The sequence below is a fragment of the Vipera berus genome, assembly GCF_964194415.1.
Source record: "Vipera berus genome assembly, chromosome: 1".
Classification (NCBI taxonomy): domain Eukaryota; kingdom Metazoa; phylum Chordata; class Lepidosauria; order Squamata; family Viperidae; genus Vipera; species Vipera berus.
The window spans coordinates 12,774,156-12,835,103 of NC_138202.1; the positions used below are offsets into that span (position 1 = coordinate 12,774,156).

Genomic DNA, 60,948 nt, shown 5'->3' on the forward strand with positions numbered 1-60,948 from the left:
CATTAGCAGCAACCAAAGACCCAGGCCTCTGAGGGACTGCTATCCAAGGTCTGGATGTGAGATCAGAAGGCCAGAACATGCCACTAGTTTTAAATATCGGTAGCATCTTCCCCTGCAATGGCCTGCCCTTTGGCTCCTATCTAGATGACCCATGCCTGTCATTACTTGAATAAATTATCCCTGTCAGAGACCTCCCAGGCGATCCTTCCCCCTCCGCTTTGACATCCCTCTCCTCTGAGGCAGAGTTCCTGCCCTTCCTTCAACCATCCATTCAACCATCCACTGTAAATCAATTACCCAATTGTGTGTGGGGGGGTGGGAATGCAAGGGGAGAAGCTCCTGTGGTATTTCAGCATTACCTCTCATATTTTGAGTGGATTGAATACATGCTCCAGTAGGTGAGATATGGGCAATAACAGAACATTGGTCTGCCAGATAATTTTCTAGATTAGAAAAGATATCGGCTTATTTGAAAGACCATTCGCAACAACGTTATATTATGGAGTGGAAAAAGTGGATTGATTACATCCAGAACAAATATGGGACTAAAAAGTTTCATTTAGCATTTGTATAAGTTTTGATGTGACATTAGTATTGCTTGTAGTCATTTTATATGAGCTAGAGTGCGATAGATTTAATAGCTTATTGTTGTTAGCATATGGTTGTTTATGATTGTTTTTATTTTTATACCTTGTATTTAGCTCTGGGAAGTCGGGGATGGGGGAGGGGGGAAGGGGAGGGGGGAGGGTTAGGGAGGGCTAGGAAGGGCTGGGTGGGGGGTGGGGGGAGGGATTGTTAAAGATAAAATGTATTGAAAACTTTTCAATTAAAAAAAAATTTCTAGATTAGAGATTCTGGCTTACATAGAGAACAGCGTTAGCATTTGTGAGTAAAACGGAGCTTCAGCTATGCTTGTGCTAAACCAACCAAAGGATGCACATCACGTTGGTATGATTAAGGCTGGTAATCTTGTCTACATCTTCTCCGTCTGACTAAAAGCTTTATTGAAAAGTCTCGATTGACTAAAACTAGGATGGGCATGGAGGGCATATCCGTGGGAACAAATGCTTATGACCACAACATACAGAATGTAAGAGGAATGCAACTTAATGGTTAACATTACAAATTAGATGAAAGAAAGCAAAACAGAGATGTCATGTCTGTTGAAGTAAGAAAAGCGAAAGCTATAATGAAAGTAGGCTAATCTTATGAAATAGAGTTGAAGCACCTCTGCCAGGAACTTGGCACCAAGGAGCCTTGGTGGAGCAGTGGGCTAATGCCTCCTTAAGTAACACCAGCTGCCTGCAATTAGTGCAGGTTCGCATCCCACCAGGCTCAAGGTTGACTCAGCCTTCCATCCTTCCCAGGTAGGTAAAATGAGGACCCAGATTGTTGGGGGCAATAAGCTGACTTTGTAATAATGCCACTTGGGGGGGGGGCGAAAGCCCTAATAAGCAGGCATATACATAGAATGAAGGCTATTGCTAAGCACATTGGTTTGTGCTTAAATTGTAAGCTGCCCTGAGTCTTCGGAGAAGGGCGGGATATAAATGGGATTTTAAAAAAAAACAACTAAAGCTGCTTAACTTCCTTGCATAAAACTGGCTTGAAATAAAGCCAATATAAGAAGTTCCTATACAGATTTCAGTGTCATTCTTCACTTTGGCCACTGCAATAGCCTGAGGTCTGCCCAAACTATGCTTATCATGGACCTTGATTAATGGATTCACCTGCTTCCCATTCCTTATACAAGTGGCTTGGAAGACACCACATGTGGTTTATAGTGACAAATAGGACACCCTCCCTTCAGTGACTCTCCCCTTGTATTTGATACCTTCCAAACTAGGGCATCCACTGAAGGCTTGATTTAAAAAAGAAAAGTAAAAAAAAAAAACAACCAGCTTTACCTTGGGAAAATGGTAGAACTTTTGTCAATCTTAGTTGGTTAAAAAGGAATAGAGAAAGAAGTCCACCCTTTTCCTGTTCCAGCAGAGAAGAAAAAAAAATTAAGCCTCATTTTTTTTCTACTGATGAAGTTATTTAAAAAATAGCCAGTCAAAGCAGTGACTAGAGCAAAAGCACCCAGTAATCAGTTGGATTGGAAGTACAGGCATTCCTCAATTTATGTCTACAGTTGAGCCCAAAATTTCTGCTTTTAAGTGAGGCAGTTGTTAAGTGAGTTTTGTCCCATTGTATGACTTTCTTGCCACTGTTGTTAAGTGAATCACTGTAGCTGTTAAGTTTATGACATGGTTATTAGTTTAGTTTAGTTTAGTTTATTAGACTTATATACCGCCCTTCTCCTGTAGGACTCAGGGCGGAAGGGAACCTGACCTCCTCGTGGACTTTGCTTGTCAGAAGGTTGCAAAAGGTGATCACGTAATCCCAGGACACTGCAACCGTCATAAATATGAGTCAGTTGCCAAGGGTCCTAATTTTCACCATGTGACTATGGGGATGCTGCAATAGTTGTAAGTGTGAAAAAATGATCCTACAAGCTTTTTTTCAGTGCTATGGTGACTTCAGATGGTCATTAAATGAACTGTTGTAAGTTGAGGACTACCCGTATTTGCTTACAGTACAATGAAATGAGGTGAATGGGGAAAATGGACATCACTGCTTGATTTAGATAGCACAAACCAGAAAATGGACAATGTTTTAATGGACAGTGAGAAGAGGCAAGGGTCAATTGATTCCCTTCCTTGTAAACTGGGGAGAGCTAGAGCAGGGGTAGGCAACCTTGGCTCTTTTATGACTCGTGGACCTCAACTCCCAGAATTCCTGAGCCAGCAGCTGGCTGAGGAATTCTGGGAGTTGAAGTCCACAAGTCATAAAAGAGCCAAGGTTCCCTAAACCTGGGCTACAGGATGATATGGTGTATTCCAGTCCTTGGCACATGCTTAGTTGGCTGTGCTTAATCTGGGACAAACTGCTTGCGTTATTCAGCCCTAGGATTCGTACCTTCAAATTATAGTCCTTTGTTTTAGAAGCTGTGACTTAAACCAGGTTATGAATTCAAACTGAGTTTCACACACTGAGATTTCTAAGTTAGGTCTAAAAAAGTTAAATCATAAGCCTGAAATGTCTTGCTCCTGTATCAGAGGTAAAAGTTAGCACCAACCGAAAAAATATATTGGAGACCCAATGTACAGGGCTACAAGATTTTATTCCATTTTATAACCCCCAGGATTCAGAAATAAAAACTCAGAAGAGATAGGAAGAATACATAGCTCCAACTGACATACATCGATTCTCCCAGCCACAATTTGAGACCTAGTACTCTAGTTTCATGGAGCTAAAAACAAAAGTCTTCCTAGATTAGAAAGATGTGAGAAGTCTAATTTGATTGCAATCCGAATATTTCTCCTTTTGGTTTATTATTTTCAGCCAACTTATGTCTAGTGACATTCTTAACACAGAAGTTGATGTTTTTTTCTCTTAATCCTAAGTTTATGAGGCAGAGCAGAATAATTGGGGGACATCATTGGATATACTGAAACGTCTGACATTGTTTCCATCTCACTGCCATTGTTTTGAGCATCTTCCTTCCCTACCTCACCTGTATTTGGCAACTTGACTGGAAAGTGAGATCTGTCGTGTATTGGGAAATGGTGGGAATATCTCTGTATAAGTTGGCAGTTGAAGTAAGTTGGAAGGAAGGCAGAACTGGAAAAAGCAGAGTTATTCTTTCTTTGTGAAAGAACCATGTTGTGCTGCTTGAGGAAGGACATGTGCTGTGGGCTGGAATCAAGATGTTCCCTTGGGATCCACATGTAATCCAACAACCTTTCTGCTGAAGGAATGGTGCTTTGGGCCCTTGACCAGCAGTTACCTTGTGTGCAGAACAGACAATTAACACAGGCATTTTGTTGTTCTGGAATATGATTAAGGAGACCACAACGGGCTTTCAGGTGTTGGAGCTCCCAACGGAGGTGAAAATTCTCCTCCTGGAGTGCAGCCATCTGGCTCTCAATTGCAAAATAGCTGAACCTCCTCTTTTCCCGGGAACGCTTGGCAGACTCGTTGTTCTTTTGCCTCTTCTCCCAGTAGACGGTGTCTTTTTTTTCTTCCGGGATGAACTCTCGTTTCCGGCGTAAAGCCTTGCTTGTGGCATTTTTATAGCAAATGGCCAGTGGACCAAAAGGCCCCATTGTTTCCTGAGAAGGGTTCATGGTGTCAGTGTTTGATCAATTCCTAGAAGAAAATTTTAATATATATATATATATATATAATTAGAGCTATGAACCAACAGTTTTGTAAAAGGCCCAGCTGAGTTTGTGGGTTGAGGAATTGAGAGAAACCTGTCATCAGATTTCTCCAAAGACCTCTCCACCAGTTTCTCTGCAAAGGGGCCATTTATCTGTGTATTTATGGTTTATTATTCAAGTTGCCCTTTGATTGATTATGGGAGCACAGCCTCATTTCATAAAACCAGAATGCAAGCGACCATTAACAATTAAAAGCCTGCCTTACAAGGAAGAGTCTTGTCTTCCCTCAAAGAAGTGCCTTAACTGTGAATCTATCTATCCTCTTTTAGGAGAATTATACAACATACCTGCCATTCTGTTCATATAGGCACCCAAAGTTGGTTACAGCAATTAAAACAAAAGCACAAAATATCTTTCTCATGTATGTATTTATTAAATTTATATGCTGCCCATTTCCCTTATAACAGGGGTGTCAAACTCAATTTCATTGAGGGCCGCATCAGCATTGCAGTTGCCCTCAGGGGGCCAGGTGGGTGGGGCCTGGGTGGGTGTGGCCTACTGGGTGGGCGTGGCTAGAGTGCGTATGGCCTACTGGGTGGGCATGGCCAGCTCTACATCGTTCGCATCAAGGGTGCCTATGGGGGCCTGGGGAGGAGTGGGACAGAACTGAGGGTCTCTGGCAGAAGGAGGGTCTCTGGGCCAGGGCCAAGGCAGTGGGGGCCGTTCCCTCACTGTTTCCAGGATGGCTTTGCGGGCCGCATGAAACCACTTCGCGGGCCGGATCTGGCCCCCGGGCCTTGTGTTTGACATGTCTGCCTTATAACATGACGGGGTGGTATATAAATTTAATAAATTTAATAAAATATTTTAAAAAATCAAGATAAGAGCTTGGGAAAGGAGTTGCTTTCTTGCCATTTCATTTTCCTAAATAATGGGAGTAAGCAGAAAGATCCTCTTACATTGAGAATAACAGAGAAGTTCCTTTCCGGTGTCTTAGAGTGCATCAGATAGCAAAGTTTCTGGCAGCAGGTTTGTCTTCAAAAGAGCTTCTTCTGCTGATCCTAAGTAACTATATGGCTGTGTTTCAGAACCAAGCCCTTAGGTTTATATGGCTTTAAAAGTCAAATCAGTGCATTAAACAGTTGGCAGTCAATGTGGATTTCAAGGGTAGTTCCCCATAAAACACATTGTAGTAGTCAGTACAATGCAACCAACTCATGGATAACTATCCTGAGCAGGGGGTTGGACTAGATGACCTCCAAGATCTCTTCCACCTTTATTATTATTGTTGTTGTTGTTGTTGTTGTTATTGTTATTGTTGTTGTTGTTGTTGCTATTCCTAAATCTAAGTAGAATAGGAAGGGTTACAGTTGGTACTAACTACAATTGTACCAATGTGGTCCATGCCCCTTAAGAATTCAATGATTACAGTAAACAGAGTGAAAGTCTGGAATTCTGCATTTAGAACATTTTTGATTCTGTCCACCAACTGTAGCTGCCCCTGCTCAAAAGCTATCCCCACACCCTAAGATGAAAAGTCCTGTAAGTTAATTGATTATTGAAAAATCAAAGTCAAACAGCTCCAGCAGAAACTTTTGTGGATGTTAGCAATAGAAGTGGATCCAGAGATGAAGCAAAAAAACTATGCTTTCAAAGCTTAGTTGTTTCTCCAGGCTAACATCACAAAAAACAGCCCTGCCAGCATTGTTCTTTCCCCAGGTTTACATAAGATTTGCAAGGTAATCCAGGTTTAAGCACTTATAAGATGCTTTCTCTTCTTGTTTTGAGGCTGATATTGAAGGTACAGTGGAATCATAGAGGACCTGGGGATGCCTGACCTTTTAAGTTTGCTAAGCGCTGCAGCTCTCAATCACTTCAGACCTGCCTGGAAAATTGGTAAGATCAACCACAATTTCCTTTTCATCATCTCATCTGCTACCTCACCCTGGAAGAAAAAAGAGAACAGCAATCTTCACTTTCCAAAGAATGGCAAACATTATTGTGGTCCCCTATTTCTGGAGTCTCCTACTGCCAGAATTCATTGGCTGGTTTCTCACAACAAATTATTTCCTAAACAAGTTGTAATGCAGGCTAAAGCCAGAATAAGATCTGTTTATTAGGCCATTGCACATGGCTTAAATATAGCAATTAGATTTTGTTAACTCAGATTTAAGTTTAGGATGATTGTGTGAACCCAAGCTTTGTGTCATTGCCCTTCCTCCTGACTTTCTTGGCTATTAAAAATAAGTTGTATATCTTAAACAGAAATATTGTCATGGCCTAAAAAAGATGGCCCATTGCAAATGTTATGAAAAATGAATTGCCTAATGAAATCTGGAAGTGCATAAAAATAACTCTTGTGATTCATGTTGACTCATAATTAGCATTTAGGGAGAAGTGTTATTTCAGTGTTCTAAATATTTTGCAAGCATAATCACATAGATCTGACAATCTAAAAGGGAGACAGGATTATGACACACACAACTTGCTGCAAAGGGCAAAATCTAGGGGCAGCTGAGAGGAAACATAAGTTTTCTTAAATCTGTGGGTCAAAAGTGTGTCTCATTCAACTGAAACTCCAGGTGGCAGGCAGTGTTACTATCAGGTGCTAAGAGGCACTTTTGAGAGGAAATTCTAGGGCAGGGTTAGGCAACCTTGCCTTTTTTATGACTCGTGGACATAGCTGGCTCAGGAATTCTGGGAGTTGAAGTCCACGAGTCATAAAAGAGCTAAGATTGCCTACCCCTGTTCTAGGGCAGGTTTCTCACACTTGGTATTCAGGTGGTTGGGATCATATTGTGTTTTATAACACAATATTTGGAAATTATACTGGGAATATCCCCTTCATGGATTACTGCCTTGTCGTGGCGAAGGGGCTTACGTAATTCAATGAAGCTATGAGCTATGCCGTGCAGGGCCACCCAAGATGGAAAGGTCATAGCAGAGAGTTCTGACAAAATGTGATCCACTGGAGAAGGAAATGGCAACCCACTCCAGTATCTTTGCCATGAAAACCCTATGGACAGTACCAAAAGGCAAAAAGATATGACGCTGGAAGATGAGCCCCTCAGGTCGGAAGGCTTCCAATATGCTACTGGGGAAGAACAGAGGGCTAGTACTAGTAGCGTCAGAAAGAAAGAATGAAAGCGACTGGGCCAAAGCCCAGTTGGAATTAAGATTGCCGGGAGAAATATCAACAACCTAAGATATGCAGATGATACCACTCTAATGGCAGAAAGTGAAGAAGAACTAAAGAGCCTCTTGTTGTGGGTGAAGAAGGAGAGTGCAAAAGTTGGGTTGAAACTTAACATTAAGAAAACCAAGATCATGGCATCTGGCCCTCTCAATTTCTGGCAAATAGATGGGGAAGAAATGGAGGTAGTGACAGATTTTATTTTCCTGGGCTCCAAGATCACTGCAGATGGGGACTGTAGCCAAGAAATTAAAAGATGCTTGCTCCTTGGGAGGAAAGCCATGACAAATCTAGACAGCACACTAAAAAGCAGAGACATCACCCTGTCAACAAAAGTGCGTATAGTCAAGGCTATGGTCTTCCCAGTTGCAATGTATGGCAGTGAAAGCTGGACCATAATTGAGGCCTTTGAACTATGGTGTTGGAGAAGACTCCTGTGAGTCCCTTGGACTGCAAGGCAATCAAACCGGTCAGTCCTAGAGGAGATCAACCCTGACTGCTCTTTAGAAGGCCAGATCCTGAAGCTAAAACTCAAATACTTTGGCCACCTAATGAGAAGGAAGGACTCACTGCAGCAGAGCCTAATGCTGAGAAAGATTGAGGTCAAGAGAAGAAGCGGATGACAGAGAATGAGATGGCTGGATGGAGTCACTGAAGCAGTAGGCGTGAGCTTAAATGGACTCCAGAAGATGGTAGAGGACAGGAAGGCCTGGAGGAACGTTGTCCATAGGGTCGCAATGGGTTGGACACGACTTCACAGCTAACAACAGCAATACTGGGAAGATAGAAGGTTATTACTTATTATGTTACTTGAAAGAAAGATTTGATAAACAAGAGACATAGAGAAAATTCTAAACCAGTATTTTCCAAACATGGCAACTTTAAGCTGTGCAATCTTCAACTTTTTGAATTTCTCAGCCAGCATGAATGGGAATTTTGGGAGCTGAAGTCCAAGTTTGGAAAACTCTGATCGCAATCCTAGCTTAGGTGCTGCTTGCAGAGAATGTCTTGTTTTTAAAAACTTAGAACTAAAGTAAAAGATTTATTTACCACTTTGGAATTTTCCCAAGCAGCTTTAATTTGTGGTATCCACAGTTCCTGACCTGTGGGTGCAAGCTTTTGACTCTGCATCCATGAATCCACTCTTGAACTCTGAGTCCCAGTCTTTTATGTCACGTTTCCAACTTCTTGTCATGGCATATGGCCCATGATTCTGATTTCTAAATCCTATATTCAAGTCTGGGCTTATAGTAATACATGCTTGATTTTAGAATTATGATTCCTGATGATTGTACATTTCTGATTCTTAACTTGTAGCTTCCAGTCTAGATCCAGCTTCTGTTTCCCAGCCATCTTAAAGTTTTTTTTATGATTTCTGATCCAGACTTTCTGCTTATGATCGACCCATGATTTCAGGCAACTAATTTCTTCCAGAAAGCTGAATTTATGCCTTCTAAATCTTGCTGCTTAACTGCAGATATTGGATTCTTTGGCCATTGAACTAGGCTAAGAAAATCATAGAGCTGTGGAGTGAGAAGGGACCATGAAGATTAGGTCAACTAGGCTGACTTTCTGGCAATGTGCAGGAACACCAATTGAACCATCCTTAAGAAATGGCTCTCCAGACTTTTGACCTCTAGAGATGAAAAATCTACACTCTATGAAGACAGATTATTCCACTGCTGTATAGACAATTAGGAAGTTTGCCCTTGTCTTTACATAAAACCCCTGTAGCTGCAACTTATACCTATTATTTCTGGCCTACTTTCAGTGGCCATGGAAAAGAGTTTCTTGCTGTAGTCTCTATAACACCCTTTTATCTATCAAGATGCTGAGTTCCAACATATAGCCCATAATGCCAAACTTCTTAACCTCATTAGTGGGAAATCTGGGTGTTGAGTATTGTGTGGGTGGTAAGAGCACATAGAAATTGATGAATATGCTAATGGAAAGCACCCTGAATTGTGCACAAAAACATATGAGCTCACAAACCTCAGGCATTATTTGTAACTTCATGCCTTGGCAAGCTTGTCTTTTGACCCACTGCAAACACACATGAGCCTAGAATTATGTTGCAAGTCAATGTCCACTGACTACACCAGATCATGATTCTTCATAGCCCTATGTATGAAGCAAAACCAGACCAGTGGAGAAAACTGCCTCCTGTCTAGCCAAACAAGGATCTCCTAATTGCATATTGTTTATAGCAGTTTTCCATAGGATGGATCCTTCTTTGTCAACTTCATGGAAGGAAGTTGAACTTTGTCAACTTCACAGCCTGGTCAGTGGTTGGATCATCTTTAAATATTTAAACATCAGGGCTCTGGTCTCTATAATTTTGAAGAAAAGGACAAATTAAATGGGGTATGGGAAGCCTCCTTGTACTGAGTCTGATCATTAATCCATCCACTTCAATACCAACAGGCCAAGGTCCCTATGGATTCCCAGGGCTATTTGAAAATATCTGGGAATTCGTCCTGCATGAATCCATCCATAGCATAATATTGTTATAAATATATTTCTTCTCTAGCTCTGGAAGGAAAAAGGAGGTCTATCCTTTAGATAAACATTGGCCAACCCTGAAGTGGATTTTGTTACCAATGGGGGTAACAATAAAAACCCAAGATTTTTAATTCTCAGAGAAAATCACATTGAAATGAAATGTGCCTCATTGAATGAAAGCTGAATGTCAGTTACCTAGAAGTGATGAGTTACAGTATTAGGAAGAACTTTGCAACCTTTTAAAAATGTCATACACTCCCCTTTTAGCTCTAACCACAGCTACCGCTTTTATTACTGATATAAATTGCAACTTGTGTGGGAGAAGAGGAAATACTTGAGGTTATAAAGCAATACTTATGGTTGAAAGAACTTTCAACTACATGTTGATAAATTTCATATTATTGGCCTGAAAAATCAAAGCCTATTAAAGTCTACATGAAGACTCCTTTCTTGGTCAGTCCAGTTTTTCCTTCGTAACTATTGTTTCCTGTCCAAGTTCATAAGCCATTGATTACCTCTGTACCCCTGGATAGAATACATGTTGTATCTCCTCAGTCCTCATAAATTGTCCACAACAATTCCAGGAAGAATCATAGTGAAGGATAACAATTTTGTATGATGAACAATTCCAAGAATTGATGGTTTATTCCAGGGGTGTCAAACTTGCAACATCAGGTGACATGCCGTGATGTATCATGACTTTTTTTCCATTGCCAGCAATGGGGTGGGTGCATTTTCCTCATGATGCATCCGGACTGGCAGCTTGACACCCCTGGTTTATTTGCTAAAGCAAGGTTTGAATCATACTACTGGAATAAGCTGTTTGGGTCACTGAGTGGGCACTGTTGATCTGCTTCCGTACTTTTATATAGGTTTTTTTCCCCCTGATATTCAGCTAGAATCTACCATCCTGTATTTTAAATTCATTATTCCCCATTCACCCATTTCCCTGAATCTTCCTTAACATGTAATACCCAGAACAGGACCCTGAACTGTGTGTAGTCTGATCAAACTAGAATAAAGTAGAACAATTAATTCCCAAGATTGGGAAATCATTTTGTTTCTGTTGAGGCAGCCTAAAATAGCATTCACCTTCGTTGCAACTACATTGCATTGCTGACTCATATTCAACTACTACGTCAACATCTTTTTCCACGACGACTACCGCCAACATAAGTACCCACCTTTATATTCCTATGCATTTGATCTGTTTGTACAAAACTACACAATACCCAACTTTTAACTGATAGTGGACAGTCAGGAGTTGACGTGTGAAGGTTTAATTTAAATCCAAGGCCAAAGTGACATTTAGGGAACCATAATGCTCACCTTCCAATGAAACCAGTATTATGACTTCATAGCTATTAGCTTTGTAGTCTTGAGAATGTACATTTCTCTATAAATAAAGGATAGAGCAGGGGTGTCAAACTCAATTTCATTGAGGGCCGCATCAGCATTGTGGTTGCCCTCAAGGGGCCGGGTGGGTATGGCCAGGGTGGGTGTGGCCTACTGGGTGGGCGTGGCTAGACTGTGTATGGCCTACTGGGTGGGCATGGCCAGCTCTATGTTGTTCGCATCAAGGGTGCCTATGGGGGCCTGGGAAGGAGTGGGACAGATCTGAGGGTCTCTGGCAGAAGGAGGGTCTCTGGGCCAGGGCCAAGGCAGTGGGGGCCGTTCCCTCACTGTTTCCAGGATGGTTTCATGGACCACATGAAACCACTTCGCGGGCCGGATCTGGCCCCCGGGCCTTGTGTTTGACATGTCTGGGATAGAGGGAAACATTCAAAGACCTGGATGCTTTTAGTTTAGAAAAAAAAAGAGAGAGAGAGAGATAGCAATGCTTTTGAAATCCTGACTGTTGTAGAGAGTTAACAGACAAAGGCCTCACTTCCAGTCTTTCTAATAATCAGAGTTACGTTTTGACTCACTGAAATCTGGACCTAAACACTCCAGTTGGTAAGAGTTTTTTTCACACTTGTAATTCATTTATAAATGTTGTGACCACAAGGCCACAAACACAGATTTTTGTTTTATTTTTTAAGCATTTGATCAATGCATGGAGGCGAGGATGTAGGTCAACTCTTCCCTATGTTGTTGTGGGACTCAAGACACACTTAACCAGGTTTGCAAAAGACCTGACATAGTGTGAAAACCTTGGTTCATTTTTAACCTTGGTTAGTAGTTATGGATGTATGTTGGTATGCTTTGAATGTCCTAGCAGTTGTAAAAAAAATTCAAGACAGCGGTTGTGATGCAGGTTTTAAAAAGGAAGGTTGTGGCTTTGTGTGGTTATGCCATCTATCTTGAATTTTTGGACCTCTCCTTTGCAGATACCCATTTACATTTACATTTTGCCAACTTCAGAAGGATTCCTGACAATTTATAAAAAGGTGAACGTAAAATCCATTAGGATTCTAAGACCCTGAAACTCAGCTTCCTTCCACTCCTCTTCTGCAACTGATCTTTCAAGATATTGGACTATCTCTGAAAATTTAAATCAATCAAATCAATGTTATAAAGTTCTCATTGCCTAGAAAACAGGGGGGCACTTGTAAAAACAAAGTTCAGAACGTCATCCCATTCTTTGATTAACTGGCAAAAGAAAATCTATTGAGTTAAAGTATTCAGAAATTCATGTAAATTAATCCCTTTCATCTTTTCAATAATTCTTTGAACCCTCTCTGAGGCCCTTGCTTTTCAAAAGTATGGCATTGTTTGTAACTTTGCTGTGAAGAGTCAGTCTCAAATCTCCACATATTTTTACAGCCTCTGCGTCCTGCCCCAGAAGATATTAGGAGAGTAGCTCGGCCATATTGGGGTGACAAGAATCTAAAGGGCCACTAGATGACAGATAAAAGTTGAAGAAAACATCTCTTTGCAGTTAGCTAGAGCAGGGGTCCCCAACGCCCGGTCCATAGACCTGTACTGGGCCATGGCATACCAGCAACCAGTCCATACAAACAAGCAAAGCCCCATCCACAAGATGCAAGCAGCACACAAAACCACGCACCCTCCGGTCCATGGAAAAACTTCTCTCCATGTAACCAGTCCCTGGTGCCCAAAAGGTTGGGGACCTCTGAGCTAGAGGTTCTTTCCATTTTTGCAGCCTAGATGTTGTAGAGAATGGGAGAAGAATGGAGCAGGCAAAGACTGACAAATGATGGAGGTATGGAACTAAATTTTTAAAAATCCAGTGTAATTTTGGACCTCAGGCCAATCTATTATAGGGGCACAGTTTTGAAGTGTCAGGACTGCATGGTTAGAACGAGTAGGAGCTGGAGTCTCAAGGCATTTGGAGGATACTTCATTGAGAATGCTGGATTGTGGATATGGAAGATACCTTTCAATTATTCCTTCTGTCTCAAAATACCGTGATATACCAGAGCAACACTTGATACAGTATAATAGCAGCTGCTTTCCTGTGTTCCCAGTTGTGGGAGGGGAGGATGTTTGTTAAACATAGAATAAATTAATAAAAGTTGCATTTTAAAAAAATGAAATTCCCTGAGTTAAAAGATAGATTCAACTATAGGTTAAGGAAAGAAAGTTATTCTGAAAACTGAGGAAAATTAAATTTATTTGAGTAAACACTAGATGCAAACATAACTCAAGTTAAATTTACTTAATTAAGTGCATCTCACAAAATTAATTATTAACTATTTGACTCCAGAAGTTCACATATTAACCAGGTCCTGAAAAATAATTCATTTGAATGTTACTGCCCAGAATTTATTTATCTATTTAAAAGTTTTGTCTAAAATAAAGGAAAATTCTATTACTTTCTGACTAAGATAATTCACCTATAGCTCTTCTGGTTTCTGATGTTCAGAATATTTTTCTAATTTTACAAGAGTATAAAAAAAATCTTAAGGAAAAAATAGATAAGGGTGGCGGGAACCAAAACCAGCCACATATGGTCGTAGAATTGGGTGTTGAAAGAATTTAGAGGAACAAAGAAATGAAATGACAAAACCAGAATCTTAAAGAATAACTCTTCTATAATGAAGCAAGCGGTTTAAAATTTAACTTAAAATTTAAAAGCCCAAATTAAGAATAAGCTTGTATATATTTTCTGGATTACTTTTTTTGTTGTTGTTGCATCTTGGAAAACGTATCTCCTTTTTCACTTTTTCTTTTTTTCTTTTTTCTTTGATCTTTGTTCAGCGAATCCTATATCAAGACTTATTAATACCCCAATGTTTAAGTCTCTTGTATGTTGTTGGTTTATTTCGTCCATTAATCACCTCTTATTCATAACTTAATCATAATAGTAAAGTTGGAAGGGACCTTGGAGTTCATCTAGTCCAACCCCCCGCTCAGGCAGGAGATCCTATACCATTTCAGACAAATGGCTGTCCAGTCTCTTCTTAAAAACTTCCAGTGTTGGAGCATTTACAGCTTCTGGTGGCAGGTTGTTCCACTGGTTAATTGTTCTGTCAGGAAGTTTCTCCTTAGTTCTAGGTTGCTTCTCTCCTTGATTAGTTTCCATCCATACTTAAACAGTATTAAGTAATTTTGGAATTCAATTTCATGCTCATATTTCTAAGTTTATCTCCAATTATCAAGGGAATAAAAGTAGCACTTAGCTCCCATTTTTGTGAAATAGATCAGGGGTCCCCAACCCCAGGTCCATGGACCAGTACCAGGCTGTGGCATGCCAGCAACCGGTCCGCCCAAACAAGCAAAGCCCCATCTGTGGGATGCAGGCAGCACACAAAACCATGCACTTTCCAGTCCGCAGAAAAACCTCTCTCCACGGAACCGGTCCCTGGTGCCCAAAAGGTTGGGGAATCTCTGAAATATATTACTCAAAGGTCAGCACATATTTATTTAGTAGCATTTCTCTGTGGCACTGCTTCCAACAGAACATAATAAAACAACAGCAATACAATTAAAATAAATGCTAATATAATTCCTGAAAACTGAACAGATATAATAAGACTTTTGTTGGTGAAAAGCCAGGACGGAGGGAGCTGTGTACATCATTTGTGGGAACAGAGCACTGTCTCCTGGTGTGTGTGTGTGTGTGTGTGTGTGTGTGTGTGTGTGTGTGTGTGCGTGCTTTCAGTGATTGTTCACTCATGTTCACTTTAGTGAACGTTCAGTGCAAAAGGAAAAATATTTGAATCACAAAAGACTAGAATTGGGCCAGATTTAGACATGACAAGGTGCTAAACCAATGTTTTTCAAACTTGACAAATTTAAAATGTGTGAACTTCAATAACCAGAATGCTGAAGAATTTGTCCACACATCTTAAAATTACTAAGATTGAGAAACACTGTTCTAAACTGTCTTTATCTACCTAGAGGGTTTAGAAGACATGGATGATTAGAGCTCAACCAAATTAATTAAAAAGTAAATTGAACGCCTCCATTTTTATACAGTGTAACTGTAATACAGTATACAGCCGATCTCTAGGTACTGAGTAATTATACTTACACTGAGTAAACATCAAGGAAGCCTCTAAAAAGATCTAGGAGCAAGAGGGAAAGAGAAACTATCAGACCGCAAAACAATAAAGTATTTTACAAAATGAATTTAAAATAGCAATTTAAAAACAAGCTTACGCTAATTTTCTAAATTACATTTTTTGTTGCATCCTGGAAAATTTGTCCTATTTTTCATTTTTTTCTGTCTCATTTTCTTTTAGTTGGGAGTACATCAAGACTTCTCTCTTTTAAAAAAATATACTTTATTAAATTTCTATATAAAATAAAATATAGCACAAAATAGATTAAAAGGAAAAGATAGGAAGGGGCGCAATAGAATAAAGAAAGAAAAAGAATATTTGGGAGGGAGCTTCCAATTTTCTTTTGATACAGTTACAAATGCAAAACACCTTAATCTTTTAATTTAAAATTCAATAATATGCTGTATTTCTATTACTATAAACATTTTTTTTAAATCCCATTTATATCCCGCCCTTCTCCGAAGACGCAGGGCAGCTTACAATTTAAGCACAAACCAATGTGCTTAGCAATAGCCTTCATTCTATGTATATGCCTGCTTATTAGGGCTTTCGCCCCCCCCAAGCGGCATTATTACAAAGTCAGCTTATTGCCCCCAACAATCTGGGTCCTCATTTTACCTACCTCGGAAGGATGGAAGGCTGAGTCAACCTTGAGCCTGGTGGGATGCGAACCTGGTGGGATGCGAATTCTTATTGTCAATTCCTAAAATTAATATAGCATTTTTTTGTTTCAAACAAAAACTCCAATAATGATTTCCACGTAGAATCAAAGCTTGACAAAATCTTTTTTTTAATCAAAGTAATTAATTTTTCCATCTCAGCCAATTCCATAAACCTCATCATCCATTCTCCCATTGTGGGAATCTATAGGTCTTTCCATGTGAATAACCAGCATTTAATTCTCTTATATGTTGGTGGTTTGTTTAGTCCATTGATCACACAACACAAAAGCCAAAGATGCCAGGTTGAATTAAAAGTTGGGTTATAATATCTCAAATAAGTACCTCCCCAACTATACTCTGAGCTCTACCATTTGGCCATCAAATTCTTGGAATGAGAAAATGTCTTTTCAGTTATGTTTGTATTTCAGTTTATATTATATTATATCAGTTTATAATCAAATGTTTTTCCTCTCCTGCTCAATGTCTGTTTGGAAAGAAACAAGGTTTGTTGTTGATATTCTGACTATTTCATTCTGTCTTACTCTATTTTTAACCCGGTTTATTTTTTTAAAAAAAGATACAGGATTTGTAAAAAAGATTTAAATTATAAAGTAGCTTTATTACCAACTGTTTTAATTTACTAAAAAGGTTCATTCTGAGTTTATTTTATCTTAAGCTGAAAAAACAAGCTAGACATTTTATAAATAATGAAGGGTATTTATTCAATGACTTTTCAATACCATTCCATTTTTTTCCAGTAAAGAATCAATGGAGACTCATTTTTTTTTCTTAGAAAGTTCTGCAAAGGGAACATTTCTCCTAACACTAAAAGTTGTTTCAGAATTTTAACTATCCAGTGTGTAATTGTGAATCCTTTGGACATTCTAGATTCAAGTTAGTACAATTTTAGCAACAACAAAATTACTTCAAACATTAACTTTTTGCTGCAAATCAGTTTTGAAATTTAGAACCAGTTTATATAGCTAGACATGTACATCCCTGGAAGTTTATTTGGGAGGCAAACATATCCCATACACCTTCCTCCTATTTTTCCCACAACAACAATCCTATGAGGTGAGTTGGGCTAAAATACCATGTGGCCAATGTCACCCAGTCAGCTTTCATGCCTAAGTGAGTACTAGAACTCTCATCTCCTAGTAATTGGCCCAAGGTCACCCAGTTAGCTTTCATGTCTAAGGGAAGTTTCTAGCCTGATAACTTTAACCATCACCAGGTTGTCTCTCAGCTAAATTTTTGCCCCATAGTAGGCATTTGAAAATACCGAATGCTGTACAAGGCTGTCATGTATAAAATATATACAAATAATTTACTGATATAAAAATAATTTACTAGGTCAGTCAGATTTCCAACATCATGTTAAATCTTGGCTGGACAGTAAGTCATTGCCAAATTCTTTCATACATTTTGGACATTTAGCATCTTAACTGCCCAAATCTTATCTAATCTGATCCAACTAATTTAATGAGATAACAACCCAAAATAATTCCACAAAACCATACTTTTTTTTCTTCTTAAATATTTGCTAATTTCTGAATTCTAAATTAGATGCTATGTTTCTGACCGCTACTTTCTGGCTGCTCACAAACAAATTCCAAGAAATTTTTGTATGAGAACTCTGAAAAGAGGAAAACAGTAGTTAGCCCGAATAACAACAAATGCGCTTTGATGGAGTTGAGGTCAGGGTCTTGATGTAATAAAAGTACATGTAGGATAATTTAGGTGTTAGTGAAAATCTTCATAGATAATAGTTTTCTGATGCATGTTCTTAAAAATATTGCATTTTTGCAGGAATTCTCTTTGGACGTTGAGAAGCCCTTTTATTTTATGAAATATCTTCCTCTCCTATACCCTTATTTTGAAAAGAATTTTGTTGTTCAATTGCAGATTCTGATTTAATATGATTTTTATGATCTCCATAAAACCTGCACCTTGTGGCTCTGCTTGCTTAGCAAAACAGACCCCTCTTTTTACCAGGATGGCTTATGAAATACTATAATAAATTTACATTGCATACTCTGAGCAAACATTTTAAGAGAAAATCTCTACTAAGTGTCCAAAAACAACCATAATTGAATTATTTTTAAAATGTCGTTGGACTCGCAGCAACTCTATGCAATCATATCAAGTAGGATGAAGTCAAAATGAATGCTTTACTTCAAAAACTCTGAATAAATTAAAAGAGAATGGAAAGAAAGAAAGTGAAAGAAGTTGTATGGAGGGAGAGAAAGATGGAAGAAAGATTAGGAATGATTAAGAAAGAAAAGAGAACTGAGGAGGATTTTTAGGGTCTTTTTACATATACAAGGAGAAAGTTCGCTAAGTTCAACAGAATTTGTTTCCATCTCAATCTGATTTCATTGTGGTGCTAGTATGTAATATTGCACATGCTTATTTAGGATTGAAATCCTGAAAAACTGCTTGGGACTATCCTGACCAAAGGCCTTTTTGGAGAATACAGTTTGTTTTCTCTGGAGAATTTGGACTTGTTAGTTACCCATAAAGAGAAATAAACAATAATGAGTTGCATTTTGTGCATTTTGTGCAACCTGTCACTGTTTTTATGACATGCTCAGTTTAAAATTATAATGCCAAATGTGATAAACTTGGACAATGTTAACTTTGGTTGTTTTTTGCAGGAAGGGTTGGGGGGGGGGTTACTATTTTGTTCAAATCTGGTCTGTTTGGACTGTTTGTATTTCAATGTAAGATATGACCAGAAAACAGGTAGACCCATAAGTAAGGTTAAGCTTTTGGGATAAATGCAGATCTTGGATCAAGGGAGGAAAAGAAGGCAATGCTTACCTGCCAGCATCAAACGCTCTGAAAATGGGTTAATAGATCAGTACTTCCAAATCTTGAGCAGCTTGTCTGCTTGCTTGTTTGCTTTGACCTGAAAGGTGGCATTGATGTCACTGTTATGTAAGAAAGAGGGAGGACACACCACGTATGGTGGGATTGCTTTTAGCATAAGAAAGTGGGAAATGAGTCATTGGAACAGAATGTGTGTGTCTGTGTGTCTGTGTGTGTGTGTATCTGTGTGTGTGTGTGTGTGTGTGTGTGGTACATGTGGTATGTGTGTGTGGAATGTATGTGTTAGAGAGAGCAATAGAGCTACCTGTTGTGTAGTGGGTTCTGAAGAGTATGAATGATGCCAGGCAGATGAGTACAATCAAACAGCTCTTTATTAGGTGACCATAACTGTACTGAGGGGTTAGGGCAGGGGTGTCAAACTCAATTTCATTGAGGGCCGCATCAGCACTGCAGTTGCCCTCAGGGGGCCGGGTGGGTGTGGCCTGGGTGGGCGTGACCTACTGGGTGGGCGTGGCTAGAGTGCGTATGGCCTACTGGGTGGGCATGGCCAGCTCTACATCGTTCGCATCAAGGGTGCCCATGGGGGCCTGGGCAGGAGTGGGACAGATCTGAGGGTCTCTGGCAGAAGGAGGGTCTCTGGGCCAGGGCCAAGGCAGTGGGGGCCGTCCCCTCACTGTTTCCAGGATGGTTTCGTGGGCCACATGAAACCACTTCGTGGGCCGGATCCGGCCCCCGGGCCTTGTGTTTGACATGTCTGGGTTAGGGGGTACTTGCACTCTTTATATACCTTTCTGAGTAAACAGCCAACCAATCAGATTGAACCTAAATCTCCCGCCATAATTGTCTCCCGCCAAAACGGTTACAGTTCAAATGCATACTGGTAGTGACTGTTATACAAGTGCTTAGGTGTTTCTTTAAACCTTAATACACAACACTACCCTTTCAGCAAAGTTATGTTTCAGGTTGCCAACATTATGCTGCAGTTTCTGCCCATATACAGGTAGTCCTCGATTTACGGCCATAAATGAGCACAAAATTTCTGTTGCTGAGACAGTCGTTAAGTGAGTTTAACTCCATTTTACGACCTTTCTTGCCACAGTTGTTAAGTCAATCACTGCAGTTACGAAGTTAGCAAATCAGTTGTTTAGTGAATCTGGCCTCCCCATTGACTTTGCTTGTCAGGAGGTCGCAAAAAGTGGTCACATGACCTCGGGACACTGCAACCGTCATAAATATGAGTCGGTTGCTAAGTGTCTAAATTTTGCTCATGTGACCATGGGAATGCTGCAACAGTAGTAAGTGTGAAAAACAGTCATAAGTCACTTTTTTCAGTGCCGTTGTAACCTCGAAATGGTCACTAAATAAAACTGTTGTAACTCGAGGGCCACCTATATCTTGAATTGCAGCTCAGTCCAGAGGGATTACATAGAGTTGGGTGGCCATATAAATTTTCTTAATAAATAAATAAATAATAAATAAGTAAATAGATGATGACCATAGTTATGTGCTCCATAAAATGGAAAGTTGATGGCTTCTGCTTTGGCTGCTCTTGAAAACCATTTTTGGTAATTTTAGCAGGCTTTCACCATAGTAATCAAGGTGCAAAATGGATCAACTGATTTAATTCATTCTCTGAAAACTTTGTGGTAGAGTAGCACTATTTATAGGTGTGTTTTGGTTGGTTTAGTTTTAAATTATGCTGCAAGTTTTGAGACTGCTGTTTATGAATCATAGACGTCATGCTGGCTAAGAAAGTGTTTGGATGCCATTAGAGGCTATATGGAAAGCTGGGATTAAGAGCTCCTAACCAAGAACACCATCAGTGTATGAACACCAGCAGTGAAAATTCTGGGTCTGCTGCAAAAACATTCTATTTCAAATAAATCTCTTATTTGTACTCCAGAACTACTGTACATCCTTCTCGAATTGTAAGAACATGTTGGGGAAAAGTGAGTGCCTTGGATCTAATAAATCAAGAACTCCTGTTCTGATTCAGTTTAAAAACAGGAACAAAACTTTTTGCCATTGTTCACCCAGGAATATCAATAGTAGAGCCACAAAGGTGTTGGCAGAAAAAAAAAGCGGGGGGGGGGAATACATAAAGGTGGTCTTCTCCTCCATGTATGAACTATTACCCAAGAATGAGATCCCCTCTAGGCTTTTGTTCCCAGGGTTACTATTCTAGGGAATAAAAAGTTTAAAAACTAAATTATCCAGACCAAGTATAAAAACAGTAACATTGGTTTACACATTAAGATAAAGATTTACAATGCCTTTTTATCATTTATTTCACAGGTGTCAAACCTGATCGTGTCATGTGACATATCGTGATGTTTTTTGCCTTTGAGAAGCCGGGGTGGGTGTGCCCTGCATGTGACACATCCAGCCCGTGGGCCACCAGTTTGACACCCCTGATTTATTTATACACATGTAGAACCGTGTTTCTCAACCTTGACAACTTGAAGATATGTGGACTGCATCTTCCAGAATTCCCCAGCCAGCATGTGGAATTCTGGGAGTTGAAATCCCCACAGCTTGATGTTGCCAGGTTGAAAACATTGACTTAAAGTCATGATGGGCTTAACAACAAATCCCCAAAATGGTAGGATTATAATTTTCAGAATTCCACTCTCACCCAACCAAAATTTTGGCCCATTTCAGACTTCTCAGTTGAACATCCGCCGAGCTATCATGCATGTTTTCTTCGAAGCAATTCTCTTTATATCATGCAGATAACTAAAACATCTTCTCTACCAAGAACATTTATCTGAAAATCTACCTTTGTTTTGAAATGTCAAATGCTGTTGTTTTAAAAGAGACTAATGCATTGCATCCATTGTGTAAATTAAGTTAGCATTATGCACTTAAAAACAGGCAGAACATCAATTATAATGTTGCAGCCATCATATTTATCTTTTTAGCCATACTGTACAGACACAACCCCAATTACCTCACTTTTTTAATTCTAAATTTTGCATAAGGTAACATTCTATAAAATTCTATAATACAAAACAGATCAACCCCTTTATCCTTCCTAAGAGATTTGTTATGCTGTCAATAGTGCAGTAAAAGAGAAGAGGCTGTGGAATGACTGTTACGCCCACCCCGTTTTACTTTGAATTTATTTCTACAATTACAGAATCTGATTTGTCTCCAAACTCTTCTTTTGAAACTCCTGAAGGTCATTTTTTAAATTTACCTCCATTTAATATTGAAAGTGCTCCCACCATTTCAGTTGACAGTGGATTTTTTTTTCCACTCTAGAAAAGCTTTCAGCAACCATTGTGACACATAAACATCAAAATATAATCAGATACTCCGCATAAATTCACAAAATGTCTATAGAAAGATCTAAGAGATTTCTACAAGCCGAATGGAGGTGAAGCATATTAAATTGAACTTTAATTAACAATAAGAACAGTTTTCAAGGTGCAGTTGGAATAGACAGAAGGAAATAAACAGAAAATTTCAGCTAATCCTATTTGGGGGTGGGTGGGAATTACCTTCTGCATACATTTTATTTCAATGGATGATCTTGAGTTCAAAACCTGTGAAGACAAACTTCTTCCCTATTAGCTACACTAGTTCAGTTACTTATACATCTGTCATTTCTCTCTTTATCCTTCTTCATGACAAGCTAAAGAACTTCAATGCTAGTATAGTCCAGTGCAGTGTTTCTCAATCCCAATGCCGGCTGGGGAATTCTGGGAGTTGAAGTCCACCCATCTTCAAGTTTCCAAGGATAAAAGACACTGGTCCAGTCCTTCTCAACCTCTGCAACTTTGAAATATGTGGGCTGGCTATGGAATTCTGGGAACTGAAACCCACAAATTTCAAATTTGTTGAGGTTGAGAAACACTTTAACTGTTCTAGCCTTGTGTCATTTTGGGATTCAGGAGGGTATTTTTTCTAGTTCTAGCCAGAATTTTACACTTCCTCTTTGATAAATGGAGATCAGATTGCAAGTAGAATGGGTCTTTCTGACTGCATCTAGCTGCAGTTATAAATAGGTTGCTCCCCAAATTCTGTCCATTAAAAACATGTTTCCCCCAAAGAGAATTCCATTCAGTTACATAAAGGTTGCAATCCCTAACACATCTGCCTAGCGCATCCCAACTGGTTGTAACAAGGCTTGTTAACATTTTTCAGACTGTTAACAGATATAGTAGAAGATTCTAAAGTGAGAACTTTGTAATTGCCACCAATTTTGACCACGCTATATGAGAATTCTAGGAGTTATAATTCCAACAAATTTAACTATGTAAAGACTTAACCAGTCCATTCACACATCATGTTAAGCTTGTTTAATGGTTATTTTGGTACATTCTTTTTCCAATTTATTGGTACATTTCTTTTTCCAATTCCAATAAATTGGCTAATTTATGGTTAAATGTATTGGAAGAACAAGAGCATTGATTAATTCAGTAACTAGGTTCAATATATTATACAGGAAGTCCTCAACTTAGGACAATTGAGCCAAAAGCTTCTGTTGCTAAGCAAGACAGTTGTTAAGTTGTTAAGTATTGCCCCAGATTATAATCTTTCTTGCCATTATGTTAAGTAAATCACCAAAGCTGTTAAGTTAGTAACATGTTTGTTAAGTGAATCTGGCTTCCCAATTGACTTTGCTTATCATAAGTTCTCAGAAGGAAATCACATGACCCCAGGACACTGCAACAGTCACAAATACATGCCAGTTGCCAAGCATCCGAATTTTGATCATGTGGCCATGGGGATGCTGCAACAGTCATAAGTATGAAAAATGGCCATAAGTCACTTTTTCAGTGCTGTTGTAACCTTGAATGATCACTAAACAAATGGTAGTAAGTAGAGGACTACCTATATGAATACATCCATCAGGAAGGAATTATGTGTGGAAAAGTGCTTTATACAAATATCTGCCCTTCAAATGAAGAAAGCCTCTGGATTTCTCTCTCTGTAAGGAAGACCATGAGAGAGACCATGGGAAGAATTCCATGGTTGAGAATCCTAAAGGGGAAAACAACTCAAGAAGCTTGGGAAATTTTGAAAAGTGAGATAATAAAGGCCCAGTCTAGTACAATACCAACAAAGAAGAAAAATAACAGCTCTCAAAAGAAACCAGCATGGCTGCATAAAGAACTCTCTGGTAAATTGAAAGATAAAAAGGGCAAGTATAAGAACTGGAAAAAGGGGCACATAACTAAGTCAGAATATCAGCAAATAGCCCGTGCCTGCAAAGATGAAGTGAGGAAAGCTAAGGCTCAAAATGAACTAAGGCTTGCTACCAAAGTCAAAAATAACAAAAAATGCTTCTTTCAACATATAAAAAACAAGAAAAAAGTTAAGGAAATGATTGGTCCATTAGTGGGGGAAAGTGGCAAGAAGGTGAGAAAGGGAGAAAGCAGAAGTATTTAACTCATTTTTTGCATCTGTCTTTACACAAAGGGAAAAAACAGTCCAACCTACCAAAACCAGTGCCATAGAAACGCAAGTTAAGATAGGCAAAAAAATGGTAACTGAACACCTGTCCAGCCTAGATGAGTTCAAATCACCAGGGCCAGATGGATTACATCCCAAAGTTCTCAAGGAACTGGCAGACGTGATCTCAGAACCACTGAACTATATTTTTCATAGATCCTGGAGCACTGGGGAACTACCAGAGGACTGGAAGAGAGCTGATGTAGTTCCCATCTTCAAAAAAGGGAAAAATAGATCCAGGAAACTACAGACCTATCAGCCTGACCTCAATACCTGGGAAGATTCTGGAAAAGATAATCAAACAACAAATCAGCGAACACCTTGATGCAAACAAAGTCATCACTAAAAGTCAACATGGGTTTGTCAAAAACAGATCATGCCAGACAAATCTTATTACATTCTTTGACCAAGTGACAAAATTAGTGGACCAGAGGAATGCTGTAGATATAATTTACTTGGACTTCAGTAAGGCATTTGATAAAGTAGATCACAACCTACTACTTGATAAGATAGAAAAATGTGGGTTAGACAGCATCACCACCAGATGGATTCGTAGCTGGCTGACAGGCCGTACTCAGCGTGTGGTCCTCAATGGAACTGCATCTACATGGAAGGAAGTGTGTAGTGGGGTGCCCCAGGGCTCTGTTCTGGGCCCAGTGCTCTTCAATATCTTCAGTAACGACTTGGATGAGGGGATAGATGGGGAACTCATCAAATTTGCAGACGACACCAAGCTGGCAGGAATAACCAATACTCCAGAAGATAGGCTTACAGAAGGATCTGGACAGACTCGAACACTGGGCACTATCTAACAAAATGAAATTCAATGGTGAAAAAAGTAAGGTTCTACATTTAGGCAGGAAAAATCAAATGCACAGGTATAGTATAGGTGGTACCTTGCTCAATAGTAGTAACTGTGAGAGGGATCTCGGAGTCCTAGTAGACAATCACTTCAATATGAGCCAGCAGTGTGCTGCAGCTGCCAAAAAAGCCAACACAGTGCTAGGCTGCATTAACAGAGGGATAGAATCAAGATCAAGTGAAGTACTAATACCACTTTACAATGCTTTGGTAAGGCCACACCTGGAATACTGCATCCAGTTTTGGTCACCACAATGTAAAAAAGATGTCGAGACTCTAGAAAGGGTACAGAGAAGAGCAACAAAGATGATTAGGGGGCTGGAGGCCAAAACATATAGGGAATGGTTGCTGGAATTGGGTATGTGTAGTTTAACGAAGAGTGAGGGGTGACATGATAGCAGTGTTCCAATATCTCAGGGGCTACCACAAAGAAGAGGGAGTCAAGCTATTCTCCAAAGCACCTGAAAGCAGGACAAGAAGCAACGGATGGAAACTAGTCAAGGAGAGAAGCAACCTAGAACTAAGGAGAAACTTCCTGACAGTTAAAACAATTAACCAGTGGAACAACCTGCCTCCAGGGGTGGTGAATGCTCCAACACTGGAAGTTTTTAAGAAGAGACTGGACAGCCATTTGCCTGAAATGGTATAAGGTTTCCTGCCTGAGCAGGGGGTTGGACTAGATGACCTCCAAGGTCCCTTCCAACTTCTTCTTATTATTATTATTATTATTATTATTATTATTATTATTATTATTATTATTATTATTATTGATTGCTATTCAGCTCTGTTCTCTTTGAAGCCCCAGATCCTGCCCACCCCGTTATAATTATTAATTTAACCTTTTCAATATAAAAATTGCTACCCTGTTTTATCTGCCATAACTTTATCATAGCAGGAAAAGGAAGAGAAAGCAACAAAAAACTTAAAAATTAAAATAGCTTCCGGCTGTAGCCAATTGGTTTGTAAAAGATTTGCATTATGCGCTCAGTGTACCATATTGCAAGAAAAAGCAATATCATTTCATGGCCATTTCAAATATAGTAGTTTTAATTACTGATAATATCATTTGGTCCCTAAATGGGATTGTCGTGGCATTTTCTACAGATAAAAATTAAATATAATAAAAGATAATAAAAGGATCAAAAAGTCAAAAATCTGAACCAGCTAAAAATATAATTCTAAAATCCGCACACAGTCACCCAACAGACCAACAAAAACACAAAATATTTCTCAAGAAATTGACAGTGTAATACAGAAATACTGAAATGGCTGCATCGCCATTACACAGAACCCCCCTTTATTTCTTTGCAATTTAATAGAAATCCTAGGTGTGAATTGCTTGCAATATGTTGTCTGCTGGCAACTGATGAAATGCTTTCTTTCAAAAAAAAAAAAACCAATACGGTGGATTATATAGATACTGAAAGCTGATGAAGAGATTTCTCTCATTGCTTCATGTCTATGAGCTAATCTCAACACATATCTGAACTGCGTTATAAAAAAACACCCATGGGGAAAAAAATAGTAAAAAGATTTGACTAGGTTTCCAGTAAGAAACTCATTTACTTTATTAAGACTGAAACTGTGGGAGTTCATCACCCGAAAGAAGAATCCAATTTGTACATAACAGTTATTGCCTAGTTAGAGTTGCAACAAACTATTTAAAAGAAGATATCTCACCTATGAGAAGGAACAACGCTGTGCTCTTTTTATTTTCTAATTCCATTCACTATTACTCTATCAATAAACAAACGTTTTGTATTCTCCAAATTAGGCAACAACCAGTTCTAACAATAAACCATGTTAGACATTCCAGTAAGAAATCTCCAAGTAGTTAATACATCTTTTTAAAACCTGTACTGTTATTATTTCAACAAAAATAATAATAAGTCACAATACTGCCCATAAAGATTCATTATGTGCTCACCAGTCTGGTGTCAAATCTTATCAGCCCTATAGATTTTCTCCATGACTATATGACCCCAAATCGGTCCTTCGGGTTTTCCAACAGAATCTCCAAAGCCACTTCTCTACTGTCACTGATTCTGTCCACTTTGCTTTTGGTTATCATCTCTTTTCTTCTGCCTTTCCCAGCATTGGATCCTTCTCCAGAGAACCTAAGCAAATAAGATAAATTGAGCCTGATCAGTTAAACTTGAGTGGGAACTCTGGGTAGATTTATTTTATGATCCATTTGTTTGTTTTCTTGGCTGTCCACAGTATTGTCAGGATTTTCTCCAAATTCTCCAAAATTCAAAAGCATTTGTCATCAAAGTCCAACATTTTATAGAATGCCACATGGAAAACATTGCTTGCATAAGTCTTATCTTCATAGTAGATACATCAGGATATCTCAATACCTTTTCCAAGATCTTCATAGCTGCTCTACCAAGTGGTAGTCTACAGCATATTTCTTCATTGCTTGTTCCTTAACATGTTAGTTGATCCTATCAACGTCAGAAGCTATCTACCACTTCAGTATCTCCATTGTCAGTTCTAAGGCCAGTCCCACAAACCACTAAAACTAAAATTAGCATTAACTTCTCTTATAATCCCTGCAGACACTCTGACTCTTTTCAGTCCAAATCCTCTTCCTTATACTTTCATCTCACTCATTTTGAGGGATATCTCCAAAATTTCTGGGAGTCAACCCTCAGGTTCTCTAAATCAGAGAAATAAATTATTTCCTGCTTTAAGGTAGCTGCTCCTTAAGTCCGCTGGGCCTTATTCTGCAATTGACACATTTTCACAAAGAAAAAAAATAATTTGATAACCAGAGAATGGTCTGCTTGTGAACATGAAGTGTCCGTTGTCATAAACTTCTTGGAACAAGCATGCCATGTCTGAGAGGTTCAATGATCAGAGCTGCTAGAGGTATTTTTGAGATGGAGAAATGTTGCAAAGAGAGCCATTATTAAATGGCCATTACATTCAGAAAGAATCCACTACTCAGGAAGAGTATATTTAATAGATAATTGAAGCAGAGAGCAAAAGAATTAAAACTTCCCAATTCAGGGCATAGCTTCTTCACTCTACTGTTTTTTTTTCTGTCTTACACACATTAACTCAATTCAGATTCCAAATCCAGATTCAGTAATCAGAATCTCCATTTCTTCCATTGTCTTTTCACTTTGGGTGATAGAATTGGATGAAATGTTCAGAATTTTTTTTTTGTTATTTCTGACAAATAGGTGAGGGAGGGAAGGAGGGAGGAGTTTGCTAAGAAATTTTTAGAAAAAAAAATTCTAAGGGGTGCATGGTAGTGCTCTTTGAGCTTGGTTGTTTTCTTGGAGATGTTTCATTACCCAAACAAGGTAACATCATCAGTGCTAGCATTTGGGTAATGAAACATCTCCAAGAAAACAACCAAAGTAGATAGCACCAAGGACCACTAATTTCAACCCCTGAGCTACAAAAATTTCTAAGTACATTGTTCTACAGTCAGCTCTCTGAAGAATTGTGCAAAGGTTATCTTTTCATTCTGAATTTCCCCCCAAAACATGCTATATTTATGGGAATTTATGAGAAGGACTTAACCAAAAAAAACCTAATAAACTTGAAGAATTTAACATAGATGCAACTTTTAAAGTCAGAAGCACATCTTCTGTTTAGGACGTAGACCAAATTCACTGCCTCTACTTCATGTTTAGTTTCATTTTGTAATCTTTATTAAAAAATATCGGCCTTAGCATATACTATTACCAAATTAAGCCTGTTTAATTTCAAAAGAATAGGTGCAGAATCTAGGGAAGAGTTCCACTTTGATTTAAGGGGTGCCCAAGACATAGATGTGCTTCAGAATTTCAAACCTGATAGGAACCCATAACTATTATTGTGAGATTAAGGACTTCTGTGCAGGATATGAAGTCTATAATTAGGGTGGTGATACAATGAAGCTTTGCATGCATGCAGGATGTGCTCAAAAAGATTAAGATGGCAACCATGATAATGACATCAAAGCTCCGTCCATTTTTATAGAGTTATATGGGTGATGCACATAAAAAATGGGCAGTGTCAACGCTGCTAACATCGGATGTTCTTGCTTTGACAAAAGATGAAGAAGCAGCTATTTCATATTTCTACTTGTGTATTATTAGCAGGAACGAGAACACGCAGATGAGTACAGACAAACTCATACTTTATTTAAGCAGAAACTGTACAAGAGATTGGAGTCACCCTGTACAAGAGATTGGAGTCACCCTGCTTCAATATATAGCCAGGCCCTATGGTATTAACCAATTGGATTGAAGCTATACTTGCCGCCCAAAGTTGACCAATGGCAGGACCAGAGACGTCCTGTCTGGGTTGCTGGAGAACCGTTAGTTCTCCAGCAATGCACGTGGTGATATTCCAAAAGCCCAGTACATAACATGTATCACCTTTTAGAATTAAAGTCAGATGAAGAAGGGAGGGGGAAGAAAGAATGCATGGGGAATTAGTTAGACATAATAACAGTAGCAGAGTAGTTTCAAGGTTGAATGTAATAAGAGGTGATAAGAAAGACCTGGGGGGGTTAAGCTAAGGAGGGAGAACTTACCTTTCAAACTAATTGGAGAATGTGATTAATGACAGCAACGAAAGGAGGGAATTGTGTTTTAATATTATTGCGCTTAGGGGAGGGAAATCCAGATTCCAGCTTCTCCCAAGCATTGCCGATGTTATATTGCTCTAATTAAAGACTTTTAAAGTAAATAATGCCTCAGAGTTCTTTGAAGAGCTCATCCATCGAAAACCTGACAGGCAGAACTTTTATGCTACTGTTGCAGCCACCATCTTGACTTTTTTGACCATATCCTATGGACACCCCTTGTTAGAAATTCTGTTTATATATACCACTACAGATCAAACAAGGTATACAGTCACCATGTGCTTTACTGCTTGACTCTTTTAAACTATAACAGGAAAAAGGAAATTCTCCTTAGACAAAAGAACATGGAATATATACCATAGATGCAAACTTGTAAATACTGCCATCTACTGTCTGAATACTACTGTAGTTGTTGGACAAAACTAGTTCTAACAATGAATTCCAACATCCCTCATGATTACATAAGTATTTTACAGAGTTGTTTGATGGCAGAGCCTGCCTGAGTATTGCCAAGAAAGCTGCATAGTTATATTCATGAATTCCTCAGAATTTGAGTTCAACATGCTGATTATTTTTTTTAAAAAAATTGTTCCTTGAAGCATGGTTGCCATCGACATTTCTAACCATACTCTGCAGACACAATGTGGGAGCCCTGACGTTGCTGGCTTTTAAAGAGGGTATTGATGGCCTGTCATACCCTTTTGTTGTTATCAATCGTACCTTACAATTGCCCCTCCCTCTGTCTGGAACAGGAATTCTGGGATTTGCAATCCTAAAGCATCAAATGGGAACAGCCAGACTCACTGCCCCAAAGATATAGCAGTCTAAAACATAGGAGGAACAGTTACAGTAATTGGGTGTCTAGCTTAATGCAAAGAAGGACTAGGGGCAGTGATTGGATTCAAATATGTGAACAACTGGTTCTCTGTGTGGATGCCACTTCCAGAAGTCCATTCTGAGCCTGGTGTTGTGATTCAGGGTCAGCCTGTGGGTTCGGCATTTGGGTCAGATGATTCAGAGGAGGAGGAGGGGGGTGTTGGAGAGGTTGCTGAGGGGGTTGAAGAGCTTGCTGATGAGAGCCCTCAGCCAGGCCCCTCCCACCTGGTCATGACGCAGACCCAGCTGTGTGAGCCTGACAGCGTGGATGAAGATGACCCTCAGCTGGCCCTGTTCAAGGACGCCCGACGCAGGAGGCAGTCAATCAGGAGTAAACAGAGGAAGGCAATGGGGCACCTCGGAAGGAGGCAGAGAGAAGCCACGCCCTGAACTGTATAAAAGGGGAATGCGTGGGAGGGCTGGTTTGCTGAAGGCAACCATTTGAATAGTTCCTGTTTCATGGTTCGTGTTTGCTCTCTTTGCTCTCTTTGCTCTGTTTATGTTTTTATGTTAATAAATTTGGCAGGCTTAGTTCCAGCCTCTTGCCTTCTTATAAAAGGGGTTGTCCCTGCCTTATCTGCAGGGCCGGTAGCAGGCTGGTACAGAACACCTGGACAACAAAAAATTAGCTACCAGTTCTGCTGAAGTGGTGCGAACCGGCTGAATCCCACCACTGACTAGGGCAGGGGTCAGCAACCTGAAACAGTGAAAGAGCCACTTGGAACTGGTTCCCTCACAAAAGGAAAAACTGGGAGCCGCAAAAAATGTGAGCACATGCGCGTACATGCGTGCATGCGCAGAACAGGGTTTGACTGAAGAGTGGAGCCAAGGCGAGATATGCACCTACCCTGCATATTTGAATTGATTGGTTGAACTTTTTTAGTCCCACTTTTTTGGGGGGGGGACTGCACATGGCAGAGGACTGGGAGCCGCAGGAGACGGCTGAAAGAGCCGCATGTGTCTCCGGAGCCACGGGTTGCAGACCTGTGGACTAGGGGACTGGAAACTAAAATATATAAAGAACGGTTGCTGGAATTGGGTATGTCTAGTTTCATGAAGAGAAGGACTAGGGGTGACATGATAGCAGTGTTCCAATATTTGAGAGGCTGTTAACAAAGAAGAAGGGGTCAAGCTATTCTCCAAAGCACTTGAAGTCAGGACAAGAAGCAATAGATGGAAACTAATCAAGGAGAGAAGCAAACTAGAACTAGGGAGAAATTTTCCTGACAGAAAAATTAAACAATGGAACGATTTGCCTCCAGAAGTTATGGGCGCTCCAACACTGGAGGTTTTAAAGAAGATATTAGATAGCCATTTGTCTGAAATGGTATAGGGTTTCCAGCTTGAGCAGCGGGTTGGATTAGAAGACCTCTAGGGTCCCTTCCAACTCTCTCATTCTGTTATTCTGTCTGTTGCAAAAGAGCAGGCATTGAGGCACTATAGGGAAGAAACAGATGCTTTTCATTTTTATTTATTTTACAATGCTGATCACTCAGTCCAATCGAAATGATCCTGTGCAGCATATACAATTCCAATTTTTGTACATTCCCATCCAAAACAATTAACAACAATCCAACCAATACATAGGAAAAAACAACAAAAACAAAGATTAAAATAGGAATGGCCCCCAAATTAAAATCCTTTCCTTACCCAAGAGAGTCCTCACAACATTCTAATCCCTACAGACTCATTAACAGATTTTGCAAAGCCAGAAGGTAAACGTTGCACCCAAGATATTTCCTTGGTGAGTGTTCCCTATGATTTGTTCAAGATATATATATATATATATATATATATATATATATATATATATATATATATATATATATATATTCACAGTATAAACAGTCATGATAGTCCTGCTATCCCAGGTAAAAGGGGAGAGAGAGGGAGATTCATTGAATGAGGGAAGAAATTGGAGCGCTGCAGCACATCATCCCTTCAGAAATGCTGAAGCTGGCAAGAGGCGATGGGCACGTGTGCCTTCCAACCATTTTCATGAGTCCATCATTATGCCAGTGTGATTTTTTTTCCCCTACACCTTCTCTTCCTTCTTGTCAGCAATGCTGTAGTAATATGTGCGGATCAGTGTCTCCACAGCAGAAAAATCGGGGCGCTCTTCCCATCTGGGGAGAAGAAAGTAGACATGTCAGAAATAAGGGGGAAATGTTCTTGTCCGAATGACACACCTACATACGTCGCAAAGTTCCCTCCCCAAAGAAATCTCATCTCTAGAAGGCGTTTGCAACTAGAGGCGTTTGCAACTATGGACAAAATGTCAAGAAATGACAATTACAACCCTCCACCCCCATGCCCAGGAACACTTCCAGGTTTCAAACCTTTGCAAAATCATAGGGAGAATCAGGTTCCCAAAGACCAACACTGCAACAGAAAAGCATGAGGAGTCCTTGATGCGCTCTGAGCTTGGATGTTTTCTTGCAGACGTTTCATCATCAAACTAGTTAACATCATCAGTTACCCACTTTGGCAAATGAAACGTCTGCAAGAAAACAACCAAGCTCAGAGAACACCAAGCACTCTTCATTTTGGCTTTGAGCTACAAATATTCTCCTCTATCGATTCAGAAAGGATGCTTTCTGAGTCTGGAAATATGATCCTCCTTGACCCATGGACTCAGCAGCCTCTGAGAGAAGTTGATGGTCTCGTCTTACTTGTAAGTCCAACATAGATTCATCAACTTATACATCTCTGGCGGACAGCTCGATGGACAGGCCATACGCTTCCCTTCCTCAAGGAATGCCATGACTTCTGGTCCTTTCATTCTCTAGAAGGGGAGAAAGAGATTGGTTAATGAAGTTGCGCATCTGTTTTGGTAAAACGCTAGTGTCAGCCCCACTAAGTGGACCAGATCATGAAATCAAGTGCACAAGAAAGCTAAAACTACTTTGATTGAAACCGGCTATAATAAGAGTTTTGCAAGGGTGATCGTGACTGGAGAAGAGCCTAATGCTGGGAAAGATGGAGGGCAAGAGAAGAAGGGGACGACAGAGAATGAGCTGGCTGGAGGGAGTCACTGAAGCAGGAGGCGTGAGTTTAAATGGACTCCAGAAGATGGTAGAGGACAGGAAGGCCTGGAGGAACGTTGTCCATAGGATCGCGATGGGTCGGACACGACTTTGCAGCTAACAACAACAACAACAACAACAACAAGGGTAATCGTGCTAGGTGTCCTTCTCCTTCTTATACTCTTGTGAATTAGGGAGATGTTGCTCTGAACTGTTTACTAATGTTTTCTGGCTGTTGTGGATTTAAGAAAAAATGCTTTGACTCCTTTTGCCCATGCAATATTTCCATCAAAGTCATCTTCCTTACTCTACAAGGAGTGACAAAACCCAAAACCTATAGCCGGGTGGCAGCTGAGCCCAGCACATGTGCATCTGGTGTTAAAATGTTTTGGTGTTTTGTTTGTCTTTTAGAAAGGGTGTATTTCTTGATGTGATTTGGGTTGGGTTGGGTTAGCTTCCCGGGTTTATACTGTGTAAGATGGGCATCTTTTAAATAAGCAAACACACAAAACCTCATGATCAATTCGGCTTCCTACTTTCTAGGTTCTTTGGAGACATCAAGGCCATACCTTCCTTGATGCTCACCAGATTGCCCGCCCCACGCAATCCTTTATCTAAATATTATTTTAATATTAAAAGTAATTAAGTGGAAGCTAACATGCTACAAAGCAAGCTTTATATTTAAGTAAAATCTTTATTTCTGCCATCACCTCTGAGCCCATAGAGAGCCAGCTTGGTCTAGTATTCAAGCACCGGGCTAGAAAGCAGGAGACCACGAGTTCAAGTCCTACCTTAGCCACAAAAGTTAGCTGGGTGACTTAGGGCCAGTCACTCTCACTAAACCCAAGCCCCCTCACAGGGTTGTTGTTGTGGGGAAAATAGGAGGAGGAAGGTGTGTTGAATATGTTTGCCGCCTCGGGTTATTTGTAAAAATAATAAAAGTAGAATACAAATAAATAGCGATCTCAAAGCTATTCTTAGAAAATAAAATGATGAAATCAGGTGCTTTGGCTGGAAAGGGTTTTTTTGTGTTTAGCCAATACTATTTTCACCTCCGGTCTGCAGCAAACACGTAATAAAGCTTTCATATGGGGAAAATATTTTTTGCTGAATCCTGTTTACAAAAACCTGGAGCCAATTGCAGACATCCAGAAGTAGGTTCCAACTTAGAGGCACCCATGGGCTAGTCCAGGGGTAGGCAACCTTGGCTCTTTTACAACTTGTGGACTTCAACTCCCAGAATTCCTGAGCCAGCATGGCTCAGCTTGGAAACCTCTCCCTTTCCTTTTAGCATGGCTGGCTCAGGAATTCTGGGAGTTGAAGTCCACGAGTCATAAAAGAGCCAAGGTTGCCTACCCCTGGGCTAGTCAAAAGTCAACATGTATTTATCAAGATAAAGCAATAAAAATACAATTAAAAATAACAAAAATACAACATTCATTTAAGGTGGCCTCACAACCGTACAACTGCAGCCCCGTTCCTTAGAATTGTGCAATCACAGCACCATCTTAACTTTTTGGAATCCTCCCTAGTGAACACCCAAATTCTATCCATATTCACCTTGTAGGGTTTCTGGCCGTAAGAAAAGGCCTCCCACATAGTCACCCCATAACTCCAGACATCACTCTTGCTTGAAAACTTCCGAAACAGGATGCATTCTGGCGCATACCACTTCAAAGGCCACTTCCCAGTGGTTTTGGCCTGTAGGCAAGGACAGAATGGAAATTTCTCAAGTTAAAAACTCTTTGGATGAGATAAATTACTTGAGAAGACCAAGTAATAGTCCTTGACTTACTACCACAACGGAACCCAACATTTCTGTTGCTAAGTGAGACAGTTGCTAAAGTGAATTTTGCCCTGTTTTACAACCTTTTTTGCCACAGTTGTTAATTGAATGACTGCAATTGTTAGGTTAGAAACACAGATTTTAAGTGAATCTGTCTTCGCCATTTGCTCTGCTTGTCTGAAGGTTGCAAAATTGTGATCACATGACCCAAGGACACCGCAACAGTCACAAATATCAACCAATTGCCAAGCATCCCAATTTCAATCATGTGAGCATGGGGATGCTGTAATGGTCGTAAGTGTGAACTTTGAATGGTCACTAAACAAATGGTTATAAGTCCAGGACTATCTGTACAAGCACATATTTATTTTTCCTAAAATACAAAATGATGAGGGAAAGTGATATAGTCTCCTTTGCAATTCTTGAAACTCCTAAATTTTTGATGCTTGTATAAGCAGCTTTATCTTAAAGGCCATAAAAGATATCCATCACAGATTTCTATCTAGGTGGATTTTTGATATTCAGTAGAACAGACTCTGCTGTGGCACCCACACAGAGAAGTGCACTTAACAGAGTTTACCAATTTGTTTGCTTATTTATTTATGTATATAATGATCAAATTCAATAGATCTGAATATTTCCCTGATAATGTAGACAAAAAACGAACTCCCAATCAAATTATATTTAAAATTGATTTGCATCTTGAGATTTAAGATTTTAAGTTTCTATAGCCTTTCTTCAAATAGTCTTTTTAGCAATATCATGTTATGAATTTAAAAAAAGAACTTTTCCGCAGTGGCACCCTCAATTTTTCTGGGGCTCAGTTAGAACTTAATTGACTTTTTCTTGTGCCAGAGTAAGACTTTCCCATTCACCTAGCAACTGTAGAGGAAATTTCACACACACACACACACACACGTTTTCTTCTGTCTCTTTATTTTACATTTATTTCTGCTTTGGTAAATATATTTTCAAAGACTAGGTAGTTCTTTAGAAATATTTACACAGTTGGCAGATTCCAAAGGTCTATAAAAAGGTAAAGGTAAAGGTTCCCCTGCACATGCGTGCTAGTCGTTTCCAACTCTAGGGGCCGGTGCTCATCTCCATTTCAAAGCTGAAGAGCCAGCGCTTGTCTGAGGACGTCTCCGTGGTCATGTGGCCGGCATGACTAGACGCCAAAGGCGCATGGAACGCTGTTACCTTCCCACCGTAGTGGTCCCTATTTTTCTACTTGCATTTTTACGTGCTTTCAAACTGCTAGGTTGGCAGAAGCTGGGACGAGTAACAGGCGCTCACTCTGTTACGCGGCATTCGGGATTCGACCCGCCAAACTGCCAACCTTCTGATCGACAAGCTCAGCGTCCTAACCCACTGAGCCACCGTGTCCCCAAAAGGTCTATACATCCTGTAAATAAAGAACAATAAATAATACATTTGGAAAAAACAAGTCAGAATGGGCAGGAGCAGGAATGTCGCATCTGTCTGCAACTCTTTAAAGTACTCATACATTTCCTATGATCATGGTCTGTCCTTGGCAATAGCTATGCAATCCCAAGAAAAACACGGCTGCTTTAAAAGGCTGTATGCAGGTACGATATTCATATCACTCCTATCATGTTCAAAGATTCATTGCACGGTTGTATTTTTTGTCATGATTGTTTTTTTACTGATTTGGGTTTTTTTATTTTGGTGTTTCCTGATTTTACTCATCTGGGTCGTTTTTACTTTGGTATTTTTTTCCAAATAATTTTATGTTTTACAAAGCATGCACATAAACATAAACTAATAATCAAGAGCCTCTCTTTGAGGGAGATGGGAGATGTGCAGCTTAGAAAAATGAAATATAAATACATGCAGTCTTCCAACCACAACTAAGCTCAAAATTTCTGTTGCTAAGTGAGACATTTATTAAATGAGTTTTTGCCCCATTTAACAACCTTTCTTGGCACAATCGTTAAATGAATCTGGCTTCCCCGTGGACTTTGCTGGTCAGAAGGTTGCAAAAGGGGATCACATGACCCCGGGGACACTGCAACCATCATAAATACAAGCCAGTTGCCAAAGGTCTGAATTTTGATCACATGACCATGGGGATGCTGCAATGGTTGTTAAGTGTGAAAAATGGTCATAAGTCACTTTTTTCAGTGCCCTTGTAACTTCAAATGGTCACCAAATGAACTGCTGTAAGTCAAGGACTACCAATCAATCAATCAATCAATCAATCAATCAATCAATAGTTAAAAGAGACAAGGGACAGAACTGCAAAAAAGGTATAAAGAAAAAGAGATATATAGAAAACAGGATATTTGCTGTGGCTTTATGCATCCAGAAAGTGCTTAACTGGGAATGCTTGCATTAAAATGAGAATGAAATAATCCTTCCCATCCTCCTTCTCCTTCCAACAAAATTCTCTCTGAAATGAGGGGTCCTTGGTGCTCTCTGAGCTTGCTTGTTTTCTTGCAGACATTTCATTATCCAAACTAGGTAAGATCATCAGAGCTAGTCATCTGTACTCATTCTGATGATGTTTACCTAGTTTGAGTAATGAAACATCTGCAAGAAAACAGCCAAGCTCAGAGAGCACCAAGGACCTCTCATTTCAACCCTGAACTACAAATACCCTCCTTTATTGGTCTCTCTGAAATGCCGGCAGGATTGATTTCCCATCTTGTCTTCTTGCTCACCATATAATAACTGTCATCAGCTGCCAAAGCTTTGGAAAGCCCAAAATCGCTGATCTTGGCATAATGCTGGTTGACAAGCAACACATTTCGGGCAGCCAAGTCCCGGTGGACAAAATTCTTTTCTTCCAGATACTTCATCCCGATGGACACCTGATGCATCAATTCGACCACATTGTTCACAGGAACTTCATCCCTAAGGGGAAATGAAGAGAGAGAAATCTCACAACCATGTTCCCATATAGGTAGTCCTCGACTTACAACAGTTCATGGAATGACCGAAGTTAGAAAGCCACTGAAAAAAGTGTTGTATGATCGTTTTTCACACTTACGACCATTGCAGCTATCCAGTGGCATAGCGTGGGGGGTGCAGGGGGGGGCAGGCGCACCGGGCGCAACATCTGGGGGGGCACGCTCGCACTCGCAGCTCTCTGCCCCTGCCTGGCTCACTCACTCTCTCTCACTGCAGTGCTGGCTGTGCGAATCCGATCCGAGCCGCCGGGTCGCCGCCCACTGTGGAGGGGGGGGTGCCAGGCATGCGGTGCGGTGCGGAGAGAGAGCGAGGGACTATCTGGGGGAGGGACAGTGCTTGCCTTGCCTTGCCCCGGGTGCTGACAACCCACGCTACACCACTGCAGCTATCCCCATAGCCATGATCAAAATTCAGGTGCTTGGCAGCTGACTCATGAGGGTTGCAGTGTCCTGGAGTCATGTGGTCACCTTTTGTGACCTTCTGACAGACAAAGTCAATGGGGAAGTCAATGGGGAAGTCGGATTCACAACCATGTTAGCAACTTAACAACTTCAGTGATTCACTTAATAACTCTGGCAAGACAGATTGTAAAATGGGGCAAAACTCAATTAATAACTGTCTTGCTTAGCAACAGAAATGTTGGGCTCAATTGTGGTCGTAAGTCAAGGACTACCTGTACTTGATGTGCTCCTTATGGACTGGAACTTTACCTCTCCACTTGGCTACTGGTAGGTATTTTAGGATCGGTAGATCAAATACATCTGGAGAATTCCATATAATGGAAGGTTTATCTTACAAGCACAACATAGCCCTGCCCTCCTTCATTTCCTTATTACAGGTGGTGCTTGACTTACAACCATTCATTTAGTGACTGTTCAAAGCTACAACAAACTTTTGACTGTTTTTCACACTTACGTTGAAACATCCCTGTGGTCACGTGATCAAAATTTGGCAACTTGTCAGGGAGGATTTTCAGCCCCCCTGGGCAGAGAGGTACTCATGCACTGCCTGGGTCAGGAGTCCCAGGGACTCTCTCACTCTATTTAGCTGAAAGGTGGACTAGATGATATCAAAGACCCCTTCCTGAATATATGTTTTTATGATTATCTCAGTGATACTGAATTGATGGATCTACCCAAAGTGCTTTTTCAAAAGGCAGCTGGACTTTGTTTTTCCTTGGATGTTTTGCTTCTCATCCAAGATGCTTTTTCAGTTCTGATTGTCAGAACTGTCAGACTGTCAGACAGTCAGAACTGAAGAAGCTTCTTGGATGAGAAGCGAAACATCTTCAAGGAAAAACAAAGTCCAGCTGCCTTTTGAAAAAGCACCTTGGGAAGAACCATGACCTGGATGACTGAGAATCTCCATAGACCTTGAACTGATGGAAAGGTATAAATCTCTTGCATGACGTGATGGCATCAACTCACTTCTTGGAAGACAAGAACTTGTGCAGGGGACCACCTGATGCCATCTCCATCACCAGCATGAGGGCTTCCGCATGGCACACTCCAATGAGACGGACAATGTAAGGATTGTCAAGCTGGTGCATAATCTGGGCCTCCTTCATCATTTCATCCTGCTGTACAACTCCGTTGCCCTCTTTTAGCATTTTGATAGCTACATCAATTTGCTTCCTGGAAGGGAGTAAAAATGAGAAGATAGAACATAGAACATAAAATAATAGAGTTGAAAAAGATCTCAGGGGTCTTCTAGTCCAACCCCCAGATTGAGCAGGAGAGCCTTTATCATTTCAGACAAATGGTTGCCCAGTCTCTTTTTGAAAGCCTCCATTGATGAAGGCAAGCTGATCCACTGGTTGATTGCTCTCACCATTAGGAATTTCTCCTTATTTCTAGATTGCTTCTCTTCTTGGTTACTTTCCATCCATTGTTTCTTGTCTTGCCTTTTGGTGCTTTGGAAAATAGTTTGAACCCCTCATCTTTGTAGGAGCCCCTCAAATATTGAAAAAGTGCTATCATATGACCCCTAGATGAGAGATGCCAACCATGATAGCTAAAGTAGGGAACAGTTGATGTGAGGAGCCTGAATTGTTTCAAAATGAATGTAACTCCAAACAAAAAATTGAATATAACTCCGAACACATGTGATTCGTTGTTGTTCTATTTCTTTCTAGAAATGTCAACTATCTGGGGCAGCCTCCACCCCCAGTGAGTGCAATTTTATTTCCCAACTAGTCCTTAAACAAAACATCCCTGTGGCATTCTGGGAAAATAAAATGGCAGCCTTCAGAAAATAGCTGTCAACATAGCTCTCTTATCTTGGTCAAAGATCTATATAAGAAAAAGTAACCACAACAATTTCTATGTAAGAGAACGAATGTTACATAATTTCCTAAAAACAACAATCAAAATAACAACCAAAACAGAACCTCAAAGCAAAGGAACATATTGATTGTAATGCCCCCAAGTTGTCACTCTTTGTTGTATCCCATTCCCTGTGTAGACCACTTCCTGTAGCTTGAGGAGTATGCCAGGCTTTCATGTCAAGTATACCCTTCTAAATTGGGTGATGCTAATTGCTATTTTGGAAAGAGGGGCCTTTCTGGGGGCAAAAAAAAAGGACCATAGCTACTTTCCCTCCACCACGTTAAGATAGCCACCCCCAAATTATCTCCAAATTTAAGGATTTCCCCCCAAAAGATGAAGAAAACAAAATTAGATTTTTTTTTCATAGGGAATAGCAACTTCTGGGAACTGCACAGGTCTGTCTCAGCACATTAAGAGAAATATATGCAAAAACATGGCATGCACGTACTTCCTCATTCTGTAAACTCCTTTCCTGACACACCCAAAGTTGCCCTCTCCCAGGTCCACTTCATCCACGATCAGACTGCTCCTTTTTAAGAATAGCTTCCGATCCTTCAGCTCTTCAGGATCACTGTATGGGCTTTCATAGCATGATGTGTCCATGGGCAAAATTCGAGTCTTCTTCCCTGCTTCTACTCGGTCCCCAAGAAAGTAAAGTAGATTAATTGTGGGTTTCATGTTTAAAGATCCCCTTCCTTATTTCACAATTCCCCCTCCTCCTAGGCTCAGTTCAAGCTCCCCAGGTTGTATTAGTGACATCAGCTCTGTAGAGTACGCCAATCAATTATTTTTCATTCAAATTGAACAGAACCTTGGTTAATCATAGCAATAGTCTTCTTATCACCAAATGGTGGGATTAAATAACAAGGGAAAATTATGCTCCCCATGCAACTCTGTGAGGCATCTTGCAAAAATCTAAGGGAAATCAAAATGTTAACAAAATTGGGTATTGGACCAATCTGTTGAGCTTGCTTGGATCTTTGCTCAGACCTTTAGAGACCTTAAAATATTTGAACCTTCTAACAATGCCTGCACTCTTCAGCCTTATGGCTTCCTTTCTATTCAAGCTCTTTTCACTTTCTTCAATAGAAAATTCAGGATTTCAAGTAAGGACCTGGGTGACTTAAATCCATGGGGGGGAAAAGCCAACCAAGGGATATACGGCTTGAAGATGCCATAATACTTCTGGGTTGAAGGCAGCAGACCTCCAACTATGACTGAAGGAGAACAACGCTGGGGAAAAACTTTGTTTCCTACTTGTGAACACCCCAAGAAACATCTAATTGGCCACAAGGAGCATTCGTGTGTGTGTGTGTGTGTGTGTTAAAATTTGTCAAATTTTTACCACACTACAATCTAAAGAATCTCTCCAGGGCTTAAAAAAAACCAAGATATTTTATTAATATTTTATAATACAAAAGATCAAATATCTGAAATGCCTAAAACTGACTAGTAACAATTAGGGCTAGCTTCATACCTCCCCTTCAGAAAAGTTCCTTCCAGAACACAGATGTAATTAGATGCAAATCTTCAACAGGAAGACATTACTCTGCTGATGGACTCCCTGGCAAGTATTAACTATGTACTTGGCTGATTATCCTGAGCTTCTAAAGTCGAAGTACTGTAAAAAATTATAAACAGTAAGACCACAAGTGGTCACAAGAGGGTAATCAAGTAACACATACTGTACAGTGTATCCCTAAATGTTGTTCTGATATTGTGTATTACTTTACACCCTCCTGTGGTCACTGGTAGTACTACTTTTTTATTATTATTTTTTAATGGAAAGAAAAGTAAGTTTCGAATGTGTCTTTATGAAGTGGCAAAAAAGAGAATTTTTCAACCGGAGATTACATGTAAACACTTGTTTTGGGTTCGTGATGCTGTGGAGTTCTAGTAAAAGTGCAATAAACTTTTTCCCAAAACAAGTTGCAGCCTGAACAGTGGATGGGACCTTATAAACAACAAGCTAATAAGAATTTTTAATTTTAATTTAGGCTGGCTGACCACCCTTTGGGGAGCAGCATTCCTTGCAGGAATTGTGTTGTTATGTCTTCTTTTCAGACAGAAGATTGCAATAGTAATTCTTAAGAGTTGGTCTTGGTTTAACCGCTTTTATTCATTTCTGATTGACTCTGCCAATGTGATAAGGTGTCAAGAACAGAGAGTCACAGAATGTTGAATTTTTCATGAGAAGTCTGAAATGGGTCATAGAATCTCCAGTTTGAGCAAGAGGTTGGACTACAAAATCTCTAAGATCCCTGTTATTCTGTTATTCTGTTAACCATCAAAAGTATGGCAGCACTGAATGAGGGGGAATCTATGACTGATCCATGAAGTTGTGACTGTTGCAGCATCCCTGTGGTCACATGATCACAATCTGTGCAGTTATGTACTTGGCTCACAATTATGACATCACAGTGAGCCACCATCACTTGAATGCCATTTGCAAGCTTCCCTGCCAATAAAATAAACATTTTATTTTTATGTGTCTGCTCATCCTCTTGTCAAACTCACCAAAGGGTTCTGGTGTGTATCCATCTGAGTTCTGAGGTGTAAATCTTCGAGCAGCCTAGGAAAGTCAGAGCAGATTTTAAACACTGGAAAAATTCAGGGCAGAAAAATATACATATGCAGCACCCAGTTGTGCCCTAACTTTGTAAATAAAAAAGAGAGAAGGGGATATGCCTAAAGCTAGCCAGGGAGTTGCGTGTCTGGATTGGGGTTTCAATCCTGCTCCAATTTTATCTTCTTTGGCATCCTTTCCAATATTTTCCATAAAATGATTTCAGTAGGATTTTCCTGGCAATTGGTAGGTTCATCTGAATAGCAGACTACTAACAGTATCTTGCCCACTCACTCCCTCCCTCCCCCACCAGGGAGAAAAAGGCAATTTTTTTCTTGTTCTCTGCATGCCATTAAACTCCCACTGAAGAAACAGGCTTGAGATTTACAACCGGAATCAGGGTTGTTGCTAAGATCTGAAACCCTTGTGGCTAGGAGCATCACTTACCAGTTTAGGCCAGTGCTATTACCTGCATCCATCTGGCCCTCCTAATTCGTCTATTTGTAACCTCCAAGTTTCAATTGCTTAGCACAGCGGCTGCTGGTACCTCCCTCACTTCCTGACAAACCCCCGCCCTGCTCTATTTTTCTTTTCTAAAGATGATTTTAGCCTCAAACAAACAAGAAAACTGTTGGGCCGAAGACCAAGCGCTAGCCTTTAGCATCATCTTCATTTCCAAGAATTGAGCTCTGGGTGTTCTGAGAAAGTGAAAAACTGTGAAGGGCTATGCCCCAGGGCTTTGTTTCTGTATGTGATCCCTTGCTCAGAAATTGTCTCTGTTTCTGCCTGCCTACCTGCCTGCCTATTTATCCTGCCTTGTCACTGGGTCAACCATTTTGTGAAGGAATTAGGCTTCTCTGTCATAGTGATCATTCTTTCATCTTTCATCTTATTAGCTCGTTCTTCCCCAGTGCTTAGTTCGCCTGATTTCTGTCTTTGGAGAAGATTATTTTAGGTTGTTTTATGAGAGCTGCAAATGCTTTTGTGAGCAACATGAATGAGAAGCGATCCATAAATGCATTCACTGAGCAAATAAAAGCCAAACTTACCAACGTAGATGGATGCGCTGGTGGCACTGGAGTGGCTACCGCTGGAAAGAAGGGAGGAAAGGAACAATAGCGAAATTTGTTTGTGCACACAGGCAGACCTCGACTTGCAACAAATCATTTAGTGTGAAATTACAATGGCACTGAAAAAAGTGACTAATGACTGTTTTTCACACCTATAACCGTTGCACCGTCCCCATAATCACGGGGTCAGAATTTGGAAGCTTGGCAACTGTGATCCACTTTTGTGACCTTCTGACAAGTAAAATCAAAGTGGAAGCCAGAGTCACTTAACAACCATGTTATTGACTTAACAACTCCGGTGATTCATAATAATAATAATAATAATAATAATAATAATAATAATAATAATAATAATAATAATAATAATAATAATAATAATAATAATAATAATAATAATAATAATAATAGAATTAGAAGGGACCTTGGAGATCTTCTAGTCCAACCCCCTGCTCAGGCAGGAAACCTTATACCAGGGGTAGGCAACCTTGGCTCTTTTATGACTCGTGGACTTCAACTTCCAGAATTCCTGAGCCAGCCATGCTGAAGGGAAAGGGAGAAGTTTCCAAGCTGAGCCATGCTGGCTCAGGAATTCTGGGAGTTGAAGTCCACGAGTCATAAAAGAGCCAAGGTTGCCTACCCCTGCCCTATATCATTTCAAGCAAATGGCTGTCCAGTCTCTTCTTAAAGACTTCCAGTGTTGGAGCATTCACCGCTTCCGGAGGCAGGTTGTTCCACTGGTTAATTGTTCTAACTGTCAGGAAGTTTCTCCTTATTTCCAGGTTGCTTGTCTCCTTGGTTAGTTTCCAACTGCAGCAAGAAAGGTTGTAAAATGGGGCAATTCACTTAACAACTGCCTCACTTAGCATCAGAAATTTTGGGTTCGATTGTGGTTGTAGGTTGAGGACTACCTGTATGCTCTGGGCAAGGTTATAGGAAGGACATCATATCTGCGGGGAAAACACGGTCAGCGACTAATTCGCAAGGTCTGCCTTAATGTTTACCAGGCTGTGTGCCATAGATGCTATAGATCAGAAAAGGGTGAAATATATATATATATATATATATATATATATATATATATATATATATATATATATATATATATATATATATATATATATATATGTGTGTGTGTGTGTGTGTGTGTGTGTGTGTGTAAATTATTCAAATTGCTAATAAAGAATTTGGGAGGCAATTATTAGCAATTTGAATAATTTACACAAATAATGAGCTGTCATAAGTTGACTATGTTAACTATGTTTATATGTTTGCCCTGTTCACCGCCCTGAGTCCTTCGGGAGAAGGGCGGTATACAAATAAAATTATTATTATTATTATTATTATTATTATTATTATTATTATTATTATTATTATTATTATTATTATTATTATTATTATTATTATTATTATTATTATTATTATTTCCTGTGGATAAGCCTTGAGTCAGGCCAAAAGGCCAAAGCAGGAAAGAAAGAGTTAATTAGCAAGGTGCATTCAAAAAGCCTTGACAAATTCTTAACATATATATATATTAGGCCCCAAACATGGGACAAATCTTATTTCCTGTTTCAGCCTAACCCAAGGCCATCCACTACTGCCTGTCGATGGCCTTCGGTTAGGCTGAAACAGGAAATAAAGATTTGTCCCATGTTTGGGGCCTAGCAAGGTAATCTAAATAGTTAACAAGCATTTAACATATATATATATATACTGTATATATATATATATATATATATATATATATATATATATATATATATATATATATATATATATATATATATATATATATATATATATATATATATATATATATATATATATATATATATATATATATATATATATATATATATATATATATATATATATATATATATATATATATATATATATATATGATCATTTAGTGCCTCCTAGTGGTCAGTGGTATATTTATTAATTTATTCTTTCACTTGGCACGGCTTCCCATCAGAGGTTCATGACTGAGCAACTAACAATATAAAACATTAAAAAAAACAAAAAATGTTCAACTCATATACACTATAACAGGGATGAAAACAAACGTATCAGTGATAATTATTGTATGGGGTCCATCACACCTCCTGACACCCCAGGCCTGATGATAGAACCCTGTGTCTAAGGCCTTGTGAACGGTTGACAGGGTCAGGGCCAATGTAATCTCAGGGTGTGGTGAATGGAACTCCAAGGGTGGGCATCATCACAAAAAAGGCTCCTTTCCTGGGCCCTGCTAGATGACACTCCCTAAAAGAGGGGACCCAGAGCATGCCTCTTCTGCTGGACCAGATGGGATGGGTAGATAGAATTCAGAGAGGCAGTCCCAAAAATAACCTAGGCCCTATGCCACGAAGAGTTATAAACATCCCGTTGAGCTGAATTGGAAAGATATTGGCAACCAGTGCAGTTTGCAGAGCAGAGACATAATATGGGCTGACCAAGAAGGTATACAAGTTGTCTTCAACCACAGCTGAGCCCCAAATTTCCATTGCTAAGCAAGGCAATGGTTAAGGGAGTTTTGCCCTGTTTTATGACCTTGCTTCCCACAGTTATTAAGTCATCCACTGCAGTTGTTAAGTTAGTAACATGGTTGTTAATTGAATCTGCTTCCCCATTGACTCCACTTGCTAGACGTTCACAAAAGGTGATCACATGATCCTGAAATGCTGCAGCCATCGTACAGTAAATACTTTTTCCCTTGTACTATGCTAGGGGAGGCAGTTTGGGGAGTTGAAACCTATAACATCTGGAGGATGTTAGCTTTGAAAAACTCTTTGAGGCCATCCTTTTCTGCAGACCTTTTTTTAAAACTGTAATGCAATCTTTAAGGAATATGGATTTCATGATAACTAAAACATATACACAGGGAAGGAAATAACCGGACTTGCCAATCCTTTTCTCAGAGGTAGGAGAGAAGATAAAATCTTACCTGATTGCATTTCAGGATTCGGGGTGCTTTCTTTCAGATAATAGATAAGGCCATCAGGTTTGATTTTGAGGTACTCAACCAGCTGGTGAAAGAATTTTGAAGGAGAAGAACATCAAGAGGAGAGAGAAAGAGGCAGGAAAACTAATGAACAAGCAAGGTAATTGTCTTTTTGGCATCCCTGTTTGCTTGTATCCCTTTGAGAAACTGGAGGGGGAAATTAAACATCTCAAAAGGTTATGTGGAAAAGTCAGAAATACATTTTACGGTAACTTATTGGAGCAAAGCTGCCCTTCCTGGGTTCCATTTGGCCAATACAGGTGGTCCTCGACTTATGACCCTAATTGAACCCAAAATTTCTGTTGCTGAACAAGACAGTTGTTGAGTGAGTTTTGTCCTATTTTCCGACCTTTGTTGCCACAGTTGTGAAGTGAATCTCTGTAGTTCTTACATTAGTAACATGGTTGTTAAGCGAATAACTTTCCTTATCAGTAGGTTACAAAAAGGTCATCAGGTGACCCTGGGACATTGTAACAGTGAGAAATATGAACCAGTTGCCAAATGTCCGAATTTTGATCAGGTGACCATGGGGAATGCTACAATGGTGTGAAAAACAGTCATAGGCCACTTTTTTCAGTGCCGTTGTAACTTCAAACGGTCATTAAACAAAATGGTTATAAGTCGAGAACTACCTGTAACTATAGTATGACCAACACACAGCATACCCACTCACTCCAATACAAAGGGATGGATCTTAGCTTCATCTCACTTACCGACCAGAGAGCCAATAAGGCACCAGGCTAGAAAGCAGGAGATGGTAAATTCAAGTTCTGCCTTAACCATGAAAGCCAGCCGGGTGACTTTGAACCAGTCACTCTCACTCTCTCAGCCCAACCCACCTCACAGGGTTGTTGTTATGGGGAAAATAGGAGGAGGGAGGTATGTTGGATATGTTCGCCGCCTTGAGTTATTTGTAAATATAATAAAGATGGGGAAATAAGTAAGCCAACAGACAAGCAAACCACTCAATCTTCAACGCAATCTCACCTGCCACAGCGTATCAAATTTGGTTCCGTCTTCCACAGAGTATTTTCCCGATTTTCCTTGTACTATTCGATAGTGATAAACAGTCTTTCCATACACAAGGGAGAGGGCATAGCTTCCTTGTTCTTTCTTTTGTCTCATCCTGAAGGGAAAGGGAGAGGAAGGCTAGAAACAGCTACAAACGATCTTAAATGACTCTGATGTAGCAACTTAAAATAAGATTGGTAATTCTGTCAGCTTTCTCTAATGTGAAAATCTGTCATATTAACATTTACCTGGGTCTCTCTCTTTTTGCAAATTTATCAATAGAATGAGCTTCAGAACTTTTTTTAAAAAAAGTTTAGATTAAATTTTCCTAAGCTGCATTAACAGAGGGATAGAATCAAGATCACGTTGAAGTGTTACTACCACTTTACAATGATGTAAAAAAGATGTTGAGACTCTAGAAAGAGTGCAGAGAAGAGCAACGTAGATGATTAGGGAACTGGAGGCTAAAACATATAGGGAACGGTTGCTGGAATTGGGAATGTCTGGTTTAATGAAGAGAAGGACGAGGGGTGACGTGATAAACAGTGTTCCAATATCTCAGGGGCTGCCACAAAGAAGAGGGAGCCAAGCTATTCTCCAAAGAACCTGAAGGCAGGACAAGAAGCAATGGATGGAAACTAACCAAAGAGAGAAGCAACTTAGAACTAAGGAGAAATTTTCTGACAGTTAGAACAACTAATCAGTGGAATGGCTTGCCTTCAGAAGTTGTGGGTGATCCAATATTGGAGGCTTTTAAGAGATTGGACAATCATTTGTCTGAAATGGTATATCCCTGCCTGAGCAGGGAGTTGGACTAGATGACCTCCAAGGTCCCTTCCAACTCTATTATTCTGTTATTCTGTTAAATTGTGTGTGTGTTTTTGCTGCTTTCTTCAAACATTACACAGATTTTTGCAGATTTACCTCTTATACAAGTAATCCCTGACTTACAACCACAACTGAGACCAAAATTTCTAACCAAGACACTTATTAAGTGAATCTTCCCCCCGCCTTTTACGACCTTTCTTGCCATACTTATTAAGTGAATCCCTGCAGTTATTAAGTATTAAGTCATAAATATGAATCAGTTGCCAAGTGCCTGAATTCTGATCACGTGACCATCGGGGATGCTGCAATGGTCGTAAGTGTGAAAGACAGTCAAAAGTCACTTTTTTCAATGTTGTTGTAATTTTGAATGGTCACGAAATGAACTCTTGTAAGTCGATGTACCAGTACTTCATTTTTTTCAACTATTCTAATGTCAAACAAGGTAGCATCAACAACATCAACAGCACTGATGATGTTCCCTAGTTTGGTAATGAAATGTCTGTTGCCCGAAAACTGAGAGCCACAAGGACCGCACATTATATATCCATACATAACAAGGTTACAGTATTTCACCAATCAATTATGTCTGTGGCAGGCAAAAACATTTCAGACATAAAATGTTAATGTTAGACTGCAGAAGATGAGATTTTAACATAATGGAGGGCAAAAAGGGAATATTTTGGTTTATATCACTTTGAAAATATAAGGCTAGATACATTTGCATTTAAATGCAAACTTAATCAATTTTGCTCCCTTCCATAAGAGGAACTGGGAGATTCTCCAGCAAGAGAGATATACCAGCCCACCTTAGATATGGTGATTTCTCAGCTCAGTTTTAATTTCCCATAAAAGGCCTCCAGGCCTGTCATTTGTCTTTCTCAAAATGCCTTGGAACTGGATGCTCTCAGGGCTGTTGACAGAATGAGATTTATTGGAATCATTAGCAAAACTATTGAGAAATTGCTGCCAAAGCAGATTTTAGAAAGCCATGACCATGTTTAGAAAACTAGCTCCCCGGCGATGTAAATAAATTTAGTATAAACAGCAATTTGATATATAAAAGAAGGATGCATACTCTCACTACAAATCCTGGTAACTGATATTTTGAAAAAGCTAATGATAAAGCTGTCTTGGATATTGCCTGATAGTATATTACAGAAAGGGACACGGTGGCTCAGTGGGTTAGGATGCTGAGCTTGTCGATCAGAAGGTCGGCAGTTTGGCGGGTCGAATCCCGAGTGCCGCGTAGCAGAGTGAGCACCTGTTACTCGTCCCAGCTTCTGCCAACCTAGCAGTTCGAAAGCACGTAAAAATGCAAGTAGAAAAATAGGGACCACTGCGGTGGGAAGGTAACAGCGTTCCGTGCGCCTTTGGCGTCTAGTCATGCCGGCCACATGACCACGGAGACGTCCTCGGACAAGCGCTGGCTCTTCGGCTTTGAAACGGAGATGAGCACCGGCCCCTAGAGTCGGAAACGACTAGCACGCATGTGCGGGGGAACCTTTACCTTTACATTACAGAATCCTGGAATAACGTGGTTTTCTGTACTAGAAAGTTCAGTTTCTTTTACACAATTGAAATCTTAAATTCGAATGATTTTAATTGCTAGGAAACTACTATGAAGTAAAATCTAATTTTAAGGGATTATTTTGGCATCTTTCAACTGATTCATATATATCTTGCCGACCAAAGTATTTTAATGTTTGCCAGTTGCACCAATTTTAATGAATGTTTACACGTTAAACACTGTTTGTGTTTTGTGTACATTAAACATAAAACCAATCTTTTATAACAAAGACAAAATAAATTTTTGATGGTTCTAATCCCTGATGGAACTGAATAGAATGTTCTATTCAAAGCAGCAGTCTCTGAATCAGAGTTAATTGGGTATCTATTATTCATTAACATCCAACCCACAATATGTAAATATGACTGATTTAAGCCTTTGGCTGCAGTTTATATCATCTGTGTAATGACATCATTATTCACAGTGAAATTTGGTCTAATGAATGCAAGCTTTGGCTGAGCTCTATTGCCCTGTGTTTTCATATATTACTTTATATGTGGTTTGATACAGGTAGTCCTCAATTTATGACTATAATTGAGCCCAAAATTTCTGTTGTTAAGCAAGACACTTGTTAAGTCAATTTTGCCCATTTTGCAAGCTTTCTGGCCACAGCTGTTAAGTGAATCACTGCAACGTTTACATTAGTAACACAGTTGTTAAGTGAATCTGGCTTCCCCATTGACTTAGGTTGTCAGAAGGTGGCAAAAAGTGATCACATGACCCCGGGATTTTTTTGACATGGTTGTTAAATGAATCGTGTGGTTTGTTGAATGAATCCAGCTTCCTGCATTGACTTAGCTTGTCAGAAGCTGGCTGGGAAGGTTGCAAATGCTGCTCACATGGAACTGTTGTAAATATATGTCACCCAAATTTTGATCACGTGACTGTGGGGACTCTGTGACAGTTTTTCAACACTGTTGTAACTTTGAACGGTCAATAAATAGAATGGTTGTAAATCAAGGACGACCTATTCTGCTTAGCCAGAATTGTGTAAATGTGTGTGCTGAATATGGAACTGCAGGTAGTGGGGAGAAAAATATTTCTCCAGAAATAAAGGGGAGGTTTTTCCTGCATCCTTAAATGCTTACAAGAATTTCCCATCAGGCTGTGCTCCTGAGTAGAGCCGGCTTTCTGCTTGCTCTCGCGAGATGGGGCCATGATACCAAGGCATTTTCTCATGAGCAGTGGTGGCCAGGAGTTTCTCCACTTGTGGGGCTTGACTTATGATTGCTGCTTCAAGATTCTCTCCCTATAAAAAAAAGAAGAGGGGGAAGGAAATTTTCAATTCATAAAATGAAGAATCAAACCATTCCAAAACACTGAATATGTGTGTGTGTGTGTGTGTGTGTGTGTGTGTGTGTGTGTGCAGTGCTTTTTTTGTAAAAGAAAAAGGTGCCGGAACTCACACATGTCATACAACCCGCCTTGCCTACCCTACAAGGTTCCATCCAAAAAAGGTGCTGGAACTCCGTTCTGAGCGTTCTATGAGAAAAAAAGCCCTGTGTATGTGTATGTGTATGTGTATGTGAATGCGTATAATATATGTATATGTGTGTGTGTGTGTGTGTGTATATATATATGGAATGTATAATTCCAGAATATCCTTTCCTCTTTTGCACTGAATTAAACTGTAGAAATTAAACTGCCAGGTTTAGGGTTGGGGTAAATGAGTTTTGTACTGAAATATTCTTCTACATTGTGCCCCACCCTCCATCCCCCACCTCTAGCTTTTTTATTCAGATTGCTGGGAAGAACGGGTGATTTAGACAGTTAATTATTTTAGACTAATGGATTAAGCAAAGCTTTATTTTAAAGTTTGCCCCCAATTTATGACCACAATTGGAACCAGAATTTCCATTGCTAATCAAGACAGTTCTTAAGTGAATTGCATCTGATTTTACAACATTTTTACCATAGTTGTTAAGCAAATCATCACAGTTGTTAAGTAAGCTTACTTTTTCAGAGGTTTTACCAGTGTATAAGGAGCAAAATGGAAAAGGCCAGCGTATAGCAGAATTTAATATGTGGCTAAAGGAGTAGTGTAAAGGAGAAGGCTTTGGTTATATTAGTCACGATGTCTGTAGCTGGTCCAATGAAAAAATGTATAAAAGAGATGGTCCGCATCCATCCAAGAAAGGGACTAAGTTACTTGGCAATAAAATCACAGCTTTTCTGGAGGAACATTTAAACCAAATAAATGGGGACAGTGAGTTAATTGATACAGAACATCACTGTCCCCGGCAATCTAAGAAAATAGGGGAAGCCAGGCACCACACAAGTTATGCAGCAAGTAAACACAGGGTCAGTCATAAAAGACTCAAATGTCTATACACTAATGCACAGAGTATGAACAGTAAGCAGGGTGAACTAGAAATTCAGGTAAATGAGGGCGGATATGATATTGTTGCCATTACGGAAACATGGTGGGACGAAACCTACAAATGGAACACACAGCTAGAGGGAATTAAACTATTTAAAAGAAACAGACTAAACAAAAGAGGAGGTGGAGTTGCTCTATATATAAGAAATAACTTTATCTCTACAGAAATTTTGTTGTTGTTGTTAGCTGCGAAGTCGTGTCCGACCCATCGCGACCCTATGGACAACATTCCTCCAGGCCTTCCTGTCTTCTACCATCTTCTGGAGTCCATTTAAGCTCACGCCTACTGCTTCAGTGACTCCATCCAGCCACCTCATTCTCTGTCGTCCCCTTCTTCTCTTGCCCTCAATCTTTCCCAGCATTAGGCTCTTCTCCAGTGAGTCCTTCCTTCTCATTAGGTGGCCAAAGTATTTGAGTTTTAGCTTCAGGATCTGGCCTTCTAAAGAGCAGTCAGGATTGATCTCCTCTAGGACTGACCGGTTTGATCGCCTTGCAGTCCAAGGGACTCGCAGGAGTCTTCTCCAGCACCATAGTTCAAAGGCCTCAATTCTTTGGCGCTCAGCCTTTCTTATGGTCCAACTTTCACTGCCATACATTGCAACTGGGAAGACCATAGCCTTGACTATACACACTTTTGTTGACAGGGTGATGTCTTTGCTTTTTAGTGTGCTGTCTAGATTTGCCATGGCTTTCCTCCCCAGGAGCAAGCGTCTTTTAATTTCTTGGCTACAGTCCCCATCTGCAGTGATCTTGGAGCCCAGGAAAACAAAATCTGTCACTACCTCCATTTCTTCCCCATCTATTTGCCAGGAATTGAGAGGGCCAGTTGCCATGATCTTGGTTTTCTTAATGTTAAGTTTCAACCCAAATTTTGCACTCTCCTTCTTCACCCGCAACAAGAGGCTCTTTAGTTCTTCTTCACTTTCTGCCATTAGAGTGGTATCATCTGCGTATCTTAGGTTGTTGATATTTCTTCCGGCAATCTTAATTCCAACTTTTGATTCATCTAGCCCTGCCTTTCTCATGATGTGCTCTGCATATAAGTTAAATAGGCAGGGCGACAGTATACAGCCTTGCCGGACTCCTTTCCCAATTTTGAACCAATCAGTGGTTCCGTGTCCAGTTCTCACTGTTGCTTCTTGACCCGCATATAGGTTTCTCAAGAGACAAATAAGATGGTCTGGTACTCCCATCTCTTTAAGAACTTGCCACAGTTTGTTATGATCCACACAATCAAAGGCTTTAGCATAGTCAATGAAGCAGAAGTAGATGTTTTTCTGGAACTCCCTAGCTTTCTCCATGATCCAGCGTATGTTGGCAATTTGATCTCTAGTTCCTCTGCCTCTTCGAAATCCTGCCTGTACTTCTGGTAGTTCTCGATCCACATACTGCTGAAGTCTAGCTTGTAGGATTTTAAGCATGACTTTACTAGCATGAGAAATGAGTGCAATGGTGCGATAGTTTGAACATTCTTTGGCACTGCCTTTCTTTGGAATTGGAATGTAAACTGATCTTTTCCAATCCTGTGGCCACTGTTGAGTTTTCCAAATTTGCTGGCAAATTGAGTGTAGCACTTTTACTGCACTGTCTTTTAAGATTTTGAATAGCTCAGCTGGAATACTGTCACCTCCACTAGCTTTGTTGTTGCTCAGCTTTTCTAAGGCCCACTTCACCTCACATTCTAGGATGTCTGGCTCTAGGTCAGTGACCACATCATTGTGATTATCTGGGACGTTAAGCTCATTCTTGTATAGTTCTTCTGTGTAATTTTGCCACCTCTTCTTAATCTCTTCTGCCTCTGTTAGGTCCCTGCCATTTTGGTCCTTTATCATGCCCATTTTTGCATGAAACGTTCTCTTCATCTCTCCAATTTTCTTGAAAAGATCTCTGGTCCTCCCTATTCTATTGTTTTCTTCTATTTCTTTGCACTGTTCATTTAAGAAGGCATTCTTATCTCTTCTAGCTATTCTCTGGAATTCTGCATTCAATTGGGCATATCTATGTTTTTCTCCCTTGCCTTTCGCTTCCCTCCTTTCCTCAGCTATTTGCAAAGCTTCCTCAGACAGCCATTTTGCTTTCTTGCATTTCTTTTTCTTTGGGATGGTTTTGGTTGCTACCTGTTGTACAATGTCGCGAACCTCTGTCCATAGTTCTTCAGGCACTCTGTCTATCAGATCTAATTCCTTAAATCTATTTGTCACCTCTACTGTATATTCAACAGGGATATGATTTAATTCATACCTGACTGGCCTAGTGCTTTTCCCTACTTTCTTCAGTTTAAGCCTAAACTTTGCAAGGAGAAGCTCATGGTCTGAGCCACAGTCAGCTCCTGGTCTTGTTTTTACCGACTGTATAGAGCTTCTCCATCTTTGGCTGCAGAGCATATAGTCAATCTGATTTCTGTGTTGACCGTCTGGTGATGTCCATGTGTAGAGCCGTCTCTTGGGTTGTTGGAAAAGAGTGTTTGCTATGACCATCGTATTCTCTTGACAAAATTCTATCAGCCTGTGCCCTGCTTCATTTTGTACTCCAAGGCCAAACTTGCCTGTTATTCCAGTTATTTTTTGGCTTCCTACTTTAGCATTCCAATCCCCCATGATGATAAGGACATCATTTTTTGGTGTTACTTCTATAAGGTGCTGTAGGGCTTCATAGAACCGGTCAATTTCATCCTCTTCAGCACTGGTGGTTGGGGCATAGACTTGGACTACTGTGATATTGAATGGTTTGCCTTGGATTCGAACTGAGATCATTCTGTCATTTTGAGGATTGTATCCCAGTATTGATTTTCCTACTCTTTTATTGACTATGAAGGCTACTCCATTTCTTCTGAGGGATTCTTGCCCGCAGTAGTATACCTGATGGTCATCTGAATTAAATTCACCCATTCCTGTCCATTTTAATTCGCTGATACCTAAGATGTCGATGTTCAGTCTTGTCATCTCTTGTTTGACCACGTCCAGCTTTCCTTGATTCATGGATCTTACATTCCAGGTTCCTATGGAGAAAAAATCTTTACAGCATCGGACTTTCCTTTCACCACCAGACATGTCCACAGCTGAGCGTCCTTTCGGCTTTGGCCCAGTCGCTTCATTCTTTCTGGCGCTACTAGTACTAGCCCTCTACTCTTCCCCAGTAGCATATTGGACGCCTTCCGACCTGAGGGGCTCATCTTCCAGCGTCATATCATTTTGCCTTTTGGTACTGTCCATAGGGTTTTCATGGCAAAGATACTGGAGTGGGTTGCCATTTCCTTCTCCAGTGGATCACGTTTTGTCAGAACTCTCAGCTATGACCTGTCCGTCTTGGGTGGCCCTGCACGGCATAGCTCATAGCTTCATTGAATTACGCAAGCCCCTTCGCCACGACAAGGCAGTAATCCATGAAGGGGTCTACAGAAATAGAGCACAACAATGATGAAAACTGTAAACTTGAATGCATTTGGGTCAATATAAAAGGGGGGGGAAATGACATTGCCATAGGTGTATACTATAGGCCGCCCAACCAAGCAGAGGAAATAGATGAACTTTTTGCTAGTCAGCTAAGTAAGGTATGTAAGAAGCACATCACAATAGTAATGGGGGACTTTAATTACCCTGATATCAACTGGGAGACAAACTCTGCACCAAGTGGAAGATCAAACAGATTCCTGACAAACCTAGCAGACAACTTTCTCTCCCAAAAAGTAGAGAAGGGAACAAAGGGATTAGCCATATTGGATTTAATTCTCACGAACAGAGATGAAATGATAGAAAGTGTCCAAGCCACAGGAACCTTGGGGGGAAGTGATCATGCAATATTGGAATTCAACATTCTGGAAGCACAAGCAATAGAACACAGCCAAACTAGAGTCTTGGACTTTAAAAGAGCTAATTTCAATAAACTTAGAGAGACTTTGGGAAGAATTCCATGGATGAGAATCCTAAAGGGGAAAACAACTCAAGAAGCTTGGGAAATTTTGAAAAGTGAGATAATAAAGGCCCAGTCTAGCACAATACCAACAAAGAAGAAAAATAACAGCTCTCAAAAGAAACCAGCATGGCTGCATGAAGAACTCTCTGATAAATTTAAAGATAAAAAGGACAAGTATAAGAAGTGGAAAGAGGGGCACATAACTAAGTCAGAATATCAGCAAATAGCCCGTGCCTGCAAAGATGAAGTGAGGAAAGCTAAGGCTCAAAATGAACTAAGGCTTGCGACCAAAGTCAAAAATAACAAAAAAAATGCTTCTTTCAACATATAAAAAACAAGAAAAAAGTTAAGGAAATGATTGGTCCATTAGTGGGTGAAAGTGGCAAAAAGGTGACAAGCAATAGGGAGAAAGCAGAACTATTTAACTCGTTTTTTGCATCTGTCTTTACACAAAGGGAAAAAACAGTCCAACCTACCAAAACCAGTGCCATAAAAAACAGAATAGAAACGCAAGTTAAGATAGGCAAAAAAATGGTAAGTGAACACCTGTCCAGCCTAGACGAGTTCAAATCACCAGGACCAGATGGATTACACCCCAAACTTCTCAAGGAATTGGCAGATGTGATCTCAGAACCACTGAACTATATTTTTCAAAGATCCTGGAGCACTGGGGAACTACCAGAGGACTGGAAGAGAGCTGACGTAGTTCCCATCTTCAAAAAAGGGGAAAAATAGATCCAGGAAACTACAGACCTATCAGCCTGACCTCAATACCTGGGAAGATTCTGGAAAAGATAATCAAACAACAAATCAGCGAACACCTTGATGCAAACAAAGTCATCACTAAAAGTCAACATGGGTTTGTCAAAAACAGATCGTGCCAGACAAATCTTGTTACATTCTTTGACCAAGTGACAAAATTAGTGGACCAGAGGAATGCTGTAGATATAATTTACTTCGACTTCAGTAAGGCATTTGATAAAGTACCGTAGATCACAACCTACTACTTGATAAGATAGAAAAATATGGGTTAGACAGCATCACCACCAGATGGATTCGTAGCTGGCTGACAGGCCATACTCAGCGTGTGGTCCTCAATGGAACTGCATCTACATGGATGGAAGTGTGTAGTGGGGTACCCCATGGCTCTGTTCTGGGCCCAGTGCTCTTCAATATCTTCATTAACAATTTGGATGAGGGGATAGATGGGGAACTCATCAAATTTGCAGATGACACCAAGCTGGCAGGAATAGCCAATACTCCAGAAGATAGGCTTAAAATACAGGAGGATCTGGACAGACTCGAACACTGGGCGCTATCTAACAAAATGAAATTCAATGGTGAAAAAAGTAAGGTTCTACATTTAGGCAGGAAAAATCAAATGCACAGGTATAGTATAGGTAGTAGCTTGCTCAATAGTAGTAACTGTGAGAGGGATCTCGGAGTCCTAGTAGACAATCACTTCAATATGAGCCAGCAGTGTGCTGTAGCTGTCAAAAAAGCCAACACAGTACTAGGCTGCATTAACACAGGGATAGAATCAAGATCGCGTGAAGTACTAATACCACTCTACAATGCTTTGGTAAGGCCACACCTGGAATACTGCATCCAGTTTTGGTCACCACGATGTAAAAAGTTGTCGAGACTCTAGAAAGGGTACAGAGAAGAGCAACAAAGATGATTGGGGGACTGGAGGCTAAAACATATAGGGAACGGTTGCTGGAATTGGGTATGTGTTGTTTAACGAAGAGAAGGGTGAGGGGTGACATGATAGCAGTGTTCCAATATCTCAGGGGCTGCCACAAAGAAGAGGGAGTCAAGCTATTCTCCAAAGCACCTGAAGGCAGGACAAGAAGCAATGGATGGAAACTAGTCAAGGAGAGAAGCAACCTAGAACTAAGGAGAAACTTCCTGACAGTTAGAGCAATTAACCAGTGGAACAACCTGCCTCCAGAAGTGGTGAATGCTCCAACACTGGAAGTTTTTAAGAAGAGACTGGACAGCCATTTGCCTGAAATGGTATAGGGTTTCCTGCCTGAGCAGGGGGTTGGACTAGATGACCTCCAAGGTCCCTTCCAACTTCTTCTTCTTCTTCTTCTTCTTCTTCTTCTTCTTCTTCTTCTTCTTCTTCTTCTTCTTCTTCTTCTTCTTCTTCTTCTTCTTCTTCTTCTTCTTCTTCTTCTTCTTCTTCTTCTTCTTCTTCTGATTATGATTATTATCTCCTGGTCATTAAGTAAATCCAACTTCTCCCATTGACTATGCTTGTCAGAAGCTGGCTGGGAAGTTCACAAACATGATCACATGATCCTGGGACACTGTGACTGTTATAAATACATACTAGTTGCCAAGTACCTGGATTGCAATCATGTTACCATGGGGACAGTCGTAAGGACTGTCGTAAGTCACTTTTTTCAGCGCTGTCACAATGTTGAATGTTGTAAGTCAATGACAACCTGTACCATTGCAGCTGGGCTTGGAAAAATGCTCCCCCTCTGAAAGGATTCACTGGAAGTAAGCATCCTAAATCTTTTAGATTTGGCTATCCGAAATGACTTATAACACTTATTTCACTATTTTGATTAGCAGATCCTCATACTCAAACACAGCTGCTATTTGTTACACAGTCATGTGTTGTTTTTTTCAAATTTAGAAACCTGAAAAAAGACATAGTGGCTTTAATAGGTAGCAAAGCTTGTATGACTTTCAAAGCAGTTTTTCAAAATCTTTTTCAAAACGTGCACATAGTGGATATATGTGTATATGTGTGGTGTTTGTGTCTGTGTATCTCACTCTTTCTCTCTCTCTGGAGTGGGGAAGAGGGTGTGTATATGTGTGCATACTGTACATAAAATATGACATTACTGGGAATTTACTTTTGTCAATAGGTGTTGGATTTTGTAAACCATCTACAGTATATAGGGAAATTGTGCAACATATAAAGAGAACAAAATTCTCTAATGAAAATAAAATAAAAATTATGCTCATACCTCTAAGTTCCATGTTTGCCGGACATATTCCCGGACCATATTCTCCCGGATGTTGTCAAAAATACCTGGCTGGGGTTCCAGGCTATTAGGACGGTTGCAAGGCTTCCGCAAAGTACAGCAAAGTCCATCTGCATCCTTGGAATAAAATTCGCAGAGCTCTTCAGGCCCGCAGTGTGCTTTCCCTCCAGAGATGGCAAAGGTCCCATTCATCTGACGCTCAATGGAATAATGGTAGAACTGGAGTTTGTACACCACAGAGAGGACATATCCGCCAAGACTGCGAAAGCACTGTCGCAGCAAAAATAGCCCATCAGACATCCCTGCCAATTTGAGGTGATCCTCTGCATCGGATCGGGAGATGCTGCCATAGTAGAAAGGCAGATGGGCAGCTGGATTGGGCATCTGGGGAGCGTTGCTGGTTCCACCACAATGTGTTGTAGTTAAAAAATGCTTAAAAGGAAAATGTAAACACCATGATTAACAAAAAGGAAAACATACACCTGCCAAGGTACCTCTCCTTAGTTTCCCTTGGACAAAAATGATAGTCTTTTAATAATACTAGCAATAATAACAACAACAACAACTTTATTGTCACTTTGAATGTACATCAATCGGCATACATCAAAATGAAATTTCGTTGCAAACAGCTCTCAAAGGGTCACCACCTCCGATATACGCCCCTTGTTCATGGCTAGCTCAAGTTTCAGAACGTCCATTTTAGTCTCTAGGGAGTGAACGATGGCAAACAGGACAGATGGAAATGGAGCTCCATGTGGATTAGCCCTCAAATTAGCTTGTATTCCTGCATGACAACCTCGCCTCCTTTCCTTTTTCTGATCCTCTCTTTTCCACCTTTTCCTTAAAGGGCTTCACTCCTTTTCGCCCCTGGAGCATGCT

General features: G+C 40.1%; 1 protein-coding gene across 2 annotated transcripts; it reads right to left on the minus strand.

Moving 5' to 3' along the window:
* Positions 1-32,547: 32,547 nt before the first annotated feature.
* On the minus strand, positions 32,548-60,453 carry ZAP70 (zeta chain of T cell receptor associated protein kinase 70; the record flags this gene model as incomplete). 2 transcript variants are annotated; one of them, XM_081315677.1, is made up of 12 exons in its annotated part: positions 32,548-32,779; positions 33,326-33,438; positions 35,240-35,380; positions 38,150-38,342; positions 39,827-40,033; positions 41,175-41,358; positions 43,244-43,298; positions 44,342-44,382; positions 47,310-47,391; positions 48,354-48,492; positions 51,861-52,021; positions 60,052-60,453. In XM_081315677.1, 12 exons carry the CDS (start codon positions 60,451-60,453, stop codon positions 32,689-32,691), a joined length of 1,809 nt encoding a protein of 602 aa, XP_081171803.1. In that variant the 3' UTR covers positions 32,548-32,688. The 2 variants fall into 2 exon arrangements, with proteins under 2 accessions (XP_081171803.1, XP_081171802.1); XM_081315676.1 differs by lacking the exon at positions 44,342-44,382 and having other exon boundaries at positions 47,269-47,391.
* Positions 60,454-60,948: the final 495 nt, after the last annotated feature.